Source organism: Solea senegalensis, linkage group LG3 (assembly GCF_019176455.1).
Source record: "Solea senegalensis isolate Sse05_10M linkage group LG3, IFAPA_SoseM_1, whole genome shotgun sequence".
NCBI lineage: Eukaryota > Metazoa > Chordata > Actinopteri > Pleuronectiformes > Soleidae > Solea > Solea senegalensis.
Window position 1 is genome coordinate 2,837,595 of NC_058023.1, and position 71,084 is coordinate 2,908,678.

The window sequence follows — 71,084 nt, forward strand, 5'->3', positions numbered from 1 at the left end:
ACCACGCGTCTACAAACGCCGTGACCCGCCCTATAATCATGTGTGCTGTCACATGTTACACCTGTCGGCTGTTTGTTGGACACGCTCATTAAGCTCATTTACTGCTGTGATAGTAAAGGGATGCTCCTCATCTCTATTTAGCTCTCACCCACATCTTTCCTTTCTTCCCCTTCCTCCAACAATGACAGGCATGCAGTCGGGCCCACTGAAGACACCGCGTCGCTCTCGCCGGCCGCCCTGACGTTTTAATTGGAGAGGCGTAAATCACGCTCCATTGTCGTGGAGAGGGGTAATTATTTCGTCCTGTGTGAGCCAGCCGTGATCCCCTCTTACTTTCCCTAGGTTACCCTTTGTCTTTCCCTGTCAGACGTTTCACACACACACACACACACACACAGCTGAGACTTAAGTTTAAGCTCCACTTTTACCTTAAACCCTTCACCGGGTTAAGAACTACATTTGGTAACTTCCCGAGACGCCCATGAAATCTGACCCATCATCGGTCTTCTCCTGCACCTCCATGCACCTGAAGATCCCTCCCACCTGGGCTCACACCTGCAGCTAATTGACTCTAAGTGACACTCGAGCTCAGGAGCGACACAAAGAGTGAGTGACATCTGGGTCTCAGCGTGGAAATGCAGAGTCACCAAAGGCGTCATGGTAGGACATGGTTCGGGTCTTTTGGAGACTCCTGGCTCCACTGGTTTGGGTTTGTGTTGGAGTGACTTCAGCTCGTGTCCATGCAGGTTTGGCACGGCTTTGCGCTTAGCCTAGCATTTTTAGCTCTCGGTGCTGAGCAAACTTTCCCCCCACTCGTCCCCTTTGAATGCGTTTGTGTGTGAACTGTGAATATTTTCCAAGGAACTGAAGTGAACATGATATCCACAAGTCTCTGGGTCTGCAGCGCTCCTCTCCACAAAACCATATCCACCTCTCTCTTTTCATTTCTTTTTTTCACGCTAACCACGCCGGATGAAGAATGCGATTACTTCACGATCCACTGTGGCAAGACCACTCAAGGATTCATGTGATGGCAGGGGGAGTGAAGGAATGCATGTGATACAAAGACGGAGGGGCAGCTGAGTGTTAAAGCCGTGTTAGCTGGGTAACTCTGGGGACAGCAGTGAGTGTCTGCTGGTCCTTTGACTAAATAATCTCAACAATTATTGGATGGATTGGTGGAAAATGTGGGCCCAGTAAATTGAAGCGTTGGATGATTGTCGACGACTTCATTTCCTCCACAACCACCACAAACTAACATGTCCAACAACCTTTGGGCAGATGCCGATGCGTCCCCTCCAAGACACTTAACCCCAAATTGCTCCTGGCGGCCGTGGCGACAGCTTGTGAATGTGTATGACAGATGTGTGATAGAAAAAGCAACACGTTTGCAGACGACGTGCTTTGTGTGTGAGCGGGTCGCTGCAAAGACTTTACAAATCAAGACCTTTTCCTGAAAGTCATCGTGATATTCTCGCACATAAAAACGCTGGAAACTCTGCATGGAGGTCAAGTCTGGTGCAAATGCAATATTGTCATAGTCCTCAGACCCATACTCTGCCCCAGGTATCTACAGCGCCCCCTAAGGTGAAACGCGGAAGGAATGAGCCAAAACTAAGTTGCACCGAATTTCACAAAACTTGGTGGGAACATGTTGTAGGCCAAGACGAACAAAAAAGTCAATTGGGACCATGGCCTCAACTCAACAGGAAGTCGACCATTTAGGATTGTGTGTGCTTCATAACTGAACAAACTCGTACATATGAACCCTGTTGATACAGTGACACGTGGGCAGATAATTAACAAATCAAAATGTGAATAAGCCAAAATATCGGTGTATTTGTAAAGGCATTTATTTGTCTTGACAGCATTAATATATTTATTTAAAAGTGCGTGAGCTATAAATACTAAATGTACATTTACATTTAGTAATGTAAATGTACTCAGATAACAAAACAAAAGCTTTTATTGTTTTAATTTAGTCTTTGAATTTATTGTTCTTTCACTACATTACTCATTACCGCTAGTAGCAGCTAGTGTTGCTGCTAAAAAGCCTCAAACTAAGATGAGAAGTGAACTCCAGAGGTTTAGTAAGTTTTCTTACTTTCTTACTCCAGTTTAAATGAAATACAATTAGTTTTTCATTTGGTACAAACAGTAAACTTTCACTAGCATGTGTTCAACATTGCTGTAGGTTGCTTGCTAGCATTAGCATTTGGCTCACTCAAGTGCAGTTAGCATGATCTCATGGACTTAATTTAGGCATTTTCAAGCTTATCTGAGCTTCAGTTTCCCAGCTTTAGTTTCCGTGCGTTGAGCCTGATTATTGGACGGATACAGTAAATACTTGAAAGCTATAATTAGGGGCTGAGGGGAAAAAAAGGAAATGGATGGAAATTGGTCTGATTTCATTCAGATCATTGACCAAGATGAACATTTGTTGTTAGATAATTGATCACCTACATAATAAAACCAGTCACATTCCTGAATGTGTTTGAACTTTGAGTCTTCAGCCTTTGTCTCTATGTGAGTGACAAGTCCTCACGTCTTCTTCAGTCTCTGCGATTTCTAACGTTAAAATGACTGCGATAAATCCCGGTCAAAGTTTAAAGTTTTCTCAAGCTATCGACGTGAAGTCACCGTTTAAAGCAAAATGACCATCATAGTTTTATGTGGGACATCCCACAATCATACGATATAGAAAAAGGCGAAAGATGGTGAAAGATGGTGGGAATGAGGAGCATCGTCCTGTAACCACTTCCAGTTCATCTGAGCGTTACTTTCCAGGCTTTCGTTTCCTGGCGTGGTGTAATTTAGCCTGATTATGAAACTAATGTAAATGTGTGTGACATCATCACACATTACAGTCCTGCATGTGTTTGAACTTCTCTGAGTCTCTGAGTGCAGTACTTGTCCTCCACCTCTTGTTCTTTGAGCCCTTAACGGAGGGAGGGAGGGAGGGAGGACGATAGTGTAAGAGAGGTGTGGGGGGACGAGGAGGGGGGACATGAGTGGAGAGTCTGTAATAGGACACCCGCCTCTCCTCCCTCTCCTCCCTCTCCTTCTCTCTCTCTCTCTCTCTGTGAGTCAAGTCTTCTCTGTGAGCACTTCCATGGAGTAGCAGCATTTTCCCTCTCTGCTGTCCTTGTAGGAGACTGGAAACAAGGTGCCACGAAGGGGGAGGATCAATACCATCCAGGTCTGGGGTTTTGGTACCTGGCTTCTTCAAAATACTGGACCAAGCTCCCTGAGAGGTGAGTCCTGCACCATGAACTTCTTCTCCCTGAGAATGTGGTTTATCTGCTGTGCTGTGGTGAGGCGGGATGCAGAGAGAGAGACGAGGTACAGGTGCAGAGTCCCACCACTGAGAATAATCTCAAATCTTAACTTAAACCGAGCTTTCTGTCCACGTGTTTGAGGGTGGACGTTACAAATGTCCAGATCATGAGTCACGACTGTTGGACTTGTCTGATAAAAGCTGTAAAAGTGCGTCTTTGTCTGATGAGTCAACCTTCACATGTCCCAGCAGACAAGTTTAAAGACTTGACACTGTGTGTGTGTGTGTGTGTGTGTGAGGGCACTGTCTCAGAGACACTGAAGGGTGTGGTACGAGCACCCATCGCCCTGTTAGAGACGGGACGGAGGGCGACTTGTTTACCATTTCAGTTTTGACTCCAGCCAAGATTTACCCAATGATTTAAGTCCTCACCCTGACACGGAGAGGACTTTCCTCGTCTCTGTCCTTGTCCTCACATGTTTTAAGTAGAAGCTGGAGCCAAACAATCATAAAAGACTATTTATGACTTAATCAATGACTATGTTTCTAAAAATAACTGCACCATTTTTGTTTCCGAGGATGTGAGATGGAAAATTAATAAGGCTGTCAAGGATAAATACAAGTCTCTACTCTCTCAGGCTGATCTCCACGGGGGACAGACATTCAATCATTATTCAGGACATTACTGACCAACAGTCCATGTCAGAATTGATGGATTTTGATGAGCTCAGTGTGATTAATGGAAGCATTTATGAGCTTTTGTTAATAGCATTAAACAGCAGAGTATCATTTACTTGGAGAGTCATTAATCCAGGTCTCGCTGAGGGAAAGCGCATTAGAGTCTGTGTGTGACGATCAAAGACACTGAGGAAGCGTCTAAACCTGATCTGGTGAGGTGTCATGAGACGCCCACAACGTGACGAACGTCCCAGACGATGACTTTAGCAGCTGTGACACCGACAGTTCTTCTGCCTGTGACAACTTTTAAAGGCTCCAGTCAATTATTCAAATTACAACCCGCTCAGAATCCACACATTAGTTTGTTTTAAAACAGATTAAGGAAATAACCTAACTCCCCCAAACCTCCACACGCTTACGTGTTGCCTAATATTTTTTTTAGGACGGTACTGGCGCTCATTTATGACATTGGATGTAAACTCCAACAGATGTTGTTAATGAATAAGGAGGTCATTTAGATTGTCCCGGTGTCGTTATAGTGAATAACTCATTTATACCAGCGGTGATTGGGAAAAAGAGCCGCTATGTCTCGATGCCCAGATCTGGATCGGTAGAAAACAAAGACTAGACTAGAATGTGGTGGATTACACCTTCTTAAGCCTTACAGATGAGAAATGGTCTGAATATAATCTGGATATGCACCAACATTTTAGTGGGAACGAAAAATGTGACCTTTTTGGTGATATTAAGATTCAGATATGAAGTTAGAGTCAGAGGAGTCTTGTATTGTTACACTCAAATGACCTATTTGGTCAGTAGGGGGCAACGTTTTGAGAAAAAAGACATCGAGATAATAATGTTTCACGTCATTTAAAAAAGAAAGTGTTGTTTTTTTTAGATGGAACGATAAATAGTTAACAACTATACGTATTTATGATGCAAAATGATTCTATTAATTCCATTTTAACTTTACATTAAGCGTCGGGATGCATGACTTTGATTGGGGGGGCCGCGAGTTTGAGACCTCTGCCCTACACAATATTTTGCTCACAGAGGAAATTGACTGTATGAGAACTTCTGACCACAAGTGGAACGTACCATTACGCCTCAGAACTTGCTGTTATTTTACAAAGCTTGCAGGTGCCATTTTTTTTAATTTGCATACGAAGACCTGACGACAGAAATCCATCAATCAAAAGAATCGATAATCACGTTCTGCATGAGCAGATATGATCAGAGAGCTGCAGAGTGAGTCAGGAAAAAGAATGCTTTAACTCACCCTCAAAGAATCACGGACAGAAGCCAGCGCGTGTGTGTGCGTGTGCGTGTGTGCGGTGTGTGTGTGTGTGCGGTGTGTGTGCGGTGCGCGCGTGTGTGTGCGTGTGTGTGATGCAGCAGGAGAAGGCGGCTCCGCCTGCTTTAAAAAACCCTCATGCTGTTTCATTCCTCTCGTCTGCACTTCCCCATGTGTTCCCTTCACGCACCTGAACAGTAGAGTTTCTCCTCGGCTGTAAATCAACTCATGCTTCACCTCCTCGCGCACACACACACACACACACACACACACACACACACTACACACACACACACACACACACGCACACACACACACACACGCTGACACACACACACACGCACACACACCCATATCTCAGCCTATTTGTTCACTACACCCCAGACAGAAATGTTCATAGCAATCACGCTGCTTTCTTCAATGTTTTATGTTCACATCAATAAGCCATGAGAGCCGAGATGAAGCTCACAGAAAAACACGGTTTCTTTTCTTTGTAAATGTGAAGAAGTCCAGGTTATTTTTTTTTATATATATATATATATATATATATATATATATATATATATATATATATATATATATATATATGTGAGGTGAAATGATTTGATTTAGTGCCCAGTTACAGTCAGACTCGTTCTATATATATTAATATAAAGAGTTTACAGTGACTGCAGCAGAGGAGTTTGCAGGAGTTCAGTACCTGCCTCTATCAATTATTGAGCTAGTGTTTCTCCTTTAGTGCAGATTGAACTCATCCATTTTTAAGAGACAAACATCTGCATGGATACAGTAAGAGATGACGTGTTCAGCACAGTCTGAATGTCACTCATGCATCCTGGACAGTTTTTATGATCCTTAAGTTCAGTAAATACTGACATATTATCTCGTTCACTTGAACTTGATGTTAGATTACATTAGGTTTTATTCATCCTACACTGGGGGAACTCACAAATAAACTTATCACAGGAGGAAGAGACACCGCTGGGATTCGAACCCTTTAACCAACCAAGCCACGGCATGATGTACTGCGTAATTAAGCCACGCTTTTTATCCAAAGCGACTTACAATGGAATTGAGTACAGTCAGCCAGGGGTGGAGTCGAACCTTCGACCATGATATCTTTCGCACACAGGGTACCGGTCTAAACCACTGAGCCACCCCTCGTCATTAAGCCACGGCGTTACGGACTATGTACGAAGTCATGTAGTCGTTTTTTATGACGTAAAAATCATCTTATTGAAGACAAATGTAAAGTTTGTACAAAAAAAACATAATTATTATAATGAAACATGCAGGTACATGATCCACTGTGAGCTTGAACAGAAAATGACACACTTTAACATCCACGTGATGTGACTTGCATGTTTTCCCAGATACGACCACTAGGAGGCACCAGTCAAATCGTCACATAAAAGTTTCAAGTGGGTTCAATATCCGTTTCAATAATGTTCACCACGAATGGAAGTCTGTGCAATGTCACAACAAAATAAATCAACTTGAAACCCAAACCAGAGCTAAAAGGAAACCATGTGTTGTGTAAGTGATCAGTATGTGGTCCATAATAGATCACGTCCTCAGCCAAAAAGTCTGTTTCTATGCATCTGACGACCATATCATTATATTTCAAGATGGACAACAGCCTTGTCATCTACGCCAACAAATCATAGGAACCACATTCTGCCCACTTTCCAGCTCAAACCGCTTTCAGACGTGCACCAAAGTCCAGACCGGGCCCAGAACCTTTCCTCCCACTCACATTGAGCCCATGTGAGAACACAGCTGGAAGGGCTCTGGATAATTCCCCGTGACTGAGTTTCCTGCCATCTGCCCGCTGGACCCACGCGCCGCACATTTACCTGAATGTTCCAGACAATCGTCCAGCTTTGGTCACATTTATTTCAGTAAATCCTTTTCTGGTCCTTCTTATTCTGCACAAGTGGCGCAGAAAGTTGGGAGTTGACTGAAGAAGTTGCTTGTTTGTTTTAGCGATTTAGCGACAACACAAGGTTATTGTTGAGACTGACTGAAGGTGTGGTTTTCCCGTCCAGCAGGCAGCTGTTTGTGAGCGGTCATGCACAGGCCGGAGGGGTCGGCCGGGTCGCCTCTGGTGTCCACGATGACCCTGTCCGTCCTGGCGCTCTCTGTCCTCTGCACCGGCGTGTCCAGCCTGCCACAGCCTCAGCCCAGAGTCTTCCTCTCCTTCGAAGGTAAGAAGATGAAACAGACGTGTTTGTGTTTGACGATCACTTCTGCAGCTCTGACTCCACGTAAACCTTTGACAGTTCAGAGCCCGTGTGACGTCAGTTCTTGGACACTCTCCGTCCATCTGTCCGTGGTCAGAGCTCAGCAGGAGGTGCTGGTGCTGCTTGTCAGACCTTCCCCTGAATCTGTTCCTGGTTAAACTTTAATCACAGCCCTGTGGGTATTGTTGCAGCCTCTGCTTTTGATTCTGTTGTTTTATTTAATGGCTTCAACATAGATTACTTTATAAATGTTCAATGTTCCCCTGTGTGTGTGTGTGTGTGTGTGTGTCTACAAACAGTGAGTAACTGCACTTTATTGAGATTAAAATGATCCGTGTCCAGACTGAAGTCCACATTTGAAACAGAGTGGATCATTTTGTAAATGACAGTTTAATCTTCATCTTAATCTAGAGGTTTACAGAGCAAGGATTCTTGTTTTCAGATCAACGGTGAGGTGAAAGTGAAAGTGAAAGTAGCTGAGAGTTGACTTGTGGTCAGTAGGAACCAGTCTGTAAATGCAGTAACCCTCAACCCGTCAGTTTCTAACAGTATTTGTCGAATGTTGCGTCCGTTCTCCGACTGAACTCGTGCCACGTATTTATCCCGCTGCGACTCAGATTATCTTCACTTTCTGTTTTATTTCTCTTTTGTTCTTGCACGTTGTTTTGATTATTGTTTCTTATGTGAATGTCGGGACCAGTCTGTGTTTATGGTCCGGCGTGTTTCTGTGAGTCATTAAATCCAAACACACACACACACACACACACACACACTGAATGTGCAATGAAAAACATTTTTACATCAGTGTTTCTGTTTTTTATAAAAGTCATAAACTGTATTAAAATCAGATTAGAATTAGAAACACTTCACTGACTTTACAGGTATTTGTTTTTATAATCTCTTCCATTTTATAATCTCACAATCTCTGTAATCCTGGAAGTCTCCGCTCCCGTTGCGAGCGTGGATTAGATTTGATTCTTCGGCGTCTCCTGCAGGACGGCCATAAAAGGCCAGTTTCAGTGCAGTGAACTCAGTCTTGACCGGATTGTGGACTTGATTCCTGATGAGTGTTTATCTCTGTGATGAGTCTGAGTTTATCTGTGCTGCATTCAGGAGAGTTTAGGAGAAGATTTGAGAGCAAGTTGAGGATGTTTTTGTGAAAACAGGCGACCGCTCGGTGTGTATTTACGTTCTCGTTTGGATCGACAACCTGAGCTTCAGGAATAATGGAAGTAGTTGAGTTTCTTTTTGTTGTTTTTGAGGTAGGAGGAGAGTCATAAGTCTGGCTTGGCTGCAGGAGAAAGTTCAGCATGGCTGAGCACCAGATGTACAAAGACTATTAACCGGGGAGGCTCATTTCCCCTGAAAACATTGGTTTCTTTACTGAGGGAAGACTTTAAGGTGTTTGGGCTTCATCCAGAGCAGCGAGAGAGATGAATTAAGAGTCATGGAGTGGCCGAAGGGAGCGCAGGTGTTGTGGCACCTGCTGGGAGTCCTCAGCAGCCACATGTGAAGACCTGATCTTAAACTCACTCAACCTAAAACCAGTGAGTCAGACGTTAACGTCGAACACAGATCAGGACGCTTGAATAACCTCGCCCTTTCCCGACTCGTGTCACTGCTGAAATCCAAACCGGAGGGTAAGGCCGGTTCACGGGACTCCCGGCGTAAACCCCCCCCCCCCCGTCCTGCACAGAAGTTGCTGCCTCGGACATTCCTCCTTTCCCTCGCTCTGCTTACAAACCGAAGCCAAGGCCACAATGAAAACCACATCAGAAACAGTGCAACGTACCCAGATAATAAACTCTTCTGTGCCTCGGATAATAAATAAGAATAAACTCCTCAGCTCAACTCAGTTTTTGTTGAGATGTGATTGTATTCGTGACAAAAAAACAAACTTTCAGATCAATTTCAGAGATTTTACAGTTAATCACTTCATACGTGTGTGGAAAACAGCCTTGAAGGTCTAGACTGGTGTCACTGGAAATAACACAAGTGCTGTCATCATGAAGACATTCAAAATGATGATCACACGATCTATAAGACGCTTGTTTTGATAAAAAAACTATGAAAAGAAAACAGACACGTCAAGTTCAGCGCTCTTGTCTCATGAGTTCTCGTCTGTTTTCCTTGAACGACGAGCAGAAACGATAAAGTAAATGATATAATGATAAATGATATATCCACATAATATAACGTCTAAACGTATAAAGTAACCAATGCTCAAAGTACAAATGTTAAATAATAAAATAAAAGTGTCAGGTGTCGGAGGGAGCTGCAGCATCGTGGTAGGAGCGCGTCTTATTCCCTGTGTCCAAGCTTGTACCGCCACCCCATGGTGAAGTGGGATACTACAGGACCCTGTCTGCGACATGTGAAGATTTAACGTTAAAATGTTAAAATGCTCGCCATAAATAACAGTAATGTCTGCCTTAATGTGATAGTGCTGTTCATTGTGAACATTATTACACGGCACGCGCACACGCACACACACACACACACACACACACACACGCCACGCACACGCACACACACACACACACACACGCACACGCACACACACACACACACACACACGCACACACACACACACACGCGACACGCATTACCACGCACACACACACACACACACACACTGCACACACACACACACACGCATACACACACACACACACACATGTTTGCACAGTTCTAATGTCTGCCTCAGAAAACACAGACGCTTTATTTCACATAACAAACTACTGTTCCATCGCGCACCGTGTTACCTTTCACAAAACTAACACCAGGAAGCACATGCACATGCACATGCACATGCACATGCACATGCACATGCACATGCACATGCACATGCACATGCACAGCGCTGCTTATTAGTTTTGCTACTGTATCTGTGGGTCGGCCCGAGCGCTGCCAGAATTCCTTTTTCAGGAATTGCGGATCAACATCGAAGCCTCGGCCGGGTCAGTGGTCTGTGCTGGTGTTCAGGATCGTTTCACCTCATCAGGGGGACTCGCGCTGTTCTGGCAAACCTCCAGTCTTCAATACAGCGTGAAGACATGCACACGATCCTTAGAGATGTTTATTTGAGTCTGTTTAACACACAGAGATTGATTGAGAGTGTGTTTGTAGTTTAATGAGCGCTTCCTGACCCACGTGGACTTCCTGTTCACAGCCTGAACAGAACCAGGCGTAGAGATCAGGGACCCGTCTGCAGATACACCACGTTTATCACGCCACTGTACTCACACAGGAGTTCATACACAGCAGACGGTTGTGTTTTCCTCGTGCTGCATTCTTTGAGTTGATTGAATTTCAGCTGGAAAACTCTGCTGAGTCATTGTTAACACGGTGAGGTCGCGACCTTCTGCAAGTACACAGTTCTGACAACACTGAAAACATGTTGTTCGATCAGAACCAGTGATAACCAGTGAGAACTGACAAGGCTCTGTTTGGAAGTGAACAAGTGTTACAGCACCACATACAGGCCTGGCATACGTACTGCAGCTAGTGCAGTAACTTTCCAACAAACACTGATCTTGGTAGATTTGACGTTGGTTCACCAGCGTTGTGAAGCTCATTGAATCCAAAACGGAATTAAATCAAGACCACGTGAATTGGAAATAAGTGGTGATACCTTGACACCTTGATACCTTGATACCTTGACACCTTGATACCTTGATACCTTTGGGGAAACTTGAAATATCCAAGTCGTAGTTTTCATTCCAGCCCCTAATGTTTTCTGGATTCCATGAGTGGAGGTAATCTAAGATGATATAACGTCAGCCCATAGATGAGGTAACGTCTCCGCTTTACATTTTAAATGATGGGAAGGAAATAATAATAATTAGATGCCCGAGTCTTTTTCATTGTTCTTATCCTTTGAAAGAGTCCGTGCACATGAATTTACAGACGACACACATTGACGGGTATGTTTTGGTGTCGCGGGGTCAAGCAGAGGTGAAAGATCAGCGCTGACGAGCCAGAAACACACCAGGAGGCCTTTGGTCTCCGTCTCACATTAGACGTGGACATGAGCATCGCTGTTTTCATCCTGGTGAACATAATAAAGCGTCTCTGAAGTAAAACATCAGTGACGCTCCGTGATGATGGGGAATTGTTGGCAGGGCAAAGCAGAGGCTGTCAGCGCTGTCAGTGCTGTAGGGTTAGCGGTGCATGCATATGTGGTGGTGTGCATGCTCTGAGCCTGAATACCTGTTTGTAATGTAATGTCTGTGGCATGACTGCAGCATTCTTTCCAAACTCATATCCTGAGATTTATCTCTAATGACCGGAGTTTCTGCAGGAGAGTTGGAGGTTGGGATGAGCTCCATCTTGCACCGCCTCGGGGCTGACGGCATATGAAATGTTTGACAGCTCCTCTGTCAGCCTGTCTCCCCCCGCTGTCAGCCTGTCTCCCCCCCCGCCCTCTGTTTGTTATGTTTGACATGTTGAAGAAAGGTAATTAATGGCCATCAACAGACAAAGATGGAATTTCTTCCAGGAGATTCGAGGTCAAGTGGAAAGTCCTTGGGCATAATCACAAATCAATGAACTAATCTTTTGAAACATGCAAGTTTGTTTACTGTTGGCTGCTGTAGACGTGACGTAGTAGACGCCGCAGACACGACCTCCATGTTGTCAGTCTCACCGTGACGTGTCTCTCACTTCTTGTCCATTAGGACGTTTGATAAACAGGTGCATTTATCACCGTCTCACTCGCAGCTAATGTTTAGCGTCACTTAACACCGGAGAGACAACCTCGTGACCTCAGTGACCTCACGTCACAGAGGATGTGACACAGTTTCAGCTTAAAAACTGCAGGGGAGGACAGGGGAGGACAGGGGAGGACAGGGGAGGACGGGTCCCACCAGGTTCAGGTCCCGTCCTCCTGCTCCATCATTAGTAGACACATCAACTCCCAGAACCCTCTGACCCTTTAACTCCTGACTCTGACAGTCTCACTGAGGTGAGTGGTAACCGGAGGCTCCTGATGCGAGGTCAGAGGTCACGGCTAAAAGGCAGGGGCTGACGAGACAGGTTGATTCCGTGTGACAGACCGAGGGCCGGTGACATGTGAATGGAAGGCCCGGTGCTAATTGGGGCAACGGGAAGCTGGGGGTGGGTGGGGGTGGGGGTGGTTACCAGGTTATCGTCTCCAGTTTCAGCTCCTGTGGGGAATATTAGCCAACAACCGCGCACCGAAACCAGCAGTTGACATTGGTGTGCTTGAACACATACGCCGAGCCGAGGGAGGAAACACACTCGGGTTTCACGTGTCATATTTAGATATTCTGTCTGTCTGAGAGAAAGCATGCACACACAAGCGCTGTGGCATTCTGCGGCACAGGATTTCCATTACAAGGATCTGGATATAGAGATAAACTACTGGAGAAATGAATAATACGCTGCTTATAGATATATACAGTATATATATGTGTGTGTGTGTGTGTGTGTGTGTGTGTGTGTGTGAGCCAGTGCAGGCGTCTGTCCATGACGAGCAGTACAGTGGCTCTGAGCATGCTGTTTGCATTTTGAGTGCCAGGGAATGTAGACTATGTGTGTTGGACAGACAGTCGGACGACTCTGTCAGCTTGTGCAGGACACACCGTGGGTGGTCTGCGCCGTCTCAAACGACGCCTTCACTTCCCTTATGCCACATGTATGCGCCACCAGTCATTACTCAAGTACCCAAGTGCCCCAGGAAAAAGTTGGTAGTCCCATCCGCGCAGTTGTCATCTTTCATCTGAAGAGATTCCCGTCAGTTGCCGGGTTAAAGTCTTTTACTGACGCCGGCCCGGTGTTTGCTAAGTGCAGCCATCTAGAACTAAACCCAAGAGCTCTCAGCAGTGTCCCCACGAAGAGCTGTGGCATTTGGCGCTGGTTTGGAAGTCAGGCACCCGTGATAAAACCCTCTCCATCTTGTGAAGATGGATTCATGGCAAAGGGGGCGGCATAAGCTCCTGCTTCAATATTTATCAAACCACTAACTGTGGTTCCTCCCACCAGCTGCCCCTGACAACCACAGAACAGCTTCTCCTTGAGTTGAATGGGAGAAAAAAACAAGTCTCATTAGCATGGAGCTAATTTATTCATGTGTAAAGCCAGTTCATGAGGGTTTATTTGCAGTTGTTTTGTAATTGGCCCACTGTCCCTGACCCTGAAGTGTTAATTAGGCTCGTGTTCAGGAGCCGCGGTTCCTCCGCGCTGCAGATTCCCCGTCCGTGTTTGTCCCTGCTTCACAACAGTGAAGCTCCTGTTCTGACAAAGTCGTCCGTGTTGATTTTATCACCTTTCCATGTTGATGGAGAAGTCGCTGCAGATGGACTTTCGCGAGGTCAGCGCCTCAGTTTGGAAACAATGATGGAGAATCTCACCAGCTCCAGCTGTGTTTTCTCTGCTGACACATTCCCCTGCAAAACAAACCACCATGCCGTATTGTTTCCTTTCCTGTTTGAGTATATCTCGCCATCTCTCATGAAATCAGAAGACGACGCGGCGAACGCCGTCTGTCGTTTGGCCCAGACTCCTGACATGTCGCTCGCCTCGCTCATAAAGATCCCACATACTTTCCAACCTCTGTGAATCTCTCATTTTTACGACGCTGTGTTACAACAACCGTCTCCTTGTAAGGACATCCAAAACCAGGACCATGGGTGTGTTGTTTACTGCGCGGAGATTTACTGTAAAACTTTGTTATTTGATCACGCAAACACATCAGGACAGAGACAATCAGGTGGACTGTTGTTCTCTGTCCAGAACGCTGCAGTCTCTCATGTTCTCTTTCAAAACAGGGCCACAGTGAGCGGCTGCATTTCTTTCTATTTCTATTACACAGTACATACAGTTTATTCTTTTCAAATGTATTTTTTCTCAAATGTCTTTGAAACTGTTAGTGTGTATTGTGTTATAGTCGTATACGCCGCCGCATTCACTGACCTTTACTTCTTCAACGACTGGACGTCATGGAAACAAAGTACAGATATTCAATTTACGATGATCTTAAACCAGCTTAAAAACTCAGGTTTTCATTGCCTGAAGGAACGCTCCACCTGTTTCACATAGAAAGGTCAGTTTATTCTAAACTGCAGGTGATTCTTCATCTAACCTTTGACTCCTTCATTGTCTTGATGTACAGCCTCCGCGTAGTTTGCGTTTTCCGCGCTTCTGCCGCAAGAAAAAAAACCAACCTGCCGTTAAATATTGAAAGACTGCTGTCTTGTCGCGGCTCGACAAAAGGCCTTTGTGCCGCTTCCACTCGATCGCTTCGCACAAGTGACTCACATCAAAGAGAGACAGACAGTCTCAGACCTCCAGACGCCACCGTGGCCATCATGAGGGGTATCACCACGAGGGCACCACAGGTCAGAGCTCAGTCAAAGGCAGTGGGCCCACCTGCAGCCATGCATAACATGAACCCCAACAGACCCCACGCAACCCTGTCATTTATTTACTTGTTTATGTCTCCGTCCTGTCCAAAGTGAAGAGAGCAGCAAAAAAGACAATACACCAAAAAATAAGACGTTCCATCACTTCCAGTCGAGGCGTTTCCTACATCTGAGTTGTCATGCCTTAAATCTGCATCCCTCTATCCTCAAGACACTTTTATTACGCCATTATCTTCATTCCGTCCTTCAGCGTGGACACAGTACTGTAAATCCACGACAAGACGCCGGAGCGTGCCAGAGTGGTGATGTCCACACGCACGCATCTCCACGTCGGGGGTGTTTCTACGATCTCAGCGGTGAAGAATGCGCGTAAACTCATGACTAACAAGCCACATGTGGTCCGGTGGATTTCTTCATCACAGACCTGACTGCATTTCTGTGTTGATAAATCGTTAGTCATGACAGGCACATTTGGAAGATGTGGTTGTGCTGTGAAGAAAACACTTCAGGGATTTGTTTTGAAGTGAAGAGAGAGAGACAGACAGAGAGAGAGACAGAGAGAGAGACAGGTCCTCTTCCCAGTGCATATTGACAGGTGCACTGGGAAGACAGACTTTCATTTTGGTGTGCAATGCGAGCATGAGTCAAATGTTTGCACAAGATTGAAAGTAGAGCGCGGAGAAGATACCGGATCCGATGGTATGTGGACTCCAGAGGGTCTCGGCGAATAAACAGGGTGCATGTGACACCGCGCTCATGAGGGACCATGAAAGGCTCCAACACACAGTTCAGCATAATATTAAACAGTTGTTTTATCCGACACCACACCTCTCTGATCCGCTCCCCTCGTGGAATGTTCTGGACACGGTTTCACAATAAAGTCCGTTTATAATAATAATAAAGTCAGTGAACTTGACTTTGCAGAGTGTAAACACAAACACTCGCTGAGATCATCAAAAATAAGAATCTTAATGAAACAATGAATGCGTGGCCATACGTCTGGATTCAGGCGGGACCGCTGTGACGTTGATGTAAGAACTCAAGGAAAAGACATGTTTACACAGATAAACCGTCTTTGAGAAGCTTGTGTACGTGAACCAGAAGTTCTTTGTCAACAATAGAGATTCAACTATGCACTCACTTGATGTGATTCAGCTTTATTTACTTCTCCCACTTGTTTTTCATTCACACTGTCTGAATTATACAAGCATTTGAAGTTTACTAATGTGTTCTTTTGGCAATTTATGGCTAATAAGTTAACGCTGTGCACTTCTTAAATTTAAATTTCTTTGTAATACAATAAAAAAACCTGATAGTTGTATAAATACAAAACCTTTTTACCACATTACCACATGACATTCAAAGTCATTGTCTCCTGTGTGGAGAATTGTGGGTTGCACCTGTGATTAGCTGACCGCAGCTGGGGCTAATTAGCCGAGCTAACCAGCGTGACAATCACAGCTGAGGCTGATTAAGCTGCCTGATATCAGCAGGTTCAGAGTCTGTGTCGCCACTGAGGAAAGATCTCTGAGGGTTCTGTGATTGTCGTGGCTCGGTTTCCTGTGGCTCTTCAGTAGCATATTTTATGCTAAAGCTACAATAGCTGTTCTTTTGTAATTGATAATAAAGACAAATGGCACAGGAATGCTAATTTTATTAGCAAGAAAAAAAGCCAACACAAAGCTCCCGCTACAGCTGAGCTAACGGAGTTAAAGGACTTGGTAATGAGTGAGTGAGTGGACCTTAAAAAATCTTTTTGTTTCAATCCTGTAGTAAAGACTCGGCTAAGCTAACAGCAGCACGGCTAAGCTAAAGCAGCTGTAGCCGCCTCACATTATGTAGTTAGGAGGCCGATGCTAAGCGTTTACCTCGAGCGCTACGTCACCTCAGAAAGCTGCGGTTGCCTCGATTGCTGGATTTTTGACTCGGCCACTTGAGATTCCGTAATGTTTGGTCGTAAAACTCGAGTCTTTACTCGTTAGACCGTCTAATGAATGTCGTTAAATATCAAAGCTGTTTATATTTGAAAATCTAAAAAAATGAGCTCTTGAAAGTTGTTTTCCCTGAATTGCACTTGAAGTAGCTGTGAACGAGTGTTCAGCTGTGATATCTGTGATGCTATCTTTTCCACTTTGAAGTCTCTGTAATTAAACACACATGTGCTCGACGGGACTCTTTCACTTTTAATTTGCGTTTCTGGGCAAAATAGAGTTGTGGTGTGTGTGTGTGTGTGTGTGCACGGCGCCGGGCGACGCGCTGGCCCTTTAAGTGACAGTGTTCAGTGCGTGAACCATATAAGGCCGTCTACCTTTAAGACAGTGAACAGCGAGCGCGAAGAGTCGTGGGAAACTTTGCCTTGCGACTGAAGTGGTTCACTTCCCTTCATTCAAAGTTAAATACTCCAGGCTTCGCACACTAAACAACAGCCTGTGATCAGAGCGAGGGCTGCCACAGAAAAAGCCACCCTCCTTCAGGGTAATAAGCCCCGGCCTCAGACGCTGTATGTCGCACAATAATGAAAAAATGTGACTTTAGCCCCGAGGCACTGAAGCAAAGGCACTGGCAACCTGTTTGTTGATTAGAGGCAACGACACAAAGAAAGCTCACAGAGGATCAGCGGAGGGGAGGAGATCGAGGGTGTACATCTACATTACACTGCTGCCCCAACTACCCCCAACCAGTGCAGATTGAAAAAGTGATAAATATGCATGAGTTTGGCTCCGACAGTGCAGAGCTTTGATGGCGCGGTCGAGAGTTTTCTGCGTCTGGAGCGAAACAGGCTGAAAATAACAACTGTCCACGAGTGTGTGTGTGTGTGTGTGTGTGTGTGTGTGTGTGTGTGTGTGTGTGTGAACAATGTCCGCCTTTAATGGGGCGAGGAAACTCTGCAGCGAGATCTATATTCTGTATCTGTGGCAACGAGGTCTCTGTAGTCACATCTTCTTCCCCCAAAGTGGAGAGAAACGAGAAGTGTAATAAATCATGGTGGGATCAATTTCAGGGGCAATTTATTCTGCTTTGTTTAAGTCTCAGTCCACAGTGTTCACACCGGGCTGCTCATATACAGCTAGAAATAAAGGTTTCACTTCACATCAGGAACTCGGGTCCAGTCTTGATGTTTGGTTTTCCCCGCTGAGTCTCTTCCTGTCTCTCTGCAGACGTCGCACTCGACAGTTTCAGCCACTTAATCACTTTGATTTGCAAACCGAGGCCAAAGCGAAGCGGAAAATGCCGTCAGATTTTTAGGTTAATTCATTCACTGTGTTTGACAGGTCCTTCAAACTAATCTGCACGAGGGACTGTGTCGTATTCACTTAAGAAGGAACAACAATGTTATTTGAACTCAGACGAGGAGGAAGTTCTACGTTACACACTATACAGACTCTACATGGTCACAATAATAACAATAATCTGAGATTTCCCTGTTCTGAAGCCTCGGGGGTTCACAGACGTGACCTGGACTCACGTGCTTTGGCTTCATCGTCTATGAAATGACATCACATGCTTTTGGAATATGTGGATTTTACTTAAGTCCGTGGAGGTGTCGTGTACTGGCCTCAGGTCTAATGTGGTCCTGTTTTTCTCTCTCAGACCTGCAGGCCTCTCAGTCCTTTGAACACTACAGTATATCCGACAAGGCCATGGACTACAGGATCCTGCAGATGGACGAGGACCAGGACCGGATGTATGTGGGCTGCAAGGACCACGTCCTCTCCATGGACATCAACAACATCACACATGGCACGCTCAAGGTCAGCTGACGGCATATTTAACAAAAACGTAAAGCTCATCGTCGACGGCGTGAAAAATCTGAGCGACCGCGTGTAAATTACTGCAGAGTTTTTTTCCAATCATCGTTGAAAAACTGTGGTAAACGGCTGATTGTGGCTGCGGTGAAGGAGTTTGGTGAAGGAGTTCTCCTTCCTCGCTGTAATTGACAGGCTTGAAATGCATAAACAGATGGGAAAGCATTGCCGTTTCCCCAGGGAGAGCTTCACTGCAGACTTTATTTCCCAGAGTAAATTGCTTGATGTATTCATGGAGTCAGACGTTTGAGCTCAGACCTGAAAACAGATGCATTTTCAACATCTATTTAAAAGAAAATAAACTTTTCTTTTTTCTTCTGTCTGTCTTCTGTTTTCCTCACTTGAGTTTTTTTTATCAACCTTCAGGTGTTTTGGCCGGCGTCTCCCAGTAAGATCGAGGAATGTCAAATGGCAGGAAAGGATCCTACGGTAAGAACACAAAAGCTTTCTAAAATCTCTCAAACAAAGTCAAAGTACTAACAAAAACAGGTACTACTATATAAATGTACTCATTATGAAGTAAGTGTCGCTACTTTAACCCTTTAACCCTGTGTTTTTGGATTTTCATTTCAAGAATATTTTATTCTTTTTGTCACTTTTGTTTTCATGTATTGTTTGTATTTTTAGTCTTCTGTAAACCTTGTTGACTAAAATACTCACTCTAACACACCTTATGGACAAAAATGTCCTCATTGAAACCCGTTCAATTAAATTAAAAACTTTGAAAATGTGATCATATTTGATATGAGGACTGTACTACCACTTTTATATTTTACTGTTTTTCGAGGTAAATTGTGGAATATATCCAGAAAATGTATTTTGGGAGTTCGATACCATCCTGACATCAGGAGAATACAACGTATCAATGTATCAATCTTAATGTATTCTTCCATTTCCACATGCGTCTCACTTGGACTTTATCTAGAGTTTTATGTTTGAGAGCAGCTTACGTTTCGTCATTAAGTTCAAATATGTCTCGTAAACCACGTCCACTTCCTGTTATTATTCCTATATAGAATATATTATATTACTATAAGAAATAACACGCTCTTCCTCTTACAAATGAAAAGCTGGGTTCATTTCAAGCCGACCGGTAAGAAAACAACCGCCCTCGCACCACCGTGGTCCAGTCTGGATGTGGACTAAAGGTTTCAGTCTCAGAAGGGGGGTCCACAGCTGAGAACATGCATGCGGCTCATGGGCTTTCCCTCGCCCCTGCGTGAGCTTGTGTCAGGTGCAGAGACGCAGTACACTGGACTTTCCTCTGTTGTCCTGTAACGAGTGTGAGGACACGTGTGCGGCCGCCAGTGGACGGAGAATCAAAGGACAAAGTCAGGGTTTACAGTGTGTTTGTACGACACATGTGAGTTAACCTCAGAAAAAGCATCTCGTTGTGACGTTTGTGTCACTGTTTATTCTCCCACACCAAACTCCATAGAGTAAATCTGTGTTTTTAGCTCACAGGGACACACAGCTCCTTCTCCTCCTCCCTCGTGATGTCTCTACATGTGACTCAGAGCTTCCTCTGTTATTGTTACCATTTCCATTTGCACCAGCGAGTGTCAGTCAGAGAGAAATCCAGGCCCGAAAGGTGGATCGCTCAGAAGTCTCCACTCCTCTGCACTCGACGTGATCGCCACTTGAACTCGAGACCGTCCGTCTGGATCGTGTTTGTCAGGCGCAGGAAAAGAAAAGAAAAAGAAACCGGGACGGGGCTCCACGTACATTTTTGTGGCCGGTGAGGCGAACATCAGATCTGGGTCCCGAGACTCTGAGGGTTGAAACGCAGTGTGATGAGATGAGAAAGTGATAAAAGTGAATAAAAGGAAGGACAGCGAGACAGATGGAGACGGACGGCGAGGAGGAGGAGGAGGAGGAGGAGGATTAATAGCAGAGATGGGTGTGTGACAGGGAAAGTTCTCTTGTTTTTCACTGATGGCTCTCAGTGGAGCCGTGCACCGACCGTGAGCCGCAGCAGCTGCCATTCCTGCAGCCTCGGCCAAGTTCCTCACGGCTCCCTGGATACGCTTCCCTCATCTCCTCCTCTTCTTTCCTCGCCCTCTTCTCCTTTGTCCACTTGTTTTCTGTCAACTTCATGAGCCTCAAAGTGCAGCTTTGCACTTACCTTCTTGTGTTTTTTAGTTTTTTTCACACAGATCCGTCTCACTGAGAGACCTCGACACGCGGCATGAGCTGGAAAATGTCCAGACAGTTGGATTAAAGTTTCAATCCCAACTGTAATCTACACTCCTAGCTCTACTCGACTCTGTTTGCAGGCAAAGCAGTTGTTTTCGGTGTAAGTCAATCATTAGAATCAGTTCAACTGAAATCCCACTGAACGTGGTGGTGATTGGACTCATGATCGATATGACCGCATATCTAAAATACACCAGACTGACGTTTCCTTTGCTAAATGTTGGAGATTAAACAGGCTACATCTTCAATTCCAAAGGCCAAGCCCCTTTCTTCAGACTTCCCTTCAGCTCAAAGAGAAGTTCTGGAAAATGTGAACAGTGACTGTTCTTCCGTGGTCGCGTCTGGTCCCTGCAGACAGACACGTCTGTAAGCAGCTTTACTGACGCCGAGTGTCGCGGTCCTGGTCATCCTGCGATCATGTGACCGTCATAACAACAAAGACGTTTGAATTACTACTGTACAGCGCGTGGAACCGGACACTTGATGAGAGATAAACAGGCTCTGCTGTCGGCTGCCAGCCAGGAAACAGATTTACACTCTGTTCTTTTTCACTGCACTCCATCATGGCCGCCGATTTCAATAATATGAAAACAGTCATTATTTTTTACGACGCTATAACGACCTCAGAGCATCTGTTATTCATACGTTTGCTTTTCTAACATTTTGTCATATTTGCTCACAGCTGACGACAGTTTAGTGACGTGATTTATGAACGTGAACCTGAAGCTAATTCACATCAGCGAACTAGAAAAACAACGGAATCAACCTTTAAAACCCTCCCCCTGCCTGCTTCCCCCTCCCCCTCCCAAACACCTGTTTCTAGGTAACTAACAGTGAAAAACAGAGAAAACGACGTGTTTTAAAGTTGTCGTATTTCAGAAACGGTTGATGACAGAGAGTAAATGTTTGGTGCGTGAGCGTCAGGAGGTTTTCAGCAACTCCCACATTTACATTTGTGAAGAACGGCCGTGAACTGACGCAGAAGCGACAGTTTTAAAATCACTGTAAGAAAAACTGCAAACAACACACAGGGTTAGACGACAACCACAGCAGAAACTGACTGTGTGGGTCGGATATTGTGCGAAGGAGAAGAGTTTGTTGTCATTATTTTCATGGACACTCGTTCTCGAAAATCTGTCCCGAGTCTCGTGAGTCGTTTAAAGTTTCAACCCCGTCTCTACGTTAAAGTTTGACCACACTGTGTCGCTCCAAAGTGGGTGGGGTTTGTTTGTTTGGAAAAGTCATAGCACTTGCACTTTGTGTTGAATTTGAACAAAGAGACGTTTATTTGTGTCCGTGGGGAAACAAATGAAATCTCTTTGTGTTATTTATTAAATTCCAGGTGAAAGGTCACTCGCCGCTCTGTGCTCCAGCGTCATGAATCACAGTGACGTCTCAACGTCTTCTCTTTGTCTCTTGTTTTCCAGCACGGCTGCGGGAACTTCATCCGCGTGGTGCAGCCGTACAACAGGACGCACGTGTTCATGTGTGGAAGTGGAGCCTACAGCCCTGTCTGTGTTTACGTCAACAGGGGCCGCAGACCAGAGGTGAGAGGGCCCCTGACTTACATTAAACATACAGGTTTGCTTCACAGGGGCCACTTGTGTTGGTTTATTGAAATGTTTAGATTCCTTTTTTATTATTATTATTATTATTATTGTTGTTGTGAACGATAAATTCACTTTTATTTTGAAATGATGTCAAATATCATAATATCATAATCAGAATTTTGAGCTCCTGTCGTCCAACTGAAAAGTTGTTGTTTCCTCCACACAGTCGGTCTTTTTTTAACTTGACGCGGGACGTTTGGGTTTGAGAACATTATGGTCTGTGAGTCTGAAAAAAGAAATCGAACGTTGGAGAACCTCATGATTTCCAGGTTTGACCAACGTTTTTTATTAGTCTCATGTTCTCCGTCACTATTGTCTCACACAGACAGTACAAGAGGAGAATCTCAGCGTTTGCTTTACAGAGACGTTAAGTCTACGTGATGACAGTTCATTTCATGTCGTCACTCTGATGCCGTTAGAGGAGATGTTCAGGATGAGAGGGTGAAAACACGAGCCGCAGGGAAGCAGCGTTCCGCCGCAGGCTGCCGACGACCGCCGCCAAACGCTAATAAGCAGAAGAGGAAGCGTTCTTAACCAGAGTCTTTCCTGTGCTGCGGTGCCTTCTGTCATTTTGGGCGGTTTTCGTTTGAAAGGCAAAACGACTCTGTTTGCAGTTTCTCAGCCTCAAACATGTCGGCGTCTGAGGAGGCGGGATCTGTTCAGTGTGTGTCTGTGTGTGTCTGTGTGTTGTGATGTTGTGTTTGTGTCGTCTGGCTGATTCTATTTTTCCACAAAAAGTGGTAGAAATTGAACACATTCCCCAGTTGAAGTGATTTGTCTCTGGACTACACACATGACTGTAATGTCGGGGTGAACAGAACTGGAATGTCTCACAGAGATAAAGAAGGTGTCCGGTCCCTGAGCCCCGGAGGTTGAAACTTGGCAGCTGATTCACCTGCGATGGAGAGAACGCTCTCCAGCGCATTAGCAGGGAATTTCCTCCTCCTCCTCCTCCTCCTCCTCCTCCTGCCACGTGGAATGTTCTTTTTACCGTCCACCGGCCCAGGGCGGCTTTTCTGTGCTTCCTTAAAACCAAAAGGGACAGAAATGTGAGCAGTAGAAGGAATAACTGTCACATGACTTCCTCTTCTCTCTGTGACAGGAACAAGTTTTCCACATCGATTCCAAGACTGAATCTGGAAAAGGGAGGTGCTCCTTCAACCCTCAAGTGAACACGGTCTCCGTCATGCTCAGTAGGTGCCTCCCACATCACCTGACCCTCCCACATCACCTAGAAACACTTAACTTCAAACGCCTGGTACCTTTTTTACGGGGGGTGAGCTTATACTAATTAAAGTATACATTTCCTACACAAAGGCCTCATTGAGACCTGGTTTTAAGGTTTTAAGATTTAAAAACTCCACTTCCACGTGGGGAGAAAGTGCAGATTCTCCTGATGACACACTTGTGTGATCTGCACACGATTCGGATCACTTAGGACGGACGTAAAAACCAGGTCTGAACCAGGTCAGAAAGTGAGAAGAGTTCAGATTTCAGGTTGAATCCTGGTCCAGGATTTGAGCCTCAGGTCTCGCTCCACTGCTTCCCTCCTCTGTAACTGAACCGCTCTTTGATCCACGACTCGGTGGACGAGTGTCGGGTTGCCGTCCACGCGGCTAAAGGCGACAGATCGCACGCTCGGCTCCGCTTTCCGACACCCGAGCGCTGCCGTGTCAGCGAGCGAGCGGCTTCAGAGATGCCCGGGCGCCGAGGTCAGCGGGCGCCGAGGTCAGCGGGCGCCGAGGTCAGCGGGCGCCGAGGTCAGCGGGCGCCTCCACCTACGGGAGGAAGGAAGTCCTTTCTCCCGTCCCTTCTGTTTTTAGCCACCTGAGATCTGGCGACAGTTTGGACGTGGGCCACGTTCTCCCAGCGTGACCCACATCGTCCAGAAAACACATGGTCTGTGAAAGTGAAGGAATTATGGAAGCATTAGTGTTTTATTAGTGTGAATGTCAGGAACAATGTCTTTACCATGAGGACACAGTGGAGTTCTAGCCAAGGCTGAAATAAAATGTTGATTTATGTTATACTCTCTCCCACTATATATGTATATATATACGTGTACATGTACATATACGTGTGTGTTGTTTCCTGTAGACCAGGAGCTTTTCTCAGGCATGTACATCGACTTCATGGGGACGGACGCTGCCATCTTCAGGAGCCTGACCAAACGTAACGCCGTGCGCACGGACCAGCACAACTCCAAGTGGCTCAGTGGTGAGTACTGAGACGACATGGACGCGCCGTGGACGCTCGAAAGTAACACGGAAATCTGAAAAAACAAAAAACAAAAAAGCAGAAAAATGCAGACTCACTAGGACTGTATACTGGCACAGCATTTTCACAACTCTCCAGATCATGGGAATAAAGTCTCACTCCGCCGTCGTCTTTCCGCTCAGAGCCGATTTTCATCGACGCCCACCTGATCCCCGACGGGACCGACGCCAACGACGCCAAGTTGTATTTCTTCTTCCGCGAGAGGCTGACGGACAACAACGGGAACACGAAGAACATCCACACCATGGTGGCCAGAGTTTGTCCGGTGAGTGCAGGAATCAGCGCTGGCTTTTTTCTTTGCTTTTATCTGGTTTCCACTTTCCATCCGTGCGACGCTCTTGTCTCCAGAGTGACATCGGAGGACAGCGGAGTCTGGTCAACAAGTGGACCACGTTCCTCAAGGCCAGGATGGTGTGTTCGGTTCTGGAGGAGGACGGCACCGAGACGCACTTCGATGAACTTGGTGAGGATAGAAATCTCTCAGATGAACTGATTTACTTCTTCTTTTGTGTCCGTGACCTCCTGAAACTTTATTTAAACCAAGTGTAAAACAAACTGTGTGGTTTACAAGAAAACACATGCACAAGAACCAAAGATCATCTTCTTTGTGTTCTTTGGTTTCATGTTTTTCCTGCAGCTGGATCAGGACCGCAGTCTAATAACCAGTGTTTCCTTCCTGAGCCTCAGCTTTGACATCAGCTCACCAATCACTCATCACCATTTTTCACCAGCTCACCCTCAGTGATGAGGAGATAAGAGACAGAAGAGATTTTTTACACACTTCTCTCTCTACATTTGTCTTTTCCTCTCTGCAGAAAACGTGTTTTTGCTGGAAACCGATCAGCCCAAGAGTCTGTTGGTGTTTGGAGTCTTCACGTCCACGAGGTAACAGACGAGCAGCAGCAGCAGCAGCAGCAGCAGCAGCAGCAGCAGCAGCTGCGGTGTAAAAAAGCCAAACGTAACATTCCTGCAGTCGTCAGCGGTTATGTTAATCACTGACTGGAGATCAGTGGGGGGGAGGGAGGAGGGAGGGGATGTTACATTATAGAGACGTCACGTGTCATGTTTCAGAACAGCACGTCGGGATGATGAGCTATCGCTTACAGCGTCCCAGTGGCTTCACCATCTGGTCTCAGTCTTGATGTTGTTTCCTGATGTTTGCAAACTCAGATACGGAGTCTCAGCACAAATGACACAGAACACAGTCCTGTAGAGTCCTGTAGAGTCCTGTAGAGTCCTGTAGCAGACCCGGTCTAGAAGAGAACGTTAGGATTATCATTAGACAAGTGGCGTTCTTCATGTTCCGAGGTTCGTTTAAGTTACAGAGGTCGTTCAGCGCACTTCACTGATCTGACGACTTCTTCTTCTTCTTCATTTCCACTCAGTTGTGTCTCCATCTCTGGATATATCAGAAATCTGAATTGTGTCATTCAAGACTGGTCGGATGTGGGAGTCATTTTTAGTTGGAACGTTGTGTCTTCAGACAGACAGACAGACAGACAGACAGACAGACAGATGACTTTATTAATCCCTTTGGGAGTCACACTTTACAGGAGACAGGAAAAAAAATTGATTGTGGTCTTGGCCAGGACTTGGTCTCGGCCTGGACCACAACAAAGATGTCCTGCCACTCTCCGTGTGTCCACCAGATGTCCTCGCGCCTGCTCCTGAACAGATTGTGCGCGTGGATGTAGAATCTTGTCTTTTCAGTGTGTGTCTGCTGTCGTTTCATCATCGCACGTTTCCTCCGCCCAAACATTTGTCTGCTTCACTGATTGAATGATGACACGGCCTCACGATACGTGTGTGTGTGTGTGTGTGTGTGTGTGCAGGTGTGTGTGTGTGTGTGTGTGTGTGCGTGTGTGTGTGTGTGTGCGTGTGTGTGTGTGTGTGTGTGTGTGTGTGTGCGTGTGTGTGTGCGTGTGTGTGTGTGTGTGTGCGTGTGTGTGCGTGTGTGTGTGTGTGTGTGTGTGTGTGTGTGTGTGTGTGTGTGTGTGTGTGTGTGTGTGTGTTCCCTCTTTTCATCAAAGCGTCTTTTATGTGTGAAGCAGTGTGGGGTTTTTTTTAGATGTCGGCTCCGCCCTGACCTTATGACCTCACACATCCTCCAGAACAATGACGCTGATCACCGACTCTCACTGAACGTCTGACTCTCGTCTCCTCAGCTCCGTGTTTAAAGGCTCGGCCGTGTGCGTGTACAACATGGCCGACATCCTCACCGTCTTCAACGGGCCCTTCGCTCATCGAGAGGGGCCCAATTTTCAGTGGGTGGCGTTCCAGGGCCGCATCCCTTACCCACGTCCTGGGACTGTGAGTTCATTTAATTTTAAACTTATCTCAGATCGTATTCTGACTTCCTTAAAATACATATAATATACACATAAATATTGGTAATAACGCTCTGATATTGCCTATTTATATTAATATTAATATTTCTTGAGGTGAATAAAACATACTCATTAAAGTAAAATCCTTTAGTCCATAAAGTTTTAACCCTTTAACACCTAACCCAATGTCCAAAATGTCTGTCTGGACTTTTTCTTTGCTTATTTTAACCATTAAAGGGGCAGAAAATGTCCTGTGAGGAAGAGCATATGCCCATTAAAAAAAAAATATAAGGAAAATATTATTATTATTATTATTTTACTACTAATGATAAAAATGTTATTTACAATTTACTGTTTTTTTTACTTTTGGTGACGCAAAAGTGTCGTCAGCGAGACACTCTGTGTTAAGTTTAATAAGTTTAATAATGTTGACCCTCAAATTTGCCCTTAATACTATATGTACTATCAAGATATAACGTTTAGCTTTTTGTAAATTTAAAATTGACTTAAGAAAAACTAATTTAAACACATCAAATAAGCAGCGGCCCCAGTGTAGACCCCTGGGGAACCCCATTCATTTATGCCAGTTACAAGCAAAGTATCCATGTTTTTTATGCTGATTATTGTAAATTATTATCATTATTATTATCATTATTATTATTATTATTTTTCTTTTTTGTCACGCTGTGCCCACACTCCCGTTTCTCCAGTGCCCCGGCGGAGCTTTCACGCCGGACATCCAGACGACAAAGGAGTTCCCGGACGACGTGGTGACCTTCGTGCGAAACCACCCGGTCATGTTTAACCCCATCTACCCGGTGGGGCGCAGACCTCTGGTGGTCCGGACCAACGCCGACTACAGATACACGTCGGTGGCCGTGGACCAGGTCATGGCCGCTGACGGCAATTACCACGTCCTGTTCCTGGGCACAGGTACGAAACGATGGAATCACAGCGCGGTGCGTGACAGCGAGGCGCGGACATCACGCCGTGTTATTATTATATTATTTGATTGGACTTTTTAAATACAGTGGAAACAATCCACAGTCATCAGTAAATGATTGTTGTATCGAAGATAAACAGATAACAGAGGGAAGAGTTCACAGTGATAAACAGCCGCGGGGTCAAAGGCAGCTCCTCGAGAACTTTGTTATCTTTGTCATCGCAGCGATCCTGTCAATTGCGACGGAGTGGGTGGAGACAATTGTGTCCGCGCTCGCGGTCAAAGATGCTCGGATCATTTAAACAGACTCATTTGTGTCTGTGTGTGTGTGTTACGCATGCACGTGTGCTCGTGCGTGTCCGCATGTCCGCGTGTGCGCTCTGGGACTCGCTCGACACCGTCTCCGCTCTATGTTTCACCGTATTTGGGCCAGAAATTGAGCTTTTTCTTGTCTCGAGTTTGAGGGAAGACGGCGTTATCAGGCTTTTCCAGGAGGTGTTTCTGTGTGTGTTTGTGTGTGTGTGTGTGTGTGCGTGGCTGCTGCTGCACATCCCAGGACAAAGCACAGTCTCTTAATTCTAACTCCTGCCACCTGAACCTGGTCATGGCTATCAGGTCTAATTCAAACACAAACATGGGGTTTTTCACCAGAAGTCTGTGTGTGTGTGCGTGTGTGTGTGTGTGTGCGTGTGTGTGTGTGTGTGTGTGTGTGTGTGTGTGTGTGTGTGTGTGGTGTGTGTGTGTGTGTGTGTGTGTGTGTTACATGTCATGACATGTCTGCTTTCTGCCTCCAGACAAAGGTACGATACAGAAGGTGATCGTCCTGCCAAGCAATCACTCCCTGCATGAAGATCTAATCCTGGAGGAGCTGGAAGTGTTTAAGGTCTGCTGTCCGTCTGTCTTTCTCTCTCTCTCTCTTTCACTTTCATCCCTTTTCTTGAGCACTATCAAAGGCAGGGAGGAGGAGGAGGAGGAGGAGGAGGGCACAGTTGGCCACATCACAAAGGCCAGGGGCAGCCAGACAAGGACAGGGTGCTATTCAGTAGATGGATGTTGTGCAGCGTAGCATGATGGGAAACATAGCGTGAGAAGAGTGTGTTAGCACGGCGTTTTCTCTGAGCTAACGTGGTGATCGGCCTGTGATCACGTGTTAATGCCGCGGCTGCTTTGAAAAAAACAAAACAGAAATCAGGAACGATTTATTCTTCAGTAGGTTGAAGACATCTGGAAAGAAGCTGCTCCTCGACCTCGACCTGATGTCTCTGCTTTGATTCTTCCTCGAGATCGTTTGTTCTCCTCAGGATTTATTGAGTTTAACCAGGCGCTAACTAGCAGCGACATCTTTATCTGAATCTGAAGCCTTGAGATTTGTGATGTGGCCGCGGTGTCGTAACTGACATCATGTTCTTCTGAGGAAGAGCTGAGACCGTTGAACTCCTGACGTGAATCAAGTAGAAACATGAGCCCAAAGATGTTTGGAGTCGCCCTCTTGTGACGATTTGTTATATTCTTTTAATCCAGAATAAATTCTCTGATTAAAGTCAGATTTTTGGGGGAAAAAAGTAAGAAATCTGAGATTAAAGTCAGAAATCTGAGATTAAAGTCAGAATTCATGCTATTTTACTTTTATTCTTTCTTTCATTTTTATTTGATTTCATTTTTGTACATATGGTCCTAATACTATTCTGTGTAGTCGATTATAAAAACAGTTTGTAAGTGATTCATCAGTCACTCGTTGACGACTAAACCAGGGTTTCCTTTGTGGGATTAAATTTGTGGGCGGGTCCTTTTTGGCTTAAACACCTCTGCTGCCAAGAGTGACAGGAAAACATGGACACAGAAATAATGAGAAATAAACGCGATTATTAAACTTTTTACTGATTGATGTTTGAGTTCCTGCCAAGAAAATGAATCCGTGTATTTCCACATTCCTTGAAATTGGTAATAGAAATAATTGTTAACAGTGTCCTGACTTTGTCTTGTTTCCTTCAGAACCAGGCTCCTGTTACAAACCTGAGAATCTCCCCCAAAAAAGTAAGAAGTCCCTTCACTTTCATTGCTTTAACGTGTGAGTGCTGGGGGATAATGAGGGGTAATTGTTTGGGCCTCATTTTCCCGTCAGCGCGGCCACTTGTGAAGACAAACAGGGCGGCTGACATTTGAACTGTTTACTTTGCAGCAGCAGCTGTACGTCAGCTCGGAGTTGGGGGTGTCGCAGGTCTCCCTGCACCGCTGTCACGCGTACGGCGCCGCCTGCGCCGACTGCTGCCTCGCCCGCGACCCGTACTGCGCCTGGGACGGCCTCAGCTGCTCGCGCTTCTACCCCAGCAGCAAAAGGTACGCAAAGGTTTTCATCTGAAATCAATCCAACACAGAGTGGATTATTCTGTTGGCAGAGGAGATGGACTATGAGAGGTAATAATCCCTGACGGGTGTGGATTAGGGAGCGGGGGTTCAGCGAGGCAGTGAAGTGTTACCTAAACAAGAGCTCACAGCAGATGTTTGAATCTTCTCAAGTATTTGTGTTCATGTCGCAGAACAGCCAGTAGGAGGCGCCCCTTTCTCCTTGATCTGCCCTGCGATTGGTCGACATCACAACGCCCACATTTTCTCTCTCAGATCATTCGATCAAGTCAATGCACCTTTAAATCTTTTATTTACAAAAGTCTGAGGCAAAGATCGAACAAATGCAAGATATGAGATATAAACGCTAAATGTCACAGAAACAGAAGTCGACTCTGAACTGTGACGTTTAATTTAATTTCATTTAATTTAATTTAATTAATTTAAGATGAGACAACTCTGTGTTGTGTATCTGGAAATAAACATAGTCATGTGAAAAATAAAGTTATTAAACACCTCTGCAAATAAGGAATAAAATACTGGAATGCAACCAGATAAACAAACAAAATAAACATTGAAGTTTTGTGCAAAGTTGTGAATGAATGAATACAATATGTAAGCAAGGGAAAGAGAAGTTTTAGCTGCTAATTTTAGTGTGATCTTCACTCATTTATCAGGTTTAAAATGGATTTGACTGAACTCAAGCTTTAACAATGTAAGATATTGTGTGTCAGAGAAGTCACCAGGCCTCCCCCCGCTCCCTCCCTCCGTCCCCCCGTCCCTCCCCCCCTGACAGCTGTGCGTCAGACGCAGGTCGAGTTGAGCTCAGAACCAGAACTCGTGCGGCCTGGTGGTGTTTTCCAGACACAGTGGAACAACACTGTCACATTTTCCTCCTTTTAATGGGAGGAGAAACATTTTGATGATGACGATGATGATGATGATGATGATGATGAGTTTTGTAATTCTACTCATTCTACTGTTTTTTTTCTGCAGGAGAAGCAGACGACAGGACATTATGCACGGAAATCCCCTCACACAGTGCAGGGGATTCAATCTTAAAGGTAATTAAAGTGAAGGCTAATCAGGTTCTTCTTATTCTAACGATGTGAAATGAAGAATTCGATCATTTCCCCAAACGTCTATGATGCTTTTCAGTGATTGGTTCAGTGGATGGCCTGTGAAACCTGTCAAATCAATGGTCCTCGTCTGTTCTCTGTGTTTGTGCACGTCCACTCCACAGTCACAGTTGTTTACGTCGAGGCTTTACTGGGTTTTTGTGATTCTCCTCCACACTTAATCCAGTCGACTGGCAGGGTGCAGCCTCATGAGAGGAGAGGATTTGCTTCCCCAGACGCTTCAATTTCCATCGCCATCACGAACCGTTTACGCCTCAGAAAATGAACGCTAATGAGTCACAACCGTGTATCCGGTCCTGTCAGACACAAAACCACGCGGTAAATAAGTCCAAATGAGTCCAAATGAGTCCAAATGAGTCCAAATGAGTCCAAATTCACTGAAGGTTCTTTAGTTCCCGGTCCGGGGAGAACGCGGTTGAGCTGCAGGTGTCCGACTAAGCTCCACCCGCACTGACGGGACTTGGAGACAGATTTGAGTCCATCTGTGAGTGAGTGACGTCTGTGTGTGTGTGTGTGTGTGTGTGTGTGTGTGTGTGTGTGTAGCCTACAGAAACGCAGTGGAGATGACACAATATGGCGTGAAGAACAACACCACCTTCCTGGAGTGTCTTCCCAAGTCTCCCCAGGCCTCCATTCGGTGGCTCATTCAAAGAGACAACGACAGGAGGAAAGAGGTTGGTTTAGACGTGATGGACGAGTCACGTGGTTGAGCCAAATTGAGCTAAAACGAGCTAAATCGAGCTAAAAAGAGCTAAATCAAGCTAAAAAGAGCTAAATCAAGCTAAAAAGAGCTAAAACTAGCTAAATCTCTACCAAATGTTTGTTGTCTTCCAGAAGTGCCGGCTTCTGAAAACAGGAGAACTTTAAAAACATGACTTGGCCGTACGTCCAGATTTAGGATGGACTTTTCCGCATTTTTGATACGCTCCATAAAATACCAATTATTTTTTTTTTTTTTAAATGTTGATGTGTTTTTCCCCCAAACCTGGAAAAACAAACCTCAAATGACTCAAATGAGTTTTAATGATTTCTTAAAGAGAAGCTGAAACTTTACCAAAACAATTAAATGAGTCATCGTCAGTCGCAGCCCTACATGATATATGACAAGTCAATCTTAGATTCTCTGATGTCTTGTGAAACTCAGCCAAAGTATCCAGTGGAAGTGTAAATAGTAACTGTCTTATCATTAATTATGAATGGAAAAGAACTCACTCGCCCAATAACGACTTCATTCACTCGGGGAGAAAAACAGCGGCTGGAGTGTCACTCATGTTCCGCTCTCTCACAGAAACGAAATCTCTTTAAGTTTCATGGCGCGTGTCGTCGTCGTCATCATCAGAGCTCGGCTCGTTTTAGTCAGACATGGAAATCTCTCTTCACTCACTGTGTGATGACGCATGATTTTAACATTGTGGATTTTATGAAGAACTCTCAACCTGACCGTGTCGACCGCAGGTGAAGCTGAGCGACCGCGTCATCTCCACGCCGCACGGCCTCCTGATCCGCTCGGCTCAGCTCTCGGACCAGGGCCTGTACTACTGCCTGACCACGGAGAACGGCTTCAAACGCACCGTCGCCAAGATCCGCCTGCGCGTGCTGAGCGAGGCCATGGTGAGCGTGCTGACCGACAAGCAGCAGTCGCCCTGGGCCTGGGCCAGCTCTCTGCACCCCAAGGCCCTGTTGGCAGCCTTCAGTCCTGCAGAGAGCCTGGCTGTTCAGCAGTACTGCAAAGAGAGGAAGGAGCTCCAGAACCTGCAGCAGCGGCAGCAGCAGCAGCAGCAGCAGCAGCAGCAGCAGCCTCAGCCGCCCGGACCTCTCAGGGGGGACCTGGCCAAACTGAAGCCCCTGCTGGACCGGAGGAAGAGCCGCAACCGGCGCAATCACCTCCCGGAGGTGTGACACGCGGGGGATGTGTGTGTGTGGCTGGCAGCTACACAAACTGACATTTGTCTGGTCCTGCATCCTTCCAGGCAGATTACAAATCCTCATCTCAACCTGCAGACGTACAGTCGGACGAGGACGAGCCACTGACGCGCTCACAATGTAAACTCAAGTGTCCCTGTTACTCGGACCACTAATAAATTCTGATAAAACACGTTAATAAGTAACTTCAGCCGATAAACATCAGCGGAGTGAGTTACTTTACTTTGTAACTCACCAAACTCCAGGCCTGTGTTTGTCTGTGTTAAATTACATTCACTCACAGACTCACACGTTTTACAAAATAAGTCAGAATGAACCGTTTTGTTCGTAAGTAAAGTAAAAACAAGAAAGAAAGACCAGTTTAAAGACCAAACTAAAGCTGCGGCACTGTTTTTAAACAAACAGTATCAAGAGACTGAGACGAACGACACTTGATAAAAATCAGTGCTATATTTATCCGTCCCTCAATAATTCAGCTGATGTTGTGTCTTTCTCTTTTTCCTGCACAGAAGCTCGTTAACGGGAATAAAAAGGGCATTTGTGACGTGTCGTACAGTCACACAGAAGAAAAGATTGACAAACAGTGTCTACGACAACAACAAAGCTGCTTCTTTGCTGAGCTAACATCTGCTACGTTAGCTCAACAAAGAAACCTAAGCCGTTAGCTTACACATTTACACAATTACAAGAGGCTAAACAAAGACAATGCTTCAACGTTGTACTTTCTAATCACTAAGCAGAATAAGTTCCTTTAGCTGAAGCTAGGCTAAAGATATGAACCTTATAGCTATGAATGCTGGCTAATTAGCTAAGTGTCACATTATTCCCTTAATCTTTGCCTGGATTAAATGTATGAAAATGAATTGTTTAGTTATGTGTGGCAGTTTAACCGAGTTTTAGATTTCAAAGATCAGCGCGCAACGTCTTGAGCTAACGTTCCAGATGTCAACAAAGAAACTTAAGCAGTTAGCTTAGCATGGAAATTAGAAGAGGCTGCACTGCTAAACTAGTTCATATTCAAAAAAACAAGCAGCAAGGCTTCAGTGTTTTACGTTCATGACAAGCAGAATAGATTCCTTTATCTGAAGCTAGGCCTAAAATAGGAAGCTGGCTAATTAGCTAAGTATAGCCTCCCCCAAAATGTCCCATTATTCCCTTAGTCTTTGCAGATTTACACCGTTGAGTTTTTGCCGTCAGGTGAATCATGAATGTTAGCGTAATACGTAGAAATGTCGCCTGCGATGACGCCGCTCGTTCTTCGGATCCAGTTTTCTATAATCTGCACAGTAACGTAGTTCTAGTCCGTGCTAGCTCGTGAGATAAACCATTTGGTATTATGTGAATACACTTAGTTCATGTACAGTAGATAATTATTTGTCGCTTGTGTACAGTTTTTTTGTTCCGTTTGTTTCATCCTGTTAATTTAATGTGCCTTTTTTTTTCTTTTCGTTTACCTTGTGTATATAAATTCAAGATAATTTGACCGTATCTGCAAGTTGTGGAGATGAACACTGTTATTTTCATTTTTCAGAAAATGCCCCACGGTTCATAAAAACCACGTCATGTTTAGCTCCCAGTGACTTCAGTGTCGTTATTTCTATTTATTTATGCCATTTTAGCCTGAATAAATATGGTCGGATAAGAATGACTTTGAATGTTTCATTGTCGTACTATATCTTCTCGACACTTAACGTGGCATAGTATATCATATACTATGTATATAATATACAGTAGGTATATAGTATATTATGTTACACGCAGTAATTCTGAGCTCCAGGAAAATGAACTGGTGTAGTAATGTATGGCAGCTGAACAGGGTTCATATTTCAAACCCCAGCGTTCAGTAGCGATTTTCATTTCAATCAAACGATCCCTTGTAAGTGTGAAATGCAAACGGTAGAATCAAAGACACCCAGGAGGCTTCTGAATGTAATGTAACACCAATAAAAAGCCCAAAAAAAAGTTTCCTGCTGCGCACAAATGCTGCTTTCTCACCAAACAACTCAAAGTATAATCATGCCTCGGCTCATTTTTATTGCTTGTTTGATTTATTGAGCCCTCGAGCTGAAGAGGAAACTGAATAGTCGTGCTTGACCGCACACAAAGCAAATGTTTGTTTGAGTCTGAGCTGAAGTTTTCATAAAAACTCGCTGATCTGAGCTTTTATTCACGTGTTCGGCGAAGAACGGGAACATTTTCTGTGTGTGTGTTTCTTTTTTAATGGGATGTCAAACACATTTGTTCCATATGCAGTAGAATGAGTGTCCACCTGCTCTCCCTTGAGAAATTCCTGATTGAGTTAACGAAAGCTCGGCAAAGTGATTCAGCTCTGGAGCTGTACACGAATCACAGTGTTGCTATGAAAGGAAACAACATTATAAATAACACGAAAAATTACACAACAAAAGTGCAAGTCTACATCGAGAGGTTTGACGTCCCCGCGGCAGCTCGTGCTCCAGGGCGTCACACGGTGGCGCTCTTGTTGTTTCTGCTCCTCACGACGCAGTAGCAGATCAGGCAAATGACGAATGTGGCCAAACCGACGCCCAGCAGCACCATCTGTAAGGTCTTCAGTATCTGGATACGTCCGGTGATCTCCGATTTGAACATGTCGGCCGTCTCGTCGTCCAACTCAGCCGTCTGATTCCACACAGACAGAGAGGGATTAACACACACACACACACACACACACTCCATGACTGTGGGGCTCCAGTTTTATCTCACCTCATTCAGCCAAACGATGGGGAACACAGTATAATCCTTGACTTTGTTAAAAATCCTGCAGAGAAAAGAATTCCGAGCGGGGAATTAGTGCACGATTCTGTTTCAGTCGCTCTTAAATAATTTGACATTTTAGGGGAAATGCCGTGCGCGCCTGTGCGTTTTCTGGCATGCCGGAACTTTATTGTGAAGAGATTAGCCACTCTAATGCCTGTTAGCGGTTAGCTTAGCATTAATCTGACAGTCTGGACAAACAAAATGTACTATGGTAAATGAAAAAAAAGAAAATAAGTCTTCCAAAGTCTCCTCACGCCTCCGTTCAGAGAGACAACGACATGAGGAAAAAGGCCATGACGGGCGAGTCACGTGGACGAGCTAAATCGAGCTAAAACGAGCTAAATCGAGCTAAATCGAGCTAAATCTCTACCAATTTTTGTTGTCTTCTAGATGTGGCGGCTTTTTCAAAGCCCTGAAAACAGGAAAACTTTGAAAACACCACTTTTATGGATATTCCATACGCATGTGTCGCGATATTAGGGCTGCGACTAACGATTACTTTCATCGTCGATGAATTGAGTACTTGTCGCTGTATTAAATACCAGGTTTTTTTTGTTTTTCTATTTTATTATTAATTGAATTTAATTATTTTATTTAATTTGATCTAATTTTATTTTTTTAATTCAAATTTTAATTTAATTAATTTAATCTGACAGTCTGGACAAACAGAACGTATGGTAAATCAAATAAAGACACGCGATATCACGTCACTTTCTAATGTGGTAATCTGCTAACTGGTCAAACTGGAGACAAACTCTGGGTCTCCAACTTGATGCTAAGCTAAAGCGACCAGCTAACCAGGCTTAAGGTCCTTTTTATTCTTTTTTTATGTAAACCAAAACCGTACTCACGTGATGTCCTTGGATGGGCCGTACATCATGTTCACTTGAATCCTCTTTGCAAACTTCATGGTAAACCCGGTTATCTGGTGGAGAAACACCACAGAAACTCTGCATCAGCACCAAACCCCCTGAGCACAGTCCTGAAGAGGACAGTCATTTTTCAGGCTCTTACCGGTTCAACGTCGAGGAAGGTGTTATGGTGTTCCTCACTGGGGTTTAGACCGAGCACGTCTTCTCTCAGGGACGGACTGCCGTGAAGGAAGTGGGGCAGGGAGATGTATATCGGTTTCCCTGTTCAGGAAACAGAGACAGTTAAGGCACATTCTGGGAACCGCTTCTGAGATCTGATGCTGCAAATAAAAACGATGCAGACCGACCGTCCTGACAGGCGCTGATGTCCAGTACTCCGGCCAAGGTGCAGTTCTTGCTCACTTTTGGGTCCGGGCAGAAACACCTGTTGTCTGGGTTTACTGTCGGAGAGGCCAGGGTGGACGGATTGAGGGTGAAATGGAACATGTCGATCCCTTTCACGTTGACTGTCCTCTCAAAGGTGGCCGACACAGACCTGGAGACAGAGAGCAGCACATCAAGAGTCTTCAGTCTCACTCCCAACAGGGCGCTCTGCTCTTGAAAAGCCCTGACCTCTAGTGGCTGTTGAGAGGAATGAACGTCTCAAAGTCACTTTGTTCAACCTTGAGTTCTGAAATGAAGAAGCGTTCGCTGTCACCTGCAGATGTCTGACGAGTAGAAAAAGAGCGGCTTCTCGTTGTTCACAAAGGGAGGGAAAGAGGAAGCGTCTGAGAAAAAGAAGAGCAGAAATCACCTCAGACATGTGACTTGTGTGCCGTCTTTTTTCTTCTTTTTTGAACGATACCTGTGCCGTTGATCATGTCGCAGTACGTGTCGTTCCAGAAAGGCAAACTCCTGTTAAAACACAGTCATATTCACACATTACAGTGGTCGACATGTGACTCGTTACGTCCTTCACTGAGTTCATAAACTGGACTCACGTCTCACCACGCCACCGATCAATGATTCCCACTTTGGAGATGTCGTCTTTTCCGTTATAAATTGTGTAGTTGCCATCGACGCTTCCGTTGTACTGGCAAAAAGGGATCGAAACCATGTGATTCCCGTCGTGTCAGATCTCCTGGTTATTCTATACATGTTGGTTATATACGTTCAATCGTGTGCACTTACAGGTACAAACACGCCCACAAGGAATTTAAAGATGGGGTCCTTGTAGCCCCACAGCATCTCCCGGACCGTGCGGCGCTGGAACAACGACGAGTTGGTCCTTTTTATCAAGACATTCAGGATTTTAGGCGGCAGCAGTTTGAACGCTCCCTGGTGCGAGACAATGAAGCGTTAACATGCTTGTTATGTTATGTTATGTTTATTATATACAGTGTCACAGAAAAGTCAAGTGCTGTGTTGTTGCGTCACGAGATAAAGCAGAAAATAATCTTCTTTAATGACATGGGCGTGGACAAAAGCACTTGATAGTGTGGCTGTGACACATTAGCTTCACATTTTCTTTCATTTAACTGTAAAACTATTCTTAAAACCGTCTTCATGATCAAAAGATTCATTATTGAAATGATTTTAGCCAACTCAATTAGCTGTCGTAGCTAAGTGCACCTTACCTTTGGGTACATTTACCAGTGTTAGCTGCCTATATACACACACACACACACACACACACCTAAAAATCATTGTTACATGTTTGGTAATGTTTAAAATCATCCCTTCTGTGCGTTAGCTTTCCAGCTAACTGTTTCATGTTAGCATCCTACATGTTCCAAAATAAGGTCTTGAAACCAGATCTGATATTGAGTCTTTGAATGAAACCTGGAGGTCACATAACATGTCTTAGATGCACGGTTCTCAAACTGTGGTACGCGAGCTTCCTAATGAAATAAGGATGATGGCGCTGAAGTTCCATTGGTGCCAAATCGCCACAAACGGAACGTTCAAAACAAGATGACGACCTTGGTGTTGGGTTTGGATTATACTGTATTTTAACGTTGGAGGAAACGTTGGTGTTACTGCGAGAGCTCAACGTTTTCTCGGGACTGAACGTAGAAACACCTCCACTGTATTTTAACGTTGACGTTGGTGTTACTGCGAGAGCTCAACGTTTTCTCGGGACGGAACGTAGAAACACCTCCACTGTATTTCAGCTATTTAACAAAAAGAATCCCTTGAACGTTTCTCAGCTCACACACAGCCAACATTTCAGGAGTCGTCTCGCACTTACAACGACCCCCAGATTGAGGGAGGTCACTTTGTCTTCCTCTGAACCCACGGACATGGACGGCTCGAAGATGGCGCCCAAAGGCTGGACGTAGGAGACAGTTTGGTTGGGGTTGAACCTGATGTCCTGTTTGGGGAGATATCTCGTCCTGGACACAGAGGTCGTGGTGATGATTGGATTTAGAGGAAACACAGGAAACACAGAAAAAGCTGAAAGAATCCTTTACCTGTACGTGTACGGCCCCTTTTCCTGAACCACCGGAGTTCCACCGTCCAAGACCTCCTGAGGGTTCTTCACCTCCAAGAACCAGAACTGCCTGTACACGGCCGACCCTGTCGTCTCCCAGTTCTCATAAGCTGTCGTCCCATTCTCGATGACGGCTTCCTAAACCCCCGTAGACACACAGACAGGTCTATTTATAACACGCCTCAGGACGGTACCAGCGGGCCAGCTGCCCCGCTGGTACACGGCCAAGGTGACTGCTCTGGTATCACATCAACGTCCCGAGACGTTCTCCAGCCTCTGAAATGAAACGCTGAGCCTCTCTGAAGCGCGTTTGTGCCAATGCACTCGCAGTTAAACCTTGATCTCAGCATGCAAAGCCCAGCACCCGTACCTTCTTCACCGTTCCCTCAATGATGCTGTCCCCCAGCGGGATGAGGACGCCTCCCAGGATGGCCAACACGGCTCCAAACGCAGCTCCGGCGAGGAATCCACACCCCCTGTTACAGCAGCCCATGGTTGTTTCCTTTTTCCCCTTCTTGTGATTGTGCGCCTGTTTGTCTGCCTGGCAGCCGGCTCTCCGTCTGTCCCTGTGTGTGTGTGTGTGTGTGTGTGTGTGTGTGTGCAGCTTGTCTGTACTGGTGGAGGAGCTGACGGAGCTGACGGAGCTGCCGCTGAGGCCAGGTTAAAAGTACAGACGCTGCAGCTCTGGCGTTATAAAGAAAGAGGACGGGAGGTTCAAAGTTCAAAACCCTCGCCGGTATCAACGTCAACTATCTGACCTCGGTGATAACGGGAGAAAGGATGAGAGTCAACTCAAGTTCAGTTGTGGTCATAAAGACTCGTCGTCTGCGTAACGACGTCCTCTTTGTCGTTTTGTCGCAGACAAAATAAAGAACACGTACAAATGTAAACTACAGGCAAACGCAGAGACTCTAAATCCACTGATATAAAACTATCACTGACGTCGTGGAGAAACTTCTCCAAGTCTGTGGATCATGGAGGTCTTATCTGCGTTTGTGTTGCTTCACAGGGTTATGAAAATAAAATGCTCGATTATCTCTTATCTAGATTCATTACTGTGCCATAAATGATTTGTTTTCCTTCGTTTTTGTTTCACGTAACGACGACAGCAGAGCCAGGAATTGACCGTCCTTGTCTCCCAAACACAAACCGGCGTGGTTTTCCCACATTGTCCTACAAAGATATAGAGGCCTCTCGCCCTCTGTCAGCTGGGATTGGCACCAGCGCACACCACCGCCCTCGTGTGGAGGATAAAGCTGTGGATCAGTGTTGAAAATAAAAGGAACTCCAATTGTGACGCTTCAAGACATTTGCTTTGTGACAGCTGTCAATCACACTGGGCTCCACTCGTGTCTGAACTGGAACAAGATTGCAAGAAGCTGACATCATGAGCTCCTGCAGGAGACCTCCTCAGTCCCAGGAGACGCAATCAGCTCCTCATCAGCCAAGTTTCACCGAGGACGGACGGAGCGCGCTCAAAAAACAACAACCCGTCTGGGTACGATTCCAAGATGGCTGCCACGCAAATGACTCTACTTAACGCCCGAGTAAAAGTACAAGAATCTGACCTGAAGTCTTAAAGTATATGACTTTTATTGTACTTAAGTATTTCTTAACATTACATGAGAAATGTAATGTAATTGAATTTGAAGTGTTGAGTATTTATATTTGTTTATACTTCTCAGTCAGTGTTTTGTTTCCTGACCTCTCAACTCTCCATGCAGCTCCAGCTTCCAACTTGTGATATAAATGGAACGTACCATTAGGGCTCATTTTGACACCGTTGGTGTCGCCCTCTAGTGGCCAATCTGGAGTTCAGAGAATGGATTTTCACAAAAATAAAGCTCCACAAGCGCTTTGTAGATCCTCTCCACCAGGTTAATCCAGACCATTTGGTCCCTGTCACAAAGTTTTTTTTCATAATCTGGGTCTGAAACTCAGATTATATGACAGTGTGGTGATATCACCTGAGAGCTGTTTTCTCTCGCTTCATAAACCTCCTCCATCGCAGGAGCAATAAAACGACTGCTTCTCAAGGCCGTGTACACACCACTGGTCACCACCGGAGGGCAGCACTACCATTCTGTCACTACTCTGCTGTGAGTGCAGCAGCAGAGGGTTTGCTTCTTCACGTCCATCCATCATCCATCTGTGTCTCTGTGTCTCTGTGTCAAACACTCGTCAAGAGTCTGAATCTCACCTGGACGACTCCACTGTTTCACACACACACACACACACACACCAGTGAATGATAATGTTGATATTAAAGTGTTTGCCATTCTTTTTTACAACAGTGGTCACATGACTCACACATTTGGCCCGCGTGTTGACACGGAAAGACATAAAAGTCACAAGTAAATCACAAATATTGATTCACTGTCGCTTTTTGCACAATGCAAACACGATTCAAACACTGGAGAAGAATCATTTACCAGCAGACGTGGACGGAATCTGTCATCTGAACACAAGTTACAAATCTGTGCTGTTTTTGTTTGATTTGGCTTTTGTTATCTCGGCGTGGACGACACAGAGTGCGCGGGATTACGACAGAAAAGGTCATCGTGTAAAAATCCATGTGAGTGGAAAGTTTAGGGAAAGAGCAGCAGCAGCAGCAGATGCAGCAGCAGCAGCAGCAGCAGATGCAGCAGCAGCAGATGCAGCAGCAGCAGCAGCAGATGCAGCAGATGCAGCAGCAGCAGATGCAGCAGCAGCAGCAGCAGATGCAGCAGATGCAGCAGATGCAGCAGCAGATGCAGCAGATGCAGCAGCAGAGTCACACGTGCTAAATTATTCAAACCACAAACAATGGTCACGTCAAGCTGACACGGCCCCACAGTTTGAGGTTTTGTTTCCATGGGAACGAAACACAAGTGACGAGGCACAATGACACCATTTTCACAGGTGTCGAATATTTATTTGATCAAACTCGTGATGTTCACAGAGGATTTTGTAGAGATGAACTGAGTTGTTCTTTAGTGAGTGAAGCTGTTCTGTGCATGTTTTAACACATCTGTGGTGAGGGTGTGTACCTTCAAAATAAAGGCATTAGACCACATTAACCACATGACATCCTGTTACATGTTGATGTGTTGCAGGAAACCAGAATGACTCAGCCCGTGTAGAAGATTAAAGCTCTTAAACACTGTGCTTGACTGCCCATAAAGGAGTAAAGTGCAACATTCCATTACTTTAATTATCCGTAATTTCTCGTAATAAACTCCTGGGTCATATCGCCGAGCCTGAGAACAGCAGAGAGTAAACTGTGCTATAGTTATCATATTGAAGTGTTTTTATCTGTCTGTATGCACAATATTCTCCTAATATTATGATTTTATTCTCATAATTATACGACTTCATGACTAAAAGTAAAAGTCGCAATATCATGACTTTTTCCTCATAATATGACGCATTTTTTCTTGTAATGTTATGACTTTATTCTCACAAAATGACGACTTTATTCTCAAAATGTTACACCTTTGTGACTAAAGACTAAAATATTATGAAAAAAGTCATAACATTATGACATTTTTTAATATTACGAATGTTTCCTTGTAATATTATGACATAATTCTCAGAAGATTGAATATGTTTTACTTTTTAGTTGTAAAAAATGTGGACATGGGCCTTTGTTAAATAACTTTAATAAGTTTCTTAAATAACCGCTGACATCTTGCTCTTATTGTGAAAAGCGTTGGGCGGAAGTGTGAGCGCGGCTGCCGCTCGCGCAGCTCCGCGTCGCCGCTGCCGCCTCAGCTGCCGCCTCAGCCTCCAGTCAGAGCCGAGAATCAGTCGCCGCCGCAGCGAATGGAGGCGAACGCGTGGGAGCGACTTCTCCGCGGAATCTGCTCGCTTTTCAAACAGCTTTGACACGGACGGACGCCGCGTGGATGTTTCAGAACAGCTTTTAATCACGTGAAGGAACCACACTTTTTAAAGAAAACAAAGAAAACAGAGAACAATTAAGAGGGAAAATCGCATCGCGTCCTCCTGAGGAGAGGAGATCGTTCAAAAAAAGGGCGTGTGTGTGTGTGTGTGTGCGCGCGCGTGTGTGTGAGTGTGTTGATGTGTGTGTGTGCGGGGCGAAGGCAGTTTTTTTTTCTAAGAATTGAATGTGTTTAGTTGTTGTTTTTTGACACGAACACCGTCGAGGTTTCACGGACAGAGTCGAGGATGGGATGCACGCTGAGCACGGAGGACAAGGCGGCGGTGGAGCGCAGCAAAATGATCGACAGGAACCTGCGGGACGACGGAGAGAAGGCGGCCCGCGAGGTCAAGCTGCTGCTGCTCGGTGAGGACGCTGGTGGTCTGTGTCCCCGTGTGTCTCTGTGTCCCCGTGTGTGTGTCAGGGGACAGGAAACGTGTTGTTTGATGTGTGTGTGTTTGACAGTATTAGTCGACGTTAGGCGGTGTCAGTCGAAGAGTTTCAATTCCGCATCGTTAGCACACTCTGGAGCTAACTTGTTCAAACACACCGTTATCTCCACGCGTGGAGCTCGAACGCCATCAAAACCCGCACATTTATAACTACACACACACACACACGTTTCTAACCACGTGTATTTCCCTGTCTTTAGACCATTTTATGCACTAGATCTGATCAACAATGCCCCGTTTACCCTGTGTGTGCTCGTGAGCAGTGGAAACAGGTCTCTGTGGCTCTGAAGAGGTCCAGACCTGACCCAGAAGTTTGTGAAGTCCAGTTATTTAACAAACTTGTAGTTTTCTGTCTTTTTGAAAGCTTCGCAATCCACCACTCAAAGTATTAAAGAGTATTAAAGAGTATTTAAGAGCTTTAGCTGTAAGTAAGTGTGTTTGTGTCGCTGTAAAATCTCTATAAAATGAAAGAAAAATGCCGTAGACTGTGTATTTGAAACAAGGGCCTCGCTTGAACCGCACAGAGTGAGGTTCTTTGTAAATATGAAGCGGAAACTTTGACCCAAACGTGAACCGCGGCCTTCAGAGAGAGAGCGGTGCAGCGACGTGTCTTCTGTCTGTTGATGTTTGCAGCCTCAACTTTTTAGATTCCTCAAATTCTTCCACGCTGGACCCTCAACACCTTTGTTGGAAATCGTTTCAGTTGGATGGACAAGACTTGCCCAACAGTGACGGTCATTTAGTCAAGTGTAGGGTCACTAATGATGGCCCTGCTACTACACTGCCACGCAGCTGTTTGACGTTATATACACACGTGGAGGTCCAGACTTGTTCCTCTTTCAGATCCTCTTCATAAGAATCCATCAAACACATGTTTTCAGTGTATTATGTGCAGAAACACTGTTATCCTTGTAAACAGAGACCGTAGGTGGAAAACTTTTCCATCAGCCCTTCAGGTCGCTGGCTTTGGGAGATGTTGACATGCACACACACACACACACACACACACACACACCAGGACACAGTGTGAGTGTGAGGCCTGTATCAACAGCAGGCAAACACCTGACAGAACGTGGACACGTGCGTCGGCCCGAGCCGGATGAAACCGTTTCTTCAACAACTCCAGACGCACTCTGGTGTTTGTTAAAAAAACACTTTCACATTTCAAAAATAATATCTTCGAGAAGCGAGTCGCGTTGTGTTTGAACACGAACGCACATATTTTTCCTGTTAAAGGTAAACCACATTCCTCAGGTGCTCGGAGGCCAGACGGGGCACGTCGACTCGGAGCGAGCAAGTCGGGTCAAGTTTCTGCTATGTGCGTCTAAAGGGTGGAAGAGGACTTTTCGCCGTCCTTTGCTTTTGCACAGGCCCTGGAGCGTTTCTCCAAAGCTGTGCGCTCGGCCGCGTCGTCTGCCATTGCTGTGCGGTCTCTTCCTTGTGATAGCTCTTCAGGTTACTGCCTGAAGTGACCCACGGACGGGCTGAGATGCCAGGAGAAAGGAAATTAGGGCCCGTAAGATGAGAGCACGACCAGTGACTGAGGCATTAAATATGAAACAGCGAGGAGCCTTGAGTCCCTGAAAGAGTTGTTGATTCGCGAGAATTCTAGAGTCCGCTCGCCTTAAACGCGCCGTGGTTGGCAGGGCTGTGGAAGTGTGTTTGAGGGTCTTTTGTCTTCCTCTGCCAAACGTGTAAATAAAAAGAGCTGTCCGTGAGGTGACCATCTGCTTTTTAGAGCCAAATCACAGGCTTACGTGTGAGCGTGAAATCGTGGGACCACTGTAAGCGTCTTTAATTTGCATGAAAGCACCAGTGTGTGTGTGTGTGTCACGTTCAGACCTGCTGCTGCTGCTGCTGCTGGCACGCTCAGGTGAAACTGAACGTACTGTATCTCTCATTTAGCTCCACGTCTTTATTTGGCGCTCCTTTTATTATTTCGTCCCCTGGATCCAATTATCTCACTATTCATGTCGACGTGCTAAAATAGAAAACAATTTCCTCAGCCTAATTACTCTTTCTGTCGTCGCTGTGTCGGACCATCCTATTTAGAAGACTCAGCCTTTGTCACATCTCATCGTTCTCTTGAACCTGACGTGGACGTCAAGTCGTTTTGTGATATAGTTACGTTGTGTGTCTGTGTGTGTGTGTGTGTGTGTGTGTGTGTGTGTAGGAGACAATCGATCCATCGTCATGATTTTAGCGTGGTCATCTTCATGCTGCAGTCCTTGATGAGTGACTCATTCTCAAATCCCCGTCAAGGGAAAGATGAGGGGAGAAAAAGAGGAATTGAAACGTGTGTGAGCGGAACAACAACTCTCAAAGGAAAGATGAGAATGTAGTGGAAGTGGAATATGGATGAGAGAGAGGGGGAGAGAGAGAGAGAGAGGGAGAGAGAGGGGCAGGCCTGGATGGTGCTGGCGTCATGCTGCTAATGTGGCATCACTAATGTGGTTAGCACATGGTGCCAAACTTCATGAGGCCTCCCTCAGTCCTTGGAGCACGGTCCTCACAAAGCCTTCCTTTATTGACACCAACGTTATCGTCATGCTGTGGATTCGACCCAAAAGTCAGCACGAGGACGAGGTATGAGAATCAGCGGAGACGTGTTTTAAATCGGTGAATGGCAGAGAATTGGAAATCACTGGAATCAGATACCCATAATAATCCCTTTAAACCCAGAATATGGTGTAAATGCTTCGTTAAGCACATGCTGTAAAGAGAGAGGTTTGCCACCGCTGTCATGTGACCAGGACGTGGGTGAGGGCTGCAGGTGGTCTCCATGTATGTGGAGCTACCGTGAAAGTCCACACACTAAAGTGATACTGAGTCGGCCTCATCAATACCCCGATTATAAGACATGGCTTTTTCATAACCGACAGGAATATGAGCCAGAGGGAGTTCCAAGAAGGAAGAAAAAAAACCGCTCTGTAATCATTGAGAGGAAGAAGCATTCAACCTCTGGTTAGCTGGGATTTTCCTAAAATAGTTTGAACCGCTAGAAACAGAAAGCAGCTGCTCCAGTGGTTTGGACGGGGGTGGGCGTATCAAAGCAGAGGGGGTGTAACATGACTCTGCACGAGGAGCAAAGGTTAGGCCTGTGTTTCCACGAAATTCTTCAAGGTCTATATCTGTGTGTGTGTGTGTGTGTAAAATATCAGGGCAGCTCTGTGATCAGCAGAACACGTTTTTCTCCCAATGACCTCGTTAACCGTTCGATCACATCAGCGCTTTAATGGCCCCTTTGTCTATTTTTACTGTCCAAACAGTCAAAACATGAAAACGACCATTTTTTCCCCCAACGCAACACTCACCCTTCAAACACGTTAGCTCCGCCGTGACCTCACTCCTCGCTCCGTTTCACCTCGCCGTCCGTCTGCTTCTTGACTTTAATTTACTTTAATGGTACAAAAGATTTGAAAAATACAAACGTATGGATGTAGCCGCCGTCTAGAAGCCAGTGTAGAACTTCCCGAAGCATGTGTATCGTCTTGCGACGGCCATGAGGGGGCGCAACACCAGTCAACGAGTAAACTCCATCTCAGTTTAAGGCCTTCTTCAACTCAGTCTCATAGAGGGGCCCTCGGAGAATATTGTATCTAGAGCTGAAACGATTCATCGATTCATCGATTACTAAATTAATCGGCAACTGTTTTAATAATCGAATAATCGGTTTGAAGCTTTTTTATGATTAAAACAAGATTTCCGATCGTTTCAGCTTCTTAAATGTGAATCTTTTCTTCATCTTTTCAATCATTTTGTTTTTTGGACAAAACAAGACATTTGTCATCGTTTCCATTTTTTAAGGTTTTCTGATATTCTGAACACCAAACGATGAATCGAGAAGCGATTATGAAAATAATCGTTAGTTGCAGCTCTAATTGTATATGAGTGAAGGCGTTTCTTGAAACAATTCCGCGTTTTTACAGGAAACGAGCTTCTTCCCTGGCTCCACCCACTCATCTAAACGTGGTTTCAAAAACCATGTCGGTCGACAAACAAGGGAGTGACATCATCGGTCGTTATATCGGTCGTCGTTCCAGACGTCTCCACACACGGGAGCTGTGCTAATGTTAGACTGCGGTGTTCTGGACCTGAAGATGATAATGAACTTTAATGAACCTTCCACGCACCACATCAGCCACGTGTTGTCAGCAGAGAAGGAGCGACCATATCTCCACAAGTGCCCGGTGGAAATCAAGTGGGCCCCACTTGAACTTTTCCTGGCCCCTGGCCACCGGTGGGCCTCTGTTTTGTCGTCGTCGTCGTCGTGCCCCACGGGCTCTGACATGAGCCACGCCCTGATGAGATTCCAGGTGTCAAGAGACGCTGAACTGACACAACACGTTCTGAGTCATGTGTTTTACCGTATGTTGGTGAGTGTGAGGAACTTTCATGACACAGCTTTTATAGTCCGTGAGAAAAGATATTAGAATGTGACGCGTCGTCCTCTGACACATCAGCGGCGGCGATGATGATGATGATGATGATGATGATGATCACAATCTTCAGAGTTGCATACAGAAAGCACAGATGAGTCACATCACTAACCAAAAGATGTGGTTGTTTTGAACTCGACGAGCGCACAGTCTGAGTGGATTCCCGCGTGGCCCGCAGAGAGAAGGCGCCGTGCCAGAATGCAAAGTGTCTGTGGCATCGTGAAAATGGCCGAGGGGGGCAACTGTTCCAGCTCATCGGCCGAGCAGCCGATCCGACCCTCGGCGTGCGATTCCCACAGGGATTCAAACAGCTGAGTCTTTGGCCTTGTAGCGCGGGGAAGTGCCACTACACCATCACACACACACACATAGATCCCCCTGAGGGAGCGCCAGCACCCGAGTGATGACACTTAATTAATATAATGTGTCCTCAGGTGGATCACGTCCAATTATAATAGAAGGTGAATGCCATAACAGACTGTACTATCAGCATGCAGCTGTGGAAACATACAGTATATAACGCTGATTATGTATTATTATTATTATTATGTATCATTATTATTTATTCCTATTATCATGTGTTATTATTTTTATTAATAATCATTATTATTATTATTATTATTTTTACTATTATTAATAATAAGAATGAGTTAAGAAAGCACCACATATTCACATGAAGCTGACTTTAACGTGGCCATGATGACGTTAAAGTGGTGTCACGATGCGACAGGAAACCCGACACCATCCGCTGTGATGTTGATCCTGCCGTGAAGCGCTGCGTCCACCACTGGGACGTTGTTTTCCAGTGAAAAATGTCCTCTGAATTTACAGTACGTCGGAAGTGTGTCTGTATCCACAACAGCTGAAGCAGGTAGTGACTGTTGTGAGTGCTATTATGACACAACACAACACGGGCTCTGCGGAAAATTACATCTCAGTGTGCTGGTTCTTCTTTACGACCGCGACCAGCACGGGAACGGCACTGTGGCTTTCCATAAATATTTGCTGATTAATTTGGCGCTTGATTAATAATTGAACAGCCGTGAGTTTTTTTGTGTAAAAAAACTGCCATTATATGAAGGAGGGTCCAAAAGAAAGGAGTTTGACCGACCTGCCGTTAGGGCTGGGTGATATACTGGTAGTAATATAGATATCGTCATACCGGTATATTATATATCATTGTTATGTTGCCTTGCGAACGCTATCTAATAAAGCCGACTGCCATGTTCAGCTGCTCAGCCACGCCCCTTACATGTACGTAGCGTTGTCCCTCCCACGCTACGCTTCACAGCAGACATTTGAACAAAAACATGGCGGACACGGTGCAGGTGGCGAGCGAGCTGTTGGTGTCTGAGAAAAAGAATAATGGCGCTGTTATTAAATAAAAATGTGTACTTTTACTTCGATACATTTGGTTTTTAACCATCTTCGTTACTCGTTAATACAAAATAAAAGTTGAGCTGGCGACGTAATGCCTGTCGCTAGTTTTTAGCCGCACTGGCTGTTAGCCGCAGATTTCGGCTCCAAGTGGACTTGGCGACGGGGTCACGAGGTGAAAAGATAGCTGCAGTTTCGTGAAATGACTCCACTTCCTCTTTTGTCTGTGTCCGGAGGAAGTGATGTCCCCCCCCCCACACACACACACATGCACACACACACACACACTGGTCCAGTGGCAGCGTTACGTCAGTGGACCAATTGCCTCGCACATACGTCTCTGCTGATATGAGGACACTGAGTGCACATTAGTGGATCTAAATGGGAGTTTAGAATGTGTTTGATAGTGAGGACGTGACAGATGGCTGAGGAACAGGGTACAGAAGAAAAAGAAGCTCACGTCCATCCGAGTTGTTGCAAACGCAGAGAGGAGAGAGAGCAGCAGCGGCTGCATAATGCATGACGGACACACGGACACACACACACACACACACACACACACACACACCAGAAAGCCTTCTCAGGTGACTGTAGCCCCACACACACACACACACTAGAGATGTCCTGGACATAACAAGAGCCGTTGCCATGGCACCGCTGTGACGTTTACAAAGCAAATGCCGCGCCGACGCTCCCGGTTCCTCTCCCCTCGTCTTCATGCTCGTACTTTTACTGAATGAAAGCGTCGGTGGATCTCGTCAGCTGCTCCGGCGCTAAACGTCTTTCCACCTCTGAAGTCCAAGTGTGTTCATATGTGTACAGTTGTTTTGGTCGTTGACTAATCGGTTGATTTATGTTAAAATGCAGTCGCACAGATCGGCAGAGTTCCTTCTCGTGAAGTAAGAAATTTGGTAGATTTGTCACGAGTCGAACATTCTGTGAAATCTCTAAACATTAAACAGTAACGGCGCCGAGCGTCACAAACTGAAACAGTGACTCCATCGATTATTAATTAATAACTAAATGAACCGTCAACTATTTTGACAATCGATTCATCGGTTTGAGTGTTTTTAAGAGATTAATACAAGTTTTCAGATTTTTCATCTTGAATGTGAATATTTTCTTTGCTCCGTGAAACAAAGAAATGTGAAAAAAGTGAAAAGCTGTCTCAGTTTGAGAAACACGATGAGAAAATGATGGACAGATTAAGGGCTTATGAAAATAATGGTTAGTTGCAGCTCTAACGATGAGCAAACCTTTGCTAATCACAGTTTTAGGGCTGCAAACTCCTCTAAATCAGTCCACAAGCCGACATTATTCAATTCTATTGATTTCTTTGTTAAAATGGAGCAAAGAAACCAGAGAATATTCACATTTAAGAAGCTGAAAGGTCAGAAAACAATGAACCGTTGCAGCCTTACATAGTTTGAAATCATTCACACAAAGGTCTGGGGCGGTCTCCATGACTCAAGAGTCATGTGACCACAGTGTATTAGACCCCAAATTCCCTCGAGCTGAGGCCAAACCAGTTCAAAGACTCTTCACTTAACACACACACACACACACACTGAGTTGTGCTTTGATGAAGTGCTTTAATTTCCCGCAGGTTCTTCGCCGCGCGGTCTCGTTCTATCACTGCAGAGGCAACAGTTGCATTAACGTGAAATATTCACACTCCACTAAACTCCTCCCCCTCCTCCTTGTGTCTCCTGCAGGTGCCGGCGAGTCGGGGAAAAGTACAATCGTCAAGCAGATGAAGTGAGTTCATTTCCAGATGTTGGAATCGTGGAATCATCACTGAACAGCCGAAATCTCCCTCCTCCTCTTCCTCCTCTTCTTCTTCCAGGGGGGAACTGATAATGACTTCTCACATCAGATTAGGTGTAATAGCATCACACTGGATGTTATTTCACAAAGGGGGGGCGGGGCCCATCGCACTCCCCTTTAGGGGAATATTACGACTAACAGGTAGCATCTGTGATGCATAACACACACACACACAAACACGCACGCGCGCCAGAGGCAACACACTTTCATGAGTCTGCCTCTCATGTTACTGGGGGGTGGAGTTAGTTGAGACGTCGCTCTCCCTCAGAGCAGTTTATTTCATTTTAACAGATTTACACGCCGGTGTTTCCCCACTGCATTCACTGTTTCTGTAAATGAATGAATGAATGACTTAAGTAGTAAATGAAGTCTCAAACATTTCTACTTCTAACCTTATATTTTTACACTGTGTTGCCAAATCAGTGGTTACCAAACTAGGGGTTGGGACTCCCCGGTGGGTCGCAGGATGCAGAGAGTGGCTGAACCATTTCAAATTAATATGTTATAGCGATTATTTTGGTCATTTCTTTACATCGTTATTATCGTTTTAATTTGAAAAAGATGTGATATTTGTGCCGATGTCTGACAACTCTATTGTCAAATATAAGATTTGTATAGATGGAGATTCTTACAAAAGGTTAAATTAGATGTAAACAGACAGTGGATTGTGACGGAGCTGTAACAGCGTGATCACACAGGACAGTGAGGTGGATGAAAGGCGCTGGTGAACGGGTTCCATTGTTGCCGTGTTTCTGTAGACGTTGCAGTAAACGGGTCATTTCAGCTCATTCAGAGTTAAACTGTGGCATCTTTAAACGTGAGACGATCTCTTCTTCTACCTCCTCTTCCTCTTCCTGTTCCGTGCAGGATCATCCACGAGGCGGGTTACTCAGAAGAGGAGTGTAAGCAGTACAAGGCGGTCGTCTACAGCAACACCATCCAGTCCATCATCGCCATCATCCGAGCCATGGGTCGCCTCAAGATCGACTTCGGAGACGCCGCGCGAGCTGTGGGTGGCACAAACACACAAACACTGGACGCTCCGTGTGCGATTGACGACTGATGACTTGTGTTGGCTCCGCCCCCTTTTTTTCTGCCCGCCCCAGGATGATGCGAGGCAGCTGTTTGTGTTGGCGGGCTCGGCAGAGGAAGGCTTCATGACGGCGGAGCTCGCCGGCGTCATCAAGCGGCTCTGGAAGGACGGCGGCGTCCAGGCGTGCTTCAGCCGCTCACGCGAATATCAGCTCAACGACTCGGCGGCGTAGTGAGTCACACATGTCGCACACACACACGTCGCACACACACACGTCGCACACACACACACAAACACGTCGCATACACAACAAACGATTAATGGAGAAAATAATCGACAGATTAATTGATTATGAAAATAATCGTTAGTTGCAGCTGTACAGTATTACTTACATTTTACTCTTTTACTTTTTTGTTCACTTCAACAAACAAACCTGATGAATAACAAGTTTAATTTCTTGGGTTAAAAAAACGCCCTTAATCAAATAAAACACAGGACCTTTAAGGTCATAAAGGTCTTGGATCGAGCCCCGGAGCCGAACTCCAGGTTTGGCCCGGCGAGCGCCTTCTGTCTGTCTGTCTGTCTGTCTGTCTGTCTGTCTGTCTGGACTTTCAGACTGTCAATATTTGCCCTCCTCTGCCAAACAAGAGGAGCAGCGGCTGCAAAGAATATTGAATCTTTGACCTTCCGCCTCAGCGCAGGAACATTTGCTGAAAACATGCAAAGGAAATGACACATATACGGGGCTGGGCTGCGGGGGGGTGTTATTGTGTTATTGTGCAAGAGCCGTTGGCAGTGGAAAGCATCACACGGCAGCTCATGAGTTGAGTTGTTGGCAGAGAAGCCGTTTGCCTCGTTTTGTTGGCAAAGAACAAACATTGGAGTTGACGCACAGGCCGAGGGGAAACTGCACTCGGTGGCCATTTTCTAATTGGTTCCTCTAATCCTGCCGTCCAGGGGCTTTTCATGAATAAGAAAGTCTATTGTTAAGCCTTGTGCACTTTTCCTTTTTTGCCCCCCTTCACTTAATACCTTAGAAGACAAACAAAAGGGCTTGTTTGCTTGAAGGCCAGATTATTTCTGTTTGTCTGACAGACAGAAAACCTCAGTCGGTTCACTAATCTTTCTTTCTCCGATACACTCGTAACAGCCGTAAAGTCTTACTGAGAGAGAGAGAGAGAGAGAGATCAGTAACAGAAAGTTTAATCTGAATATTGTCTCGAGTTTTCCTCTCAACGCTTTGAAAAAGTCCCACAGTTGCACAATTGACGGCGGAACCTATTGTTTTCATCAATTTCTACGAGATACACGTAGAAAACATCCTCTTACATCAGAGTCACAAGGTTTAAATAACCCAGATACAGACTTTTTTATAATACAAGACTACGGCAAAGATGTCAAACCTTGAGGTGAAAACCAAACACACACCTCACTGAAAAGACTCGGATTTAAAGCCATGAAGCAACAGCTCTAACCACTCAGTCATTGTGCAATGGTGTCGTCTAACTTTAAAACAGGAGGGATTCTCCTTTTTACCACATGTACGGTGGCTGAGTTCTCGTCACGTCTGCACTTACGTAAAAGCGATAACAAGGATAATTAACATGTCCTTGAAGAAAGCACCAGGAGTGGATGGTTGATTTTGTCAGTCAACACACTTGACCTGGATTCCTCTCACCCCATCATTTTCTTCCATCCTTTCCTTCCCCCTCTTTTCCCCTCCTCATGTCCTCTCCTCTGTGCCCTTCTCTCAGCTACTTGAACGATCTGGACAGGATATCCCAGGCCACCTACATCCCAACCCAGCAGGACGTCCTGAGGACCCGAGTGAAGACCACGGGCATCGTGGAGACACACTTCACGTTCAAGGACCTGCACTTCAAGTGAGGACGTCCTCAGTGTAACACAGTGGTTTAATGAGGTTTCCTTCCTGTTTCTGACTCATCAGAGATTCTCTTTGCACGCGTGCAGCTCTATGTTGTGACACAGTGGTGAAGTGGTGAAGGCGGTGACGTCACCATGGACCACGGTGTTGTTTTTAAACTCCAGTAGCTTTTGTGTTGATGAAAAACAGAGTCGGTGGTTCCAGCTTTTGTTTATGCAAATCCACACAGCGGCTGTTGTGTGAACATTTGTTAGGTAAACCAGCAGATTCAAATTCAGATTCTTAGCTGTAACTGCTGAGTCGCTTACTCTGTGCACGGGAACTTAAAGAGATTCAAACCCAGGTTTTGTGGTTTATGTCGCAATATTGGTCAAAACTAAAACCCCTTTAGTCCAACACGTCCTGGAAATATGGGAAACATGTGAAGTTCTGCAATAACCACAGGTTATTGTAAGTGTTCAGTCTGACCCGCCCTTGAGCAATGGCACAGTCCTGGTTCTCGTAAACCTGGAGTGGAGTGGTGCTCGCCACCCGCAGGCCAGGGGCCATATCGGTTAGAAAACTAGATTTGATCATTGTCGTTCTCAAGAGCTGAACATTATCGGTAAAATACTGGAGAATAAAAACCAATATAACTCAAGCAAAGGTCGGACTGTGTCTCCATGGGTGACTTGAGTACTACTCATAGATCCTAGTTCAGGATCTGCTGTGGCATGAAAAAAAGGGAAGGTAATAAAGTCCATCAACACCAATGTGAGCTCGATAAATCTCCTCTTCTCTCTCTTTGCCGTCACCTTGGCCTGAGGTCCCCACATGACTGCGGTGGACCCTAGTGGTTATAAAAAGGATATTCTTCTAGTGTCTTCTTACAGAGTATACTCACATCATTATCATCTTTACAAGTGTTTCTTTCTTGAAAATGTTCTCAGCTTCAAAGAAAACACAGAAGTTGTGTTGTTAGTCGTTTCTGGTCAACGAGACCCGATCAGCTGTGGCGTCTCATTACGTTTGCCTTTGGCTTCCTTAAACACTGCTTGTCTTGTCTTGTCTTGTCTTGTATGTGCAGTTCATAAGTTTAAAACTGCATCATTTCAGCTGAATTCAGGTCCATAATCTCAACTCCCTGAAGCAGAGAAGTCTGGAAAGTGCACCACCAATAAATAACCTTTGTCACCGCGTTTTGACGACAGTAAATGTTCCTTTTGTCTTCGCCCAGAATGTTTGATGTTGGCGGTCAGCGGTCCGAGAGGAAGAAGTGGATCCATTGCTTTGAAGGCGTGACCGCGATCATCTTCTGCGTGGCGCTCAGTGACTACGACCTGGTGCTGGCCGAGGACGAGGAGATGGTGAGTGGTGCTCACGGCGGCTTCGCCCGTGTGAGGAACAGCGACCGCTTAGGACTTTTCTCCACTTTTCTCCACAGAACCGAATGCACGAGAGTATGAAGCTGTTCGACAGCATCTGCAACAACAAGTGGTTCACGGACACCTCCATCATCCTCTTCCTCAACAAGAAGGACCTGTTTGAGGAGAAGATCAAGAAGAGTCCTCTCACCATCTGTTACCCGGAATACGCCGGTGAGGCGCGCGGCGCGGTTGTTTTTTTACAAAAAAATGTCAAATGATAAAATGTCTAAAAATGTCCGTCCCAGGCTCCAACACGTACGAGGAAGCCGCCGCCTACATCCAGTGTCAGTTTGAGGACCTCAACAAGAGGAAGGACACCAAGGAGATTTACACCCACTTCACCTGCGCCACAGACACCAAGAATGTGCAGTTTGTCTTTGACGCGGTCACCGACGTCATCATCAAGAACAACCTGAAAGACTGTGGTCTCTTCTGAGGACGGACAAGAAGACCAGCCCTTTTTTTTCTTGGTAAGGAACCCATGCACTGGTCTGTGAGATGTGATTATGGATCCACTAGAAACGGTTAGTGCGCCGCCCTGGAGGTGATACAGACGCAAAGTGTTGCGAGACTTTACTTAAAAAGTAGCACGCGCGCTTTACTAAAGTGCATGTGTGACAATAAGTCTGTCTGTCTGTCTGTCTGTCTGTCTCCTCCTCCTTTAATGTTTTCCTTGTCTTGTGTCCACAGGCAGTGGAGCCAGCTTGTTGTGCATCTTTGGTGGGGAAGAGGATCAGTCACGGACCAGTGCTGTACTATACGCCACTTTTAACAGCTTTATTTATGTTTTTATTATGATGTCTCGGAACATTTTGAAGTAGCCTTACAAAGATCTGAGTAGAATGTTTGTTTCACATTTTGTTTGTTTTTCATTTAAATTTTCTTTCTCTCTCTGGTTTTTTTTTTGGCTGTTCCTTCTGCCGCTATCTCTGGAAAAGGAAACTTTGCAATTGGTGGAATTTCTTCTTCTTTTCTTCCTTACCTACAATGAAAAGGGAAGAAAAGAGGCACAACTCTGAGTCCAGTTTGTTGGTACTTGTGCCTTCGCATGCCTTTTTACTGCGGTCGTCGTGCTGATGCTTGTTCTGTTGCCTGCTGAGTTGTTCTGAACGTAAAGACGTTAACTGTTTTCATACGTCAGTGTCCCCGCTATCTTCTGTGTGCACACCACTGAGCTGTTGAGAGGAGGAACATCTCCCTCTGGTCTCCATGGTGACCACCGTGTAGCCTCCACAGTCCACTACCCCACCCCACCCACTATGACAGTGGACGGCCTTGCTGGCCGCTCACACAGTACAATACTGAGATGTATATTGTTACGATCACCCCGCACAATGTGGGGCTCTGGTTTTTAAACGGTGTATAAAATATCCATTCTTCACTAACCGTTCAGAAAGCGGTTAGCGACGGCACTGAGCTCATAATACGCTCATTTGTGAAAAGTACAAAGACCCGAGTTGGCACATTTTACTGTATATTATTATGTATTTGGAGGCGTCGACGGCAGCGAGGAGGGAAATACTGAACCGAGAGAAAAAAAGTCTCTGTAGATAAAAATGAGGTCGGAATTGTTTTCGCCGTTCACTCGCAGCTCGTGAAGCGTTTCACTTCAGAGTTGATGATCCACGAAGAGCGTGATGGAAATAAAGGTCAAGGGAAAATTGGTCTCTGATTATTATTATTATTATTATTATTATTATTATCGTTCTTGTTGTTGTTATTATTTTTTAGATCAGCACCACTTTGCCAAGAACATTGGTGATAAATCTGGTTCCCGATCTGTTCCTATAAAGAAAAACTGCCACAAATATCAATGTATGTGTTATGAGGATCTTTGTCGACTCATCGCCCTTATTTTGCTAATAAAAAAACAAGTGCAAACATATGCAGTGGCTGTATCCTTTGGCACAGAGTAACAGAACAGCTATTTTACTCTAATGAAATCAATAGCCCCATTACTGAGCGGTGTTATGAATACAAGTGTCATACAACTGTCCCATGCTCCCCTAATGGATTCATTTATCACACTAACAATGTGCTAATGATCACTGTGTGTCTGCTCTAAGTCGCACATGTCACACAGTCTGCACTTTACCAGGTGCCGCGGTCAGACGCCGAGGCCGAGAACGACGAGTGCTGTTCTGCATTTTTGTCATGAACCCAGACCCGGGGGCAATTAGAGCCGTGTTGTCAGCTCTCCATCACATTTATATTCCTGCGTGGCCTTTAATGCGGCGTTAGCAGCTCATCGCTAAGCCTTGTTCAAATGAAAATCCATCATGCATGAGCAACACGGCCACAAGGTTGATGTGTGTGTGTGTGTGTGTGTGTGTCGTGATACATAGGAAGTGACTTAACCCCGTTTTCCTACGTTGTTCACGTCTGTGACGTGTCTGTTGTCACATGATCAATGTTACACGTTTGTCACCCTAACGGAATTTGCATTGAGCATTGAACGTGACTAGTGATGACTCACTTCCTGTGTAGTCCACATCCTTTACCCATCATTCACAGTGTCGTTAATGACCACCTGCATATTAGAAATCCACTCACTACTCAGTGTTTGTCTCCACCGACCCCTCGAGGGACGGGTCACTAGCCTTTCTACTAGGTTATGGAGTTCACCAGCTAGTCAACTTGACTTGTGTGTCCAAGTGTCGAAATATCTAACAAAGGAAAAGAAACTAAGCTCAAACAATATGAGCTAGCTAGCTGCTAAACCACGTTCTTCTAAATGTGGAGCCACAGTTTACATGTAGTCAATTTTTTATTGACAAATTGACAAACACAGAGAACGAGGATCACACTAGCTGTTTACATTCAACCTCATATTAATTTAACAGTGGGTAGCATCATTTTCCCCTTGATGCTACAATAGCACCAGGTGTTGGTGGACTGGAAAGAGCATGTAGCACATGTGCTAACGTCAGTTGGATAACCAGACACCAGAGGATCTGTGGTAAGACATTAACACATTTATTTATTAATTATTGATTGTATTTTCTATCTATAAGCTATCTTTGCTGCTGCTAGCTGTTTTAGCTTATTGTTTGCTAAGGCCATAAATGTTTCTGTGACCTTTACCTGTTGTTTTTTTTTTTTGTTTAAATATATTTAAAACCCAGTGACACAAATGACAACACTGCAACACAAAACAAACTTTGGTTTGGTGTGTAACGCGCTAACTCACGCTAACCACCATGAGCTAAGTAAATGATAGCGTGGCAGAACAGGTGTTGAGCAACAGGATGTGAGTTTTACTTTGTAAGAGGAAGATATAAGGAAGGAAGTCTGAGCCGCCTTTATTTTGTCACAAAAAGGAAGTCCTCCTGTCTGGCCCAGCATCAATAATCAATAACATCCTCAAAGACACAGCAACTGTTTTCACTGTTGCTCAAACTTAAGACTCACAAAACAAGTGCAAACATTTATTTAAGTGCAAACATGAATGTTTAGAAAAGGCTCTGAATGTTTCTTGGGCTCATTTCGAACGTTGGACGAAAACAATCCTTTATATCGGCGGTGCCGCCGTGTTTGTAGAAGCTCCTGAATTATCATCACATTTGGCAGAATTATTTGTAGTCAGGGAGTTGCTGAGTTTGATGAGTGGCGTCAGTGTCATGGAATCATTGTTAGCATTGGATTACTCACATTTACTCAGACACAACATTTCCATCACTGGTTATACGTCCTCTGAGGTCCCTGGATGTCCTCAGACACCAGGGACCTCCGTGTGGAGCGACTCTTCATTTACTTTGTCTTTTAGGCGTTTTACTCTGAAAATAATGGTTTGGCCTGAGAGATTTTGAATGAATATCAAAATATAATTGCCATTATTTTGACTATTGTAATTGCCTCTGATTCACGATATCAGAGGGAATGGTCATTTTTAATCATTTTCCTTTGAGTGACATGTTTAAACTGATTTACTGTGTGTTCTTCAGTGTGTAGAATGTGACGTGTTAAGATCAGGACAATTTGGATTTAATTGGATTTAATCCCCTCTGGTGGTTTGCATGTGTCCGCACAGCGTCCTCGTACTCTGATAACTGGTTAGGTTTATTTACATCATACCCACCTTCAGCTGCCACAGGGGTGAAGTCAAAGTGTGTGTGTGTGTGTGTGTGTGTGTGTGTGGTGGGAAGGATGGGGGGAGTGCATATGTTTAAAAATGAGAGGAGGAGAAGACGATGGAGTGAACAGGAGGGCGGCCATGATGTATCAGAGCAAACTCAACAGTGTGACACTGTTGAGTTTGCACTTGGCAGCAAGTGAAGAGAGAGGAGGAGGAGGAGGAAGAGGAGGAGGAAGGTGTAAAAAGACGCGGAACAATGGAGACGTTTTCCTCTTTTTCCACTGTCTCTCCATAGCTGTGTTTACTGTCTGCTCTCTCCTCGATCACTTTCTGTGGGGACAGCAGAGATAAGACGAGCTTATCAGCGCCGCTGCCGTGTCGCAGCAGGACACATTTTTCCACTGGATGCATGAGTGGTCGTCGCGGTCACGTGTCTGGAAGTCTTTTCCTGGCGTGATACATGCGTGACACACGCGGGATTATTTTTACTCACATTTAGCCACACTTCTCTGCCAGCATGAGAAGTCACTGTTGTTTACATGATGTTTTTAAATAGTTATCTTCACACACACACACACACACCCTCACTAAATGGTGCAAACAAGCTAGCAAAACAATTCATAGTTGTTTGGACAGTCACGGACACAAATTGTCCACTGACGTCCCAGTTGTTTGGCTTTGAGACACAGGGAGATTCTCCTGTCTTCAAGTAATATTCATGGAATTAGTTATTAGTTTGCCGACTTTACGCCGGAACCTCAGGACTTTGTGAGTGTTCAGCGTAAAATAACTCTCGGATCTGCTACATGTGTAACCTTCACTGACTTTACCTGAGACCTGCGTACGGGGCCAGGCAGCAGGGAGCAAAGAAATGACTTGAGGAGCAAAACATCTTGTAAAAGCAGACCCCAAAATAAAATCTCGGAAATCAGGCCCCCCCAAAAAAACTCCTGTAAAAACAGACCGCTAAAAAAAATCTTGTAAAGCCGACTTGGATTTTTTTTTCATAAAAACAGAACCCGAAAAAAAATCTCGTAAAAACAGACCCCAAAATTTTTTTTTGTAAAAACCGACCCCGAAAATTTTTTTTTGTAAAAACCGACCCCGAAAAAAACATCTTGTAAAAGCAGACCCCAAAATAAAATCTCGGAAATCAGGCCCCCCCAAAAAAACTCCTGTAAAAACAGACCGCTAAAAAAAATCTTGTAAAGCCGACTTGGATTTTTTTTTCATAAAAACAGAACCCGAAAAAAAATCTCGTAAAAACAGACCCGGAAAAAAAAATCTCGTAAAAACAGACCCTGAAAGAAAATCTTGTGTGGAGCGTGAATGTTGCGTGAATGTTGCGTGAATGTTGCGCGGACGTTCTCTCCAGGTTGCTCCCGTTTAATCCCACAGTCTGAAAACCTGCAGATTGGGGCTCAGATTAGATGAATTGCTGAGGTTAATCCCAGCTGATGATGACACTGTAATGTGCTCTGTGTAATTACAGACAGATGTTGTGTCATAATAATGACCAGAGAGGCGGCCATTTTGTGTCAAGTTCAGTCACCGTCATTAACCTAATTACCTTCCTCTCTCTTCTTGTGCATTTGTGTTTCTGCTGTTGAGGCTGTGTGACAGACAGACGGACGGTGGGTGGATGAGTGGGTGAGTGAGTGAGTGAGTGAGTGGAAGGTTTCATCTGTGTGTGTGTGTGTGTGTGTGTGTTCTCTAGCTGGCTGCTTGTCATCTGCACGTCACCTGATCTTTACTGTCCATGTTCATTCAGTGTGCAGATTCCTGCTTTCATCTGCACACACACACACACACACACACACACACACACACACACACTGTGATGTCACTGATTCCCTGCTCCATGGCAACAGTGAGGAGTGAGGAAGCAAGAGAGGACAGAAGGAGAAAATGGAGAGATATTCCTTCACCGTGCGAGGATGAAGATGTTATAAATAGCGGCCGATGTTCCGAGGATGACAGGGTGGGCGGGGCTTTGGTGAGTGATGTCAGAGGAACTTTCTGTGTGACTTTAAGGCTCCTTCATTCAGGGAGGAGGAACAGAAGAGAATGTTGTAAAAATGACGTGGTTGATTAATACGCTCCTCGTCCTCGTCCTCGTCCACTCCCGTCTCTGTCTCCGTCTCAGCTCTGTGATTGGTTCTCCCTCAGTCGTCTTCCTCCGTGTTTGCGGAGACCGACCCGGAGAGGACGAGGAGCCACAAGATTTAATCTGAGACATAATCTAACAGTTCACAAAGTTACAAAGGAAAAGAAACAATTTCTTTAGAAAGTGTTAAAAACAAAGAGAAACATGAAACTTAAAAACAAATCAATAACACAGACAATAAAAGAGTGTCTTCAGATATCAAACTTGTCCTCTTCAGATGTTCAGGTGTTAGTGTCTGTGGGAGCAGACGGTCACCTGACCTCAGAGAGACAAGCTCGTCTGCACAGCATCACTCTTTAATAACAAGGGATCTGAGTGGTAAAGCAGGTCTGCCCTGCTCCTGCTCCTGCCCCTGCCCCTACTCCTGCCCCTACTCCTGCCCCTGCCCTTGACCCCCACTGCCCCTGCCCCTACTCCTGCCCCTACTCCTGCCCCTGCTCCTGCTCCCTCTGCATCTCTGATGACGATGTTTGGGATTAAACGTCACATTTTCACCCTCTTAACATTCCTGCACAGGTCACATGAGCTCCCCCAAACAGAAACTGTCACACTTTCACGGCACAGGAATAACTGCTGCTGCTGTTACTGCTGCTGTTGTGCTGCTGCTACTGCTGCTGCTGTGCTGCTGTTGTTGCGCTGCTGCTGTTGTTACTGCTGCTGTTTTACTGCTGCTGCTGCTGTTGTTGTTACTGCTGCTGCTGTTACTGCTGCTGTAACTGCTGCTGTTACTACTGTTGTTGCTGCTGCTGCTGTTTTTACTGCTGCTGCTGCTGTTGTTACTGCTGCTGCTGTAACTGCTGCTTACTGTTGTTGCTGCTGCTGCTGTTGTTGCTGCTGCTGCTGACGTTACTGCTGCTGCTGTTGTTACTGCTGCTGCTGCTGCTGCTGCTGCTGTTGTTACTGCTGCTGCTGTTGTGAATTTGAATTACACAAACAGTCAGCGTGATGAACAAAGGACGAGTGTCGTTACAACAAACACTGTCACACTAACTGAATGTGGACGACGTGTTCTGTCACGACTGTTTACTCATGTTTGTTAGTGAGCGTCTCACACACACACACACACACACACACACACACACAGAGAGACAGACAGGTCTGGGAGAGCTGACGGGTGAAGGTGAGAGACGGCGCTGTCTGTGTGATGGACGTACTGAGTGGAAGAGGAAAGTGTTGTTGTCACAGTTTGTTCACGCGTGACGATGGAAACCTCGGTGTCTTGTACGCTGGAGAACACATAACCCTTAAAACCCTTAAATCCAGAGGACAAGACATGTGGTCTAAGGGTAAATGGAACTGCAGGGTCTGCAAAGAACACAACGGGCGGGGCAACAAACAACATGACTATAACTCATTCTAATAAATACAATCAAAGGTTTGTTGTGGAATCTGTCAAGTGACAGACTTTCCAGTAGTGTTGTAGTCAAGACCACCTAAACCGAGACCAAGTCCAGACCAAGACCACAGTGTAACCTGTGTCTGGACGCGCTCGTATTTGCCCCACAACAACACTTGCTTGTAACCCAGATTTTGGAAAGAGTGCTTTGCGTGCGCTCGGACAGCGCATGCACCCACTGAACCCTACCAGCAGGTGGAGTATGAGCACCGCTCAGCGAGCAGAAAAAACATTCAGACAACAGAAGAAGAAGAAGTCGCCGAGGACAGTCGTCTTTACGAGCACTTGAAAGACAACACAGTGCTTTAAAAAGACAGTGAAACAAGAAGAAGAAGAAGAGAAAAACAGGAAGTGAGTCATCTGTGTCTGGAGTGCAGCGACTGAACACGCCCAGTCACCTCTGAGCTTCCTCTTAGGCGAACGTACGGGACCCTCGTCTCTTACAGTGGCCCCTCCTCCACGCTCTCAGCCTGTGTGTGGGCCGCAGCCCTCTGCTGCTCTCACTGCTGTGAGTGAATCACTGATTATTCACGAGACCGCGGCACCGGAATCACTGCGTCCACCCACTTTATGCAATTAAGGCAAACGCTCACGTCACGTCAGCGTGGGAGTGACCTGGACACCTGCTCTGAGTCCGTGGAATCAAACTCAAAACTGTGGTTCCTCAGGGGCCGACGAGGTCTTCTTTGTTCCTGTCGTACGCCTTTACTTCACATATTCAGACAGTCTGATGCACTTCTAGGGTGTTTTTAATGGTTCAACTTTGAACAGATTTCCAGATTAGCAGCGACAGCGCCCTGAACACCAGTTAGTGCCTTTTCCACTTTGGGATGGAGATGGAGATTTTTCTGCCCTTTAAAGAGATGCACAGCACGTGTTAATGGAACAGGAAGTGGGGCCTCGCAGGGTTCAGACCAGCGCTCATCTATATTTAATCCTGTAAATGGTGATTTAGAGGCTCTTCCACTGGAATCTGATGCCTAATTACAAAAAGGGGGAAGCACGTAATCAATAGCAGGCAGCATTATCGCGTCCTTTCTAATCTTCCCTGTTCCCACGAGTTCTTTGTCAGAAAACGCCGGCTTTAATAATTCATCGCTCTGTGATTGCTCGGCCGCGCGTCCACGCGTCCACGCGAACGCCCGCCTCGTGATCTAAGGGGGAGAAGGAAGACGGGGGCGGAGCCGACTGTCGACAGTAAACCGCGTCAGAGTGGATTCACTGCCGCCAGAGTCCACTTAATGGCTCTGTGTGGTGTCGCTGCACATTAGCAGGCATTTAACGGCCTGTTTCGTCGACTGAACTCTAATCTCTAATCTCTAATCTCACTCTTCTTAAAAGTCAGTGTTGTGAAGAGTTTCTGATTTTCCAACTGAATTCACGTCTGATCTCATTTCCTCTGATTGTGTCACTTTTTAACGCTTGTTTGCAGATTAAATGAATGACTTTTACACAAAGTCATTCTCTCTAAATCAAAACAACAAGTAAAGATGTTGGAAAGCAGTGAAGGATCATGGGAATTGTCTTGTTTTAGTTCTCAACAAAACATATAACATTTATCTTGTAATTTAATGTAAAAGTACTTTTATATTATATGTTTAAATTCTTGTGGAGGATCCTTGGCTAAATATTATTTCCTATTGTTCTTTATTAAATTAAAATGATTAAATTATTGATCCCAGCTGCAGTTAAAATCCTCCTCGTGTGAGACGTTGAGCATCACCAGCTCCAGGTTCCGTCCTCACAGCTCCCTCTAGAGAAACATCTCTGACACTGCAGGCTCTGGTGTCCACACTCACTCCACCTGTGATGATAATCTCAGATTATCATCAACACTGACCTTCTCACAAAGACCAGAACCTGCTCCTGATGAGATGTAAATGTTGACAAATATGTCAAATAACAATCATTTCAAGTGTTTATTCTTAGTTTGTCGTCCTGTAGCATGATAATGTGATAATGTTAAAAAGCTGAGTCTTTTCATATAAAAATGAATTTTCATTATTTTATCTTCAATTTCACCTGAATTTTACAGCCTGGTCGTGATTCTGATCATAAAAATGATCACAAACACAAAAGTAAATGTTCAATAATAGCAGAACTCACCACTTTATTATTAACACATGAATCTAAGCAGATAATCACATGATTTCATGTGATGTGATTGTTTGGTTCACACACACACACACACACACACAGAACCGTCTTCTCGTGGAGCTCTGTGACAGTAAATGCTGAGGTCAGAGGTCAGAGGTCAGAGGAGAATGACCAGCCTGGTTCAAAGTAATAGAAAGGCAACAGTAACTCAAGCTCTTGTTGCAACCATGGTATGAAGAAGCTCATCAGCACTGTACCTAATAAAGTGGCTGATTAGTGTTTTTCTTCTTTTATTTCTTGAATTCTTCACTCGTTCCATTTTATTTTGCGTTGTTCTCACGGCGTCGACGACGCGGGACATTTCCATGAAGGTCCATAAAGGTTCGGCCTGATCCAGTGTTGTTGTGAACCGGCTCGCGGCTATTTAAAGACGGAACCCGGCGTTGCCGTGGAAACAGCACATCAACCAAGGACATTTGTGTTTGTGAGATGATTGGCCCTGTGTGTCATTTATTGTTGTTGTGTTGTGAGGAAAAGAGGCAGAGAAAATAAACATGGTTTGGATTCCCTGGGTTTTTTTATCCAATGAAACGATCAGTAGTGAGGAACCGTCAAGTGACTCTGAAGAAGAACTGAAAGACTTTGTGCGGCCTGGTGATGGAAAAATACGAACGTCAAAATCAGACGGAATTCTGAAGAATCTCTTGATTTCTGTTCCAAATGAGCACAAAACGGCACTGAACTCACTCATTTCCATTTTCAACACCAATATTCTGGTGTCGAGCTAAAGTAGCTGCTAATGTCAAATGCAGATGCTATGACATTTGGCTAAAGTAGCTGCTAATGCCAAATAATATAATATAATATAATTTTACACATCTGAGAAAATGAGAATTGAATCATTCCTTGTTGTGTTTTCTGACTCACGTGAGTGGATCAAACCGTGGAGGCGGCCGGTGAAATGTGTCGAGGGTCCGATCGCTCGATCCACTGGAGAAACAAACTGACATGGAAGTGGGAGGGGCCTGTTGACAATAAAGGGCTTTTTCAGGGTTAAGACCTGGTTTTAGGGTCAGGCACTTAGGTGTGATGTTAGGTTAAGGGACAATGCATCAATGATGTGTCCTCACATCTGTGTCCAAATGTTGTTGACACAGCAGACGCTGACTCATGACAATGGTTTCCCATCAATTTCCATAGTTAAAAAGTTAAATGTTTACTTTCTTACTCGCTGTTTGATTCAGTCAGATATAAATTTATATTTTTGACCACAAATGACACAAAAGAGTGAAGTTGTGAGCCCTTGTTTTAGTAGAGATTTATTTGTGTCACCTCACATGACATTTGAAACAAGCTTTAACGTCTAATGCAGATCCTGCTGTTTCACAGTCTCCTCGCTCACCAGCAGATGGCAGCATGGTTACTTCACCCTTCACCAGCTGACCTGAGATTCTGCTGCATCGCTGAATTATCCTCACTGTGTTCATTTACGTGTAACTGAGTTTTATTTGTCACTAAGCTGCTTGTGAGTATCTGTGACGCTCGTCTCATAGAAACAACATCTCTGTTTGTGTCCTTTTGTCCTGAGACGTTTAAACACACAGTTAATCTGGCTCTAATCTCACTGATGAAGTGAGATCTCGTCACAGCTCCGGTCTTTGAGGTTCAAATCTCCTCTGACCGACAGTGAGCGTAGATTTGGCTGCAGTCTGCTCCAGCGGAGCATGAGCAGGACACGTGTCCTCCTCAGTGGACGAGAGTGTTCACACACACACACACATTGATTTCCATTCGCCTCTCCACCATTTAAGTCTTAGCTTTAAACTTAACCAGCTCCATCAGAGATGCACTTTCTGCCTCATTAGAACCAGGATTTGGTCTCCATGAGGACTACTCAGACAGACAGAACAAGAACACACACAGTGCGAGTCGAGTTTCCTCCCTCTCCCTCGTTCTTTATTTTGTCTTTATTATCTTTATTATGCCTCGGGGCTGTAATGACTTTGTGATAAACAGGAGTCATTTGTATTAACAGTAAGTAAAGTCGAGCCCCTGTGGAAGCAATCTGGACCCTGCAGTGCCTCCTCCGTGCCAACTATAGTGCATCCCTTTGAATTCAGTTTAAATCCCAGCGCTGGGAAGTTAGGGATGAATTATTCTCCTTGTTTACAAGTGGAGCTTTGTGACCTTTGAACTGTTCCAGGTTAGTGGACCAAAGCAAAGGAATATTATTGCAAAGAAATAAATCAACTCAAACATTACAAAAAAAACATTCAGCTATAAATGGCGGAAAATCATGTGATAGAACAAAGTGAGAGTTGCCTGAACATCCGTCCACTGCAAACAGGAAGAGCTCCGCCCCCCTGGCAGGATACTGCACTGTTCACCTCTATAGACGCACCGTGTATACTAGACGACACATAAATCAGGTCACATGTCACACAACTCTCATCAAAGTGAAGATGGCCGATGCTATGCCTGTCGGAGACCGGCTAACAGGAGAACATTAGACCGGTTCCCCACAGATCCAGAGAGACGGTGGAGGTGAATCGCCGCTCACAGTGTTCCGACGGACTGACGGGAACCCAGAAGTTACCCATCCATCCGAGATTGGGTCATGGGGGTAGCATCTCTAGCAAGGGGCCCCAGACTTCTCTTTCCTCAGTCACATCGTCCAGCACTGACTGCGGGATCCCAAGGCCAGTGAGGAGATATAATCTCTCCACCTAGTTCCTCGGGGCTGCCCCGAGGTTTTCCCCGCAGGTGGATGTGCCAGGAACACCTCCAAAGAGAGGGGCCCTGGTGGCATCCTTACCAGGTGCCTGAACCAAGGCCACTGGCTGAGCTTCTCAGCCAATCTCCAGGGGAGACCCAAGGCCCCTTCTGAGAAAACCCATTTCAGCCACTTGTATCTGTGATCTTGCTCATGACCCATCGCTCATGTTCATATGTGAGAACTAAGCTCTACCAGTAGATCGACTCGCTCCCTTTTCATCACAGCGGTGCGGTAGCGCTAACGCAAACCACTCCCACTGCTTCAATCCTCCTCGTGAACAAGACCCCGAGATACCTGAACTCCTTAACTTGGGGCAAAGACTCACCACTGGTAGGTGGAGTATAAGCCCTGCTCACCGAGCAGAAAAAAACAGAAGAAGAAGTCGCCAAGGATCGTCATGTGACCCTCGATCCGGCGGACACCCAGACTCTCCTGCCGTCTGTGAGCCACTCGAACCAGACGTGTCCGAGGGAGCCGTAGCATCGTTCTCTTCTTCTTTGGCAGGAACGTGTCCTATCCCCTGAGTCTAGATTGTACCACCACCCGATGGTGAAGTGGGGGTACTACAGGACCCTGACGTGCGAGTATACCAGGGTGACAGCGACGCCGTCATCAAAACAAAAAGAGTTTTGAATGTTTTTGTCCATTTGTTTCCCTCCAGGCTCTTGTGAACGTTGAGTGACTCTCTGGACTCAGACGCAGGGAAGTTGAAGATCTTTGGACACAAATTCTACCTCAATCAGGGCTGATTTTCAGTTTTTCAGACAAAGATCACAGCAAACAGATATCGTTACATCATCTCTGCACTGTCGCTTTAATGATGTTCTCGGAGTAAAAGGATCAGTGTCGGCTTATACTGTCGACAAGAATACCGGCCCACGGCGATAATGCTATAATTCTCCCTTTACAGGAATTTCTAAGAACCTGGACGATGACGAGGAGGAAGAATGAATTTGACGTGATGTTAAAGGTCTGTTCTTCAACATCAGGCTAACGGCATGAAAGTTAATTTAGATCCTGAAGTGACTTTAGTGGATTGCAAATAATAATCCAGTCTGGCAGCAGAGGACAGAACATGAATGTTGTTAATCATCCTCGGCAGATTCAAAGGTCATTCATGCTTCTGTTTAACGACGCTGACTCTCAGAAGCTCTCTGAGATGTTCTCACATCTCCTCTTCATTGAAGTTTCAGCAGTTGAGGGTTTTAATTGCTGCCATTTATCCTTAAGTTTTTATCTTTTACAGTTAAGAGTTTAATGTACGACTGGAAACGTTGTTTTTAAACTCTCTGCGTTTGGGTTTTTCAAAAATGAAATCCATATTTCCTAAATATGCTGTGTTCCTCCCGATGTTCAAGAGGCAAACGATAAAACTGGAACTTTTAAAGACTCATCGTGAAGCAGATGAGCTCGCGACTCACGACGGGAACTTTAAGGTCTTTAAGAATGCAAACAACTCTCATCACGTATTTATTTTATTTGCGTTAAAACCTGAGGACCTGTGATTATTAACCCTCCAAAAAACCCTGGTTTAATCCTCTGCGATGTCTTCAGTCTGCAGAGGTGGAGACACGCGAGCGCGGCTTCACCGTCTGTGTAATTTGAATCCTTCTTTATCTCACTTCCTCTCGTCTCCACAGTCTCATCCTTCTTTTCTCCACTCCACCACCTTCTCCTCCTCTCTCCAGTCTCTTTATCACACTTTCAAGTTCTCCGTCACCCACATCCTCATTCCTTAATCCCCCCCCATCATCCCCTCCCTGATTGAAGATCTACTTAAATTAACAACACTTTAAAACTATAACGAACATAAATATTAGAAGTATTTTTCTCAAAAGGTCTGACCTTGTGCTCTCATGGTTCACAGGTCTGAGATGAAGATGAATCAGTAGCTTTAAATTCTGGACTGAATTCTTGTTTTCCACCTTTTCTCTTCACATTGTCTTAAGTTGCTTTTTATCACCTTCAAATGTATTTAATATGTTATATGTTAATATAATCTGTTTTTATTCATACGTCTCAGAAAGTTCAGAGGAAGTTGCTTCTGTTTGCTTTCACAGAGGAAACTGCAATTATCGTCCTCTTTGATGACTTTAAACGTCCAGAAACGTAAAGAGGTGAGAGAGAGCGCTGCAGGAGCAGGCGTTGTAGAAGGAGGTGAAAAGGCCAAACAAAGTGCTGCTCACAGACGGTCTGTGTCCGGGCCTGTCTGTCTCACTGCAGACACAGAGACAGACACATGTTCAATGTTGTCAGCTCTTTGTGTGTCTTTGCTTCATATGGAGGCAAATATCGACATTTTCCTTTACTTTTAAAGGTGAACTGAAATGTTAGTTGTTGGGGTTTCGGTTTGAAAACACACGGAAATTCAAGTGCGACTTAACAGTGGATCTTAATAATATCTTAGATTTCATTTTCTCCCACATAACCACTTAAACCCCGCCCCCCCCATGCGAAAGACGTGTTTCTCTCTTTGCCTCAATTCTTAAGATCCAGCTTTCTATTTCCTCGCTGAGCAGAGACATGAGAACTCATCTCTGCTCTTCAGTGTGAAGTAAAAATGTGAGAGTCACACTCTGTCCCACAGCACTCACAACAAACGGCGAGGGAGCTCATCTCTATTAGCCACAGTGACAATTCTCCCCTTTACCTTTTTCACTCCATTTTA

The 71,084-nt window shown here is 45.2% G+C and overlaps 3 protein-coding genes across 5 annotated transcripts; 2 read left to right on the forward strand and 1 right to left on the reverse strand.

The window, feature by feature from the left end:
- Window positions 1-3,100: 3,100 nt before the first annotated feature.
- Window positions 3,101-33,439, forward strand: sema3c (sema domain, immunoglobulin domain (Ig), short basic domain, secreted, (semaphorin) 3C). 3 transcript variants are annotated; one of them, XM_044021819.1, is made up of 18 exons: window positions 3,101-3,254; window positions 7,298-7,456; window positions 18,469-18,629; window positions 19,050-19,112; window positions 22,307-22,426; window positions 23,592-23,682; window positions 24,587-24,706; window positions 24,889-25,031; window positions 25,115-25,229; window positions 25,582-25,651; window positions 26,932-27,076; window positions 27,804-28,026; window positions 28,831-28,919; window positions 30,029-30,070; window positions 30,216-30,373; window positions 31,376-31,443; window positions 32,062-32,192; window positions 32,974-33,439. In XM_044021819.1, the coding sequence occupies exons 2-18, from the start codon at window positions 7,321-7,323 to the stop codon at window positions 33,415-33,417; spliced, it is 2,319 nt and encodes a 772-aa protein (XP_043877754.1). In that variant the 5' UTR covers window positions 3,101-3,254; window positions 7,298-7,320; the 3' UTR covers window positions 33,418-33,439. The 3 variants fall into 3 exon arrangements, with proteins under 3 accessions (XP_043877754.1, XP_043877756.1, XP_043877755.1); XM_044021821.1 differs by having other exon boundaries at window positions 30,219-30,373; XM_044021820.1 differs by having other exon boundaries at window positions 7,301-7,456.
- Window positions 33,440-35,470: 2,031 nt separating this feature from the next.
- On the reverse strand, window positions 35,471-40,230 carry cd36 (CD36 molecule (thrombospondin receptor)). Its single transcript, XM_044021822.1, has 12 exons — window positions 39,935-40,230; window positions 39,545-39,702; window positions 39,322-39,466; window positions 38,262-38,408; window positions 38,072-38,163; window positions 37,936-37,985; window positions 37,789-37,858; window positions 37,439-37,626; window positions 37,234-37,352; window positions 37,071-37,144; window positions 36,166-36,220; window positions 35,471-36,081 (listed from the first exon to the last, which is right to left on the reverse strand). Exons 1-12 carry the CDS (start codon window positions 40,055-40,057, stop codon window positions 35,905-35,907), a joined length of 1,398 nt encoding a protein of 465 aa, XP_043877757.1. The 5' UTR covers window positions 40,058-40,230; the 3' UTR covers window positions 35,471-35,904.
- A 3,095-nt stretch (window positions 40,231-43,325) lies between these two features.
- gnai1 (guanine nucleotide binding protein (G protein), alpha inhibiting activity polypeptide 1) lies at window positions 43,326-57,790 on the forward strand. The gene is made up of 9 exons (XM_044021693.1): window positions 43,326-43,852; window positions 51,470-51,512; window positions 52,449-52,590; window positions 52,688-52,845; window positions 54,369-54,497; window positions 55,716-55,845; window positions 55,923-56,076; window positions 56,151-56,375; window positions 56,596-57,790. The coding sequence occupies exons 1-8, from the start codon at window positions 43,735-43,737 to the stop codon at window positions 56,339-56,341; spliced, it is 1,065 nt and encodes a 354-aa protein (XP_043877628.1). The 5' UTR covers window positions 43,326-43,734; the 3' UTR covers window positions 56,342-56,375; window positions 56,596-57,790.
- Window positions 57,791-71,084: the final 13,294 nt, after the last annotated feature.

Coding starts and splice junctions, on each gene's coding strand:
- sema3c (XM_044021819.1), top strand. CDS start 7,321: ATGCACAGGCCGGAGGGGTCGGCCGGGTCGCCTCTGGTGTCCACGATG. Junction 25,652..26,931: donor GGAGTCTTCACGTCCACGAG/GTAACAGACGAG, acceptor TCGTCTCCTCAG/CTCCGTGTTTAAAGGCTCGG. Junction 32,193..32,973: donor ACAACGACAGGAGGAAAGAG/GTTGGTTTAGAC, acceptor TGTCGACCGCAG/GTGAAGCTGAGCGACCGCGT.
- cd36 (XM_044021822.1), bottom strand. CDS start 40,057: ATGGGCTGCTGTAACAGGGGGTGTGGATTCCTCGCCGGAGCTGCGTTT. Junction 39,703..39,934: donor TTGAGGGAACGGTGAAGAAG/GTACGGGTGCTG, acceptor ACGGGGGTTTAG/GAAGCCGTCATCGAGAATGG. Junction 36,082..36,165: donor CCATCGTTTGGCTGAATGAG/GTGAGATAAAAC, acceptor GTGTGGAATCAG/ACGGCTGAGTTGGACGACGA.
- gnai1 (XM_044021693.1), top strand. CDS start 43,735: ATGGGATGCACGCTGAGCACGGAGGACAAGGCGGCGGTGGAGCGCAGC. Junction 43,853..51,469: donor GGTCAAGCTGCTGCTGCTCG/GTGAGGACGCTG, acceptor TGTCTCCTGCAG/GTGCCGGCGAGTCGGGGAAA. Junction 52,591..52,687: donor TCGGAGACGCCGCGCGAGCT/GTGGGTGGCACA, acceptor TGCCCGCCCCAG/GATGATGCGAGGCAGCTGTT.